This window comes from Gigantopelta aegis, chromosome 2 (genome assembly GCF_016097555.1).
Source record: "Gigantopelta aegis isolate Gae_Host chromosome 2, Gae_host_genome, whole genome shotgun sequence".
NCBI classification, from domain to species: Eukaryota; Metazoa; Mollusca; class Gastropoda; order Neomphalida; family Peltospiridae; genus Gigantopelta; species Gigantopelta aegis.
In genome coordinates, this window is record NC_054700.1 from 7,794,855 (window position 1) to 7,866,943 (window position 72,089).

General features: G+C 38.7%; 1 protein-coding gene across 1 annotated transcript; it reads left to right on the forward strand.

Moving 5' to 3' along the window:
* The first annotated feature begins 18,901 nt into the window (after positions 1-18,901).
* Positions 18,902-39,841, forward strand: LOC121380736 (bifunctional peptidase and arginyl-hydroxylase JMJD5-like). The gene is made up of 7 exons (XM_041509698.1): positions 18,902-19,225; positions 21,267-21,418; positions 23,776-23,945; positions 29,529-29,689; positions 35,286-35,450; positions 36,102-36,204; positions 39,111-39,841. The coding sequence occupies exons 1-7, from the start codon at positions 18,966-18,968 to the stop codon at positions 39,315-39,317; spliced, it is 1,218 nt and encodes a 405-aa protein (XP_041365632.1). The 5' UTR covers positions 18,902-18,965; the 3' UTR covers positions 39,318-39,841.
* Positions 39,842-72,089: the final 32,248 nt, after the last annotated feature.

The following is a 72,089-nucleotide window of genomic DNA, read 5'->3' on the forward strand; positions in this document are numbered from 1 at the left end:
ATAAAACAAACTTTAACCAGTAAGCAAATACAAGATCCGTGGCTACTTTTTCAAATAAGAAGATAGAGGCTACTCGTGATGATGACAATATATATATATATATATATATACATAGACAGAGACAGAGACAGAGACAGAGAGAGAGAGAGAGAGAGAGAGAGAGAGAGAGAGAGAGAGAGAGAGAGAGAGAGAGAGAGAGAGAGAGAGACACACACACACACACACAGAGAGACATTTAGTAATTTGGTAAATGCGCTTAAATAAAATAAAAAACTGGTGACTTTCTTATTCATTTTAACTTATTTTCGTGCTTATAACCAAGTAAGGTTCAAGTACGCAGTCCTGGGCACACACCTCTGCTATCTGGGCTGTCTGTCCAGGACAGTGGGTTAGTTGTTAGTTGGTTAGTGGTTTGTGAGAGAGAAGAGGGTGTAGTGGCCTTACACCTACCCATTGAGCGCTTAAGTACTCGCTCTGGGTTGGAGCCGGTACCGGGCTGCGAACCCTGTACCTACCAGCCTTGTAGTTCGATGGCTTAACCACTGCGCACCGAGACCGGTGTGACTTTCTTAAGTGAAATCACTCTGAAATTAATTGTTGCATCAGTTGTCGGTATAAGTAACAGGATATTTTCAATACAAAATACCGGCCTCGGTGGCGTCGTGGTTAAGCCATCGGACATAAGGCTGGTAGGTACACGGCCTCTACGCCCTCTTCTCTCTCTCACTAACCATTAACAATTAACAACTAACCGACTGTCCTGAACAGACAGTGCAGATAGCTGAGGTGTGTGCCCAGGACAGCGTGCTTGAACGTTAATTGGATATAAGCACGAAAATAAGTTGAAATAAAAAGAAATACAAAATGAAATGCCACACTGTCGAGTCAATGAATACAGGTTATATGTCACACTGCTAAACTTTTGAGTGTAAGTATAGTTCCATGGTTTCGCATTGGAGCTAAAACAGAGGATTAAAAAAAAAAAAAAAAAGTTTCATATCAAAAATTCACGAGGCGCCGTTTTTCTGTTCTTGATCATATTATCAAGAACGGGCAAAATGGTTTTCTTCCAAAGGCGGGATAAACAGAAATGTTGATTTAGGAAAATGGCGAAATTTGCTCTGTTAAGCATTCAAGTAGGAACTTGAAAGAAACGCCTCCGTATTTTGTCACAGCTGTGACATGGAAGAGAAGATTTTACATACCAGGCACGTATACGTTACTGCAGCTTCGTAAATGTGTTATTTTCGTTAACCATGTTTTTTGTGATAAAATTACGTGTAGCTAATTCAAAATTTTATTACCGTATAAATGGTAAACCGAATAACCCTTCAGTGTGCACCTTATTTTGACTATGGTTAAAGGTTTATTCACAAGAATGTTTTAAAAGGTAAAATAAGAATTTTTAAATTATATTTTTAAAAAGTAAATTCATAACAACAAACAAAACAACCAAACAAACACACAACAAACAAACAAACAAACAAACAAACTAAACAAAACAACCAAAAACCTTTCATATTCTTGTAAAATGGCTTTAATACCTCTCTCTCTCTCTCTCTCTCTCTCTCTCTCTCTCTCTCTCTCTCTCTCTCTCTCTCTCTCTCTCTCTCTCTCTCATACCCCTCTCTGTCTCTGTCTCCGTCTCCCTCTCTCTCTCTCTCTCTCTCTCTCTCTCTCTCTCTCTCTCTCTCTCTCTCTCTCTCTCTCTCTCTCTCTCTCTCTCTCTCTCTCTCTCTCTCTCTCTCTCTCTCTCTCTCTCTCTCTCTCACTCTCTCTCTTTCTCTCTCTCTCGCTCCTCCTTTCCCCTCTGTCTCTTCCTCTCTATAGACATTAAATGCACAGACGTTCTGTTAAGATGATGAGAACGATAACTGAGAAAGCTGAACGATAGTGAGTACTGAAAAATACCAGGAGCTGTTCCAGAATTGATCAAATAGGAGGTGAAGGGAGGGGAAGGGGAGACAACCTACCGGTAATTATTATTTTATATCTGGCGGGTATGCCGCATATCCACCCCCCCCCCCCCCCCAGCTCTCATGATATAAATTTAAAATAATATTAACAGGTAGTAGATATATTTAGACAGTTGCCCCACACCTATGTGATCAATTCAGGAACGACACTTACTTACTTCATCTGAAGTAACATTACAAAACATTAATAGCTGTTAAATATTTTTCTTAGAACTGCATTTTACCATGTCATTAAACTTTCTCTCTCTCTCTCTCTGTGTCTCTCTGTGTTTCTCTCTCTCTCTCTCTCTCTCTCTCTCTCTCTCTCTCTCTCTCTCTCTCTCTCTCTCTCTCTCTCTCTCTCTCTCTTTGCCTAATATTAAAAGGTTTAGCATTTTAATGTAAGAAACTTCATTTAATGCATAAATGGATCTTTTTTTACCTAATACATTTGTAAATATATTTTTACACTGAAAGAAACAATCAATAAATTCATCCTCTGTTAGGCATAAAACCGTATGAAGTGCTATCAAATTATGTTCATCAATAATTTTAGAACAAGTCAACTACAAAAGTTAAAGTTGTGTTTAAACGACACCACTAAAGCAAATTGATTTATTATTCATCAGCTATTGAATGTCAACCTTTCGATAGTTCTGATAACGTAGTCTTCAGAGGAAACCCGCTACATTTTCCCATTCGGTAACAAAGTAATGTTTTGTTTAACGACACCACTAGAGCACATTGATATATTAATAATGGTCTATAGGATGCTAAATATTAAACACAATGTATTTGATAAATGTGATATATAGTCTTCAAAGTAAACCTGTTATATTTTTCAACTAGCAGTGAAGAATCTTTTATATGGATTTTCCCCACAGACAGAACAGCACATACCAAGGCCTTTAATATACCAGTTATGGGGCACTGGTTTGGAATTTTAAAAAATCAGACCCAATTGCCTCCGACGAGTGTTCAACCAACCGAAAAGCCATCAAAAAGGAGCGACGTTATTATTTTAACCCCTATGTTTTTGTGCGGCGGGACGTAGTCAGTGGTAAAGCGCTCGCCTGATGCGACGTCGGTCTAGGATCGATCCCCGTCGGTGGGACCATTGGGCTATTTTGTTGGGTTTTATTATTATTATTATTATTAAACAAATATATAATGTTTTTTTTTTTTATTATTATTATTATTATTTGTGGGTTTTTTTGGGGTGGGGGTGGGGGTGGGGGGTGGGGGTGGCAGTGTGTTCTAAATTAATTCCAGAAAGATCAGTGGTTACTGATAAATTCTTCATTCTCAGAAATTAATTGTCAGCATTTGGAAATCCATTTCCAAAATCTAAAGATCGAACATAAAAATTAATAATGAAAAAAGATCTCATGATATTGTGTATACTGCTGTACAAAGAATACATTGTTTGTCTGTGAACTAGAATGAACTAAGGCTTCCTCTTGGCTCTGACCTGTACAGATATAGGTTCGATATATTAATGAAATGAAACGAAACAAAATAAAACTAAACTAAACTTAAAATAAATGAAGCTAAGTTAACTTAAATTAAAATTTAAACAAATGTTAAAAACCCATTACAAATAATACAATAAAAAATTCTATTACTTTTTGATAGCAATATTTTAATTATGTATCAGAGCATTCATCGCCTATTATCAGTGCATACCTGTTAAAATGTCTATTTCGCGTTCTTTATTTAACGATTTCTTGAACAGCAGTAATTCTCGGTCAGTGAAAATTGAATTTGTATGTTGTTACAGAATACGACCAGACGGGATATTATCAATATTTTATTGTGCCGTCATGCTATCATAACTTCTCGTTGGCGGACTCTCCGGAAAGCGCTCGCCGAAGTTGAGACGAGGCTTTCGGTGTAAAAGTTGGATGTCAAAGTGATATCTGCTGGCTGTTAAATACATGCAGATTCGGTTAGGCTGCTTCTTCGCCAGCATCTAACACGATTCCATTTCTGATGCTGCACACACAGAGTAGCACTTACGTGTGGAATGGTGCCATTTTTTCCCTTCAGCAAATTGGATTGACAATTTCCATTTTCTTTACCAACACTTACAGACACCATTACCAGGACAAGTTCCAGGTGAACAAACGGAGGGGTGCTTCTGAAATAGAGTACCTCCCTTTAAAACAAATCTATAAGATCATTTTTTTTTAGTGAAATTCATCGGAAACTTGAACTTGTATAATAATATCATGCGCCTTTAATGCATATGACAAATTCAAACTACGCAAAAACATGGTTTTTCTTAAACTATTGGTATTAAAACACAATAATTACATTTTTAATACGAACAACATGCAAGAAATTATTCCCAGTGGTACCTTTAAAAGACTGATATTTGGTTCCTACGATAACCGAAATATCAAGTTGAAATACTGACAAATGAAACACATCTATTGCGACTGAATTATATATATATAAAAAACCTTTGTATGACTCGTTACTAATGACTCCATATTCACATCTTTGAACATCACTCTCTGATGAAAAATTCGTTGCATAAATTTCATGTAGCCTGTTCAAATCCGTTGATAAGTATTCGCGTACCAAATGTTGGATTCTCTGGTCAGGGTTTGAGCCCATAACCATTAATAACAAATACAAATAAAAATCGTGAGAAAAAAAAAAAAAAAAAAAAATTAAGGTCGGCTTTTTTCTATGTAGGGTACACAATTTTTATTTTACGCCTAAATATAAACCATGATCGAAAACTATCAGTACGAAATGAACTGAAACGAAATAAATATTTACCCTATAGCAATGGCACACTTCTTGTTACCAATATTCTGATGCTATTGTGAATTTAAGGAATTATTTGACTGGGTCACGAGTACTATTGTTCATTGCAAAGGAATAATTAATCGGATCGACATATTGTTAATTGTAAATAAAAATAAGCAATTATTTGATTGGACCCGACCATTAGGTATATTATTGTGGAGAACGTTTTGAAATAATTTTAATAACTACAATTCCTGAGTTCTTCTTCTTCTCCTCATTATCATCATTATCATCATTATTATCATCATCATCAACATCATCACCTTCTTCTTCATCATCTTCACTACTTCTATTTCTTGTTCTTCTGCGCTAAATCGTTTTACGACTGTCATATCAATAATTAGGATGTGGCAATGAAGTTTGCCGTCCTCCGGAGTTCCGTGACAGGTCCCCGGAGTCTGGCGTTGAGCGGTGTGTTTCCCGTCCAGACTTTCTGTGGTATTTCTTTTAAGTGTGGGCGGGTTGTAGAATGTGCTCCGCGGTCTGCTCTTCACCAGTGCATCACCACATTCACGTTAGACCATTTCTGCAATCTGAACGACAAAACCGTTATCCATAATCAAGACCTGCACAATGCAGAGTCGAGATAGTGATTGATTCCATGAATCTCTATTTGGTGCCTTGTCTATAGGATGACAGCCACTCCCAAAGGAGATTCTTAACTAGACAATACAGCACCGCCACAAGAGGACTGCCACTCTCAAACTTGTTTTGAATCTCTATCTGGTGCCTTGTCTATAAGATGACAACCACTCCCAAAGGAGATCCTTAACAGTACCGCCAAAAGAGGACTGCCACACTCGAACTTGTTTTGAATCTCTATTTGGTGCCTTGTCTATAGGATGACAGCCACTCCCAAGGAGATCCTTAACTAGACAATACAGCACCGCCAAAAGAGGACTGCCACTCTCAAACTTGTTTTGAATCTCTATCTGGTGCCTTGTCTATAGGATGACAGCCACTCCCAAGGAGATCCTTAACTAGACAATACAGCACCGCCAAAAGAGGACTGCCACTCTCAAACTTGTTTTGAATCTCTATCTGGTGCATTGTCTATAGGATGACAGCCACTCCCAAGGAGATCCTTAACTAGACAATACAGCACCGCCAAAAGAGGACTGCCACTCTCAAACTTGTTTTGAATCTCTATCTGGTGCCTTGTCTATAGGATGACAGCCACTCCCAAGGAGATCCTTAACTAGACAATACAGCACCGCCAAAAGAGGACTGCCACTCTCGAACTTGTTTACTGAATCTCTATCTGGTACTTGTCTATAGGAGACAGCCAAAGGAGATCCTAACACAGGGCAAAAGAGGACTGTACTATCGAACTTTGTGTACTGAATCAAAACTAGCACAGGGCAAAGCTGTAATAAATAGACATGCATTTACGAACCATTATCAAAACAGTGACGACATCAAGTGTTTGCGAAAGGTGAGCACCTGTCACGAGTACTGCCACCACAGATGTCAAGTCCACGATTTCATCTAAAACGATGAACACAAATGTGCAAGTGTTTAAAAAAAGAGATGAAAAAGCATGGACAAGTTCAAAATACGGAATAGCATCAGACATCATTTTGGTCAGTGATGCATCGTATTTAGTAGATATAGCCTACAAATGTCTACCATAAAACGTTCTGAATGCTCCCCGGAGTCCCTAGACATCATAACCTACTGGACAACTTCTGGACCAGTCTTATTCATTCCAGGTGCTGCTTTAGACCACACTGTGCAGTGGGAAGACGGAATGAATGAATGAATGAATGAATGAATGAATGAATGAATGAATGTTTAACGACACCCCAGCACAAAAATACATATCTGTTATTGGGTGTCAGTGGGAAAGTGGGAAGACGGAAGACTGAAGTTTATTCTTTACTGTTTAGTTGCTTATTTCCTGAATTCATATATTATCCTTTGTAGTTTTGTATGGTCTTCCTGTAGTCGCTTACAAACAAATGCGGATCCAGTATTGTGAAGGAGGAGGGAGTCACAAAATTCTAAAAAGGGCAAGTTTGAGTTTGTTGAAAGTAAATGAGCCGAGTGAGATCTGTAAAAGAGGTTCGAGGGTGGGGGTAGGGGTCATATTCCTACGAAAATATTTGAAATAAAACTGTTCAGAGACGTATTATCAGGGCAATTTGATGTTGTATGTTATGGACGATGAATTTAAAAAAAGATGTTATTATAAAGGGTATTTCAAGCAAGCGAGGGGTGGGGGTGTCTCGGAAACCATGTGAACCCCCGTTTGTGGATCCACCAGTGAAAAGCTCTGACCCTATGGCCATGGCAGGCGTGCTTTGTAAGTAGGCCTATTACCTCAGTGCACGGACGTTAAAACAATTTGTAATGTCACCTTCCATCAGTGTAGCACATCAAATTTGATCTTGGTCTGGCCCTTTAATGTGTTTATTAGTTAAGTCGCACTCAACACGTAACGAAATGACAACCAGCGAAACGGAAGATAATTATGCATATATTTATTACAGACAAGACGATTCTGGATTCAGAAGATTATAGGTATTTGAACTCCAGTTAAACCAAATAATCAACTTAGTCGAGGCGGAGTATTGGACAACAATCGTTCGTTCGTTTCTGCACGGAATCCCGATGCACAAGACTATTCAGAAGAAATGTATTTTGAGGAAAATCCACAAAAAAATTATAATCAGATTGTTCTAAAGCGAACGTGCGACCAGTGAAGTTTATAAATTGTGTTGTCCAATTCTGATGATATAATTATATATTTTTTAATTTAAAATGTTTAGTTTTGTGTGTGTGTTTTTTTGCGTTTTGGGGATTTATTTTTGTAAATTCAACTACATATCATGATTCATGCAAATGCTCTCTCAGACATTTGATTACAGTGTTGATTAATTTTAAACGTAGAACGCAAACTAACATGATCGCCTTTTACTTTTCGTTTTTTAAAACTATTATTAGTGAAATGCTATATGCATGGCCCTAAAAAGGATTATGGATTTACGTATTTGGAGCCATGTTAACTGAAAATAAATAAACATTTGACAAAAGCGATACGGTAACGAACAGCAATTGAATATATTTCTAAAGAAACACAATTACTTTATTATATTTAAGTGGCATGTGCCATTTCTAATAAACAAGCAACATGAAATTTTATTTCAGTGACATACAACATCCAAGTCCGAAGCTAATTGACTTCTCAAGGTCTGTGACACTTTACTACTGGTCGAAAATAACAATAGCTTATCTTCCAGTAGCAATTGGTTTCTTATATTATCATCATCATCATTTTAAAGACAACTTGTTAGATGTTTTTGAGTTATTAAAATTAAAAAGTACAATTATATATATATATATATATATTATTATTATTAAAACAAAGTGGGGGAACCTAAAATATTAATGTTAATATCAACTATTAGACCGAACATACGTTTTGACCACAGACATCCTAGTAAAGAATGTTCAGGTCTGTTTATCAACACACCGAAACACATTCCATAGTTTGCACGTACATCTCGCAGTTACCCCGTACACGTGCGTGGGGTGTCATTCTCGATTTGGACAATTTCCAGGAAGGCTGATTAATCACTGTGGAACATTATTTCTGTCAATCTTTTTCATTCTGTTGATAATACAGTTGTTACTGTTTTGTTTTTAGTCATTTTTATAGTTTGAATTTGCGATTTACTGATAAAAAAACGTCAGCTTTCGAAGTTCACTTCTGACCCCAATCGTCCTTCAATATCTTTGGTGGTCATAAAACCTACTGTAATACTGAACTACCGGTTGTAATCTTTGCCCAATTAATTCACTATTATCATATAGCCATTCCCCGCAGCTAATATATCTTACAATTTGGCAATTGTAAATTATTATAAGAGTTGCCTTCTGTTTTTTGAAAAGTGTATATAAAATATATGTTTTAATTATTTACAGAACACCTGACTACACTTGTATCCATCACAACCACAGGAAAAAAGTGACGGATATATATATATGAATATCTATGTATTACAATTGATTCATTACTATTACATTTATTACACAGTTTAATTATCATATACTGTTAAATCAAAATCACTGAAATGGATACTTTACACACACAGAGAGAGAGAGAGAGAGAGAGAGAGAGAGAGAGAGAGAGAGAGAGAGAGAGAGAGAGAGAGAGAGAGAGAGAGAGAGAGAGAGAGAGAGAGAGAGAGAGAGAGAGACAGACAGACAGACAGACAGAGACAGACAGACAGGTCGTGAAATCAAGTTGGTCGTGAAATCTAAACTGTAACTAAGTGTGGGTAAAGGTTAAGGTAACTTAAAATTATAATTGTTTGTAATAGTTAAAACTTAAAAGAAGTTCTGCGAATATTTATTTATTAAAATATTCCTTCCATTACACACACACACACACACACACACGCATAGACATCAAGATGAAAAAAGATATATAATTACATGTTGATGTACACCGACATGCACATACATGTTCTGACTCATACATCCATCCACACATACCCACATACATACATTGGTATATACATTATACACATACAACATTTCATTATAAAACAACATATACCATTATAACTGGGTTGTATATCTAGCATGTATATGACAACCGAAATACAAACACACACAAAAACAAAATATTACTATAAAATTCTGTCGAAATATTGCCTGGCTACATATTACATAAATTATGATACATAGCCCACTTTGTTTGAAATTTATGGTGTAAACTTTTACTATAATGGATGCTTCGTTCAATTATATATCTTAATTTTAGAACATATTTTAAATAATAGATATAATTACTTGAAACGAATTTGTGAACTATTTTATTTTCCGAACGAGAGCTAGTTGGATAATAAGTTTCTATTAATATATTTATTATTAGAACGCAAACGGGAATGAAAACCCTCCAACAAACAATGTGGATCTGAATTATTTTAAAATGCTTATATACTATACACTAAGGTTTCACGCATGTGGATTCAATGACTACGAAACGTTTCAAAAACTTCAAATAATTACATTAACATTCGATGTGTTGAAATGACACGTGCGAATATATATTTATTGCACCATTTATGTTAAACCATATAGATAAATGTTATATTTGTGGGTACAGCACTTACAACATAAAAAACAACCAATAATGAGTTGGCGATGTTATTTGTCTGTAATTGCCTCACTTCAGTACTCCATACCGGATGTCCCTTATGACCTATTATGCCGCTCAGATCATTGGGCCAAACGACGCCGCAAACAAGCAAACACTATAACCAATCATACGTGTAATTTAAAGCCAATTCGTTCCTAAAACAATTTGTTTCTTTGGAATTTAGACAGGCCAATTTATATGAACGACTGGCCGGCCCGGACATAAATAAGGATAACTCGTGTTTGGAATAAGAAACGAGAGTGCAAGATGTCTTCAAAATCGCTTTTCTGGCTCCTTTTCCTATTGACGCGACGTAATTTATATCAAGAAAAAAAAAAGAAGAAGAGAAAAATAGCGTAGCTTTAATGCATTGCTTGCAATAGACGAAATACCACACGAGTTAACGGCGCAAAAAGACCTTTGATAGCAATTGGATTAATAAGCTGACAGTGGAATAAAGTGTGTCAATGGGTCAGTTTGTCAGGTGGTATGACTTAATGGCAAAATCAGCTTTGATTTCCTAGAAAAGGTAAAGTAAGTTACATGTATATGATTTCTTAGATAAGGTAAAGGTAATATAATGATTTTCTAGAAAAGTTACCATAAGATTCACAATTTTTAGATAAGTTAAAGGGACATACCCTAGTTTCAACCCGTGAAAATTAACACTAAGTTTAGTTAGTCAACAAACCTGTAACACATTTGGATAAAGTTACAACTGAGTGAAACATGAGTCTGTGACTTTGAAATGGTGAAATACCCTCTAAAAAGTGACCAAAACTTGACTCCATAACTGTTACTTCTCAGACGCACATGCGTTTTTAAAAATATGAGAGATGCATTTTGTGATATTAAAAACACCAGGATGACCAAAAACTCTTCGAATGTACGGAAATGGATAATCTAAACAATAAAATCTAAGTAAAGTATGATGTCAGTTCTCAGAAAAAGGGCTCTAATAGTAAAAAGTATACCTTAGTGTTTAAAAACTAGGGTATGTCCCTTTAAATCTGAACGACAAAACCGCAATACGTGACCAGGGCCGTATCTTTGAACAATGCTGAGTCGAACTGGCATTTGGCGGAAGAGTGATTCGTCTATAGAACAGCCACTCCCAAGACGATCCTTTACTGGATATTTCACCCTTCTTGCACTGTCACAAGATGACTGCCATTAAAATTAGCACAGGACAGAGTTCATTGGAATAAGTGCAGTTGTGACGACATGCATTCACGAATCAGTCATAACAGGTGTTCGCAAACATTAGGCATATCCTACCCCATCTGCCATTGTAAGATTTAAGATTTCCTAGATACGGTAAGGTAAGATTTACAATTTCCTAGAGAAGGTTATCTAAGATATCTTATTTCCTAGGCAAAAAGTAGATCAAAGTTTATATCCAATTAAATTTCAAGCATGTAATGCCATCTAAACTTCATATGGGGAAAGTTTTTAGGTAAATAAAATAAATAAAAAATTAGTCATATCCCAAATCTGCTTGTTGGCTATTATATTTAAAATCCGGGCTTATTATAGTACTGGGCGGGACATAGCGAGGTGGTACAGCGCTCGCTCGCTGTTAGATCGGTCTGGTATCGATCCCCGTCGGTGGGCCCATTGGGCTATTTCTCGTTCCAGCCAGTGCACCACGACTGGTATATCAAAGGCCGTGGTATGTACTACTCTGTCTGTGGGATGGTGCATATAAAAGATCCCTTGCTGCTAATCGAAAAGAGTAGCTCATGAAGTGGCGACAGCGGGTTTCCTCTCTTATCTGTGTGGTCCTTAACCATATGTTTGACGCCATATAACCGTAAATAAAATGTGTTGAGTGCGTCGTTAAATAAAACATTTCTTTTTTCTTTATTATAATACTAAAAGGTGTGCAATGCATTGTTATGATACTGTTTCATAACAAAGGCCATGCATTTGAAATCAAACTTCCTCATGATATATACCCTTTAAGGTGTACACCACATTGATACCATACTGTTCATAACAGTAAAGTTTGTTTGTTTTATTTAACGACGCCTCTAGAGCACATTGATTTTTATCTTATCATCGACTATTGAACGTCAAACATATGGTCATTCTGATATACCTTTTTAGAGGACACCCGCTATCGTCACATAGGCTACTCTTTCCGATAAACAGCAAGGGGTCTTTTATATGCACTTTCCCACAGACAGGACATTACATACCACGGCCTTTAATGAACCAGTTGTGGAACAGAGGCCACGCATTTGAATCAAACTTTGTCGCACTATATATACCCTTTAAGTTTGTTTATTTACTGCGATTTTAAAGTTCTTACTGTCGAAGCTTCTTCTTATTTTCATTCCCTGGCCGTACCTGATCAAAACCTAGGTGAGGGGAGGGGCACTACTTTTTTTTATAAACAAATGAAACACTATACAAATTAAACCCTGTATGCTATTTTCTGGAGTAAAAAAAAAGAAGTAATATTCTCAGGGGGGGGGGGGGCAACTGTCCAACCTCCCCCCTGCCCCCCGGAGGGTACGGCCCTATTGACTACACCTTGAGTCCAATAGTAACAAAGAACGATAACGTTATCTACAGCTCATCTCTGGTTCTATACAGTTTCTTCACGAGTGTTGTTGTCATCCATGTTATGCTAATATCAGACTAAGAACTGTAACGACGGAGGTGGCCAGCTCGCCGATCTCACGACTTCTACGACTGTCCAGTATCTAGTCTGAGAACTCTTATAACTTTTACGACCGATTAGTTGTTAATCTGTGAGGGCCCATCGGGAAAATTACAACGCAACCATCCAGTTGACCAAACTTCGTCGTGACAGTTGATAGTCGAATACTAGCATATTATCTAGCATCTTCTGTAGGTTTCGATAGTCTTGGATGACATATAGTCGTAATAGGTGTTGAAAATATGATATTGTGGTCTGTTAGGTAAAACAACATATATTGGTGGCTTCTGGTCAGCGCACACCGGTCGATTTTGACCCTGCGCGTCAATATTTTATTTTTCAAATTTCCCGCGGTAGCTACAACAGCGCCATCTGTACTAGAAATAATGCCGCGCTTCCTCCAATAATAATATTGTGACGTGCCATCTATCTAAAAACAGGTTCTCTTATTCTGAACGAGTAGCAGGGATTGTTTTAAAAAATTTGGGAAGAAGTCGAAATCATAAAAGTTACTCGTTTCTACGGAAAATGTAAAGGAAGGTATTTAGGGTGTCCAAGGCAAATGAGGAGACACCATGGACAATGAGGAGATGAAAGGGACATAAAAAATACCCCTCAAAATATACCTAATTTTCTATGCAATCCATGTTTAAAACGCCAAATCCCCGCCCAGATAAAACACAAAACCCCCAAACAAACCCAACACTACTGGACTCGAGGTGTAGTCAACCAGCGAATAACAATAGGAATAAAAATATTCGACAGTGAGAACTTCAAAATCGCATCCTCCGTCCACGTAAACAGTAAAACAACAACAACACACACACACACACACACACACACACACACACACACACACAAAACCCCCACAAAAAACCGTATCCCGCATCAGTTCTGGAAGTTTGGTCTGACCAGAGACCAGTTATATATCTTTTTGGTCTAAAGGTTCATACCTATATAGTCAATATAGACTGGATGCGGCGCATGCGTGCGATCCGACTGTTACATCTTATGCGTCTGCGGCTTGCGCTTTTGGCAATACAAACCATATACTATTATTTAATTGCCGCTGGCCGCATGCGTTTTGCAGGCGCACGCATCGCACGCATCCAGTCTACACGCTCTCGTTGAAACTAATGTATTTCGATTTTTGTTTAGCCTGACCGCACGCACGCACCGCATCCATTCTATATGAGCCATTAGAGCGCGCCTCAAGGTCCACTACCAATACTATTGAAGCTGTGTCTTTAACATGTAGACAACCAACGAAGATACTCGGTAACAAATGAACCATACAATTAACTGTGGACATAAACTACAGTTTCACAATATATGCTGATTTGCGAATACACCATACACATACATGCAGATTAACACTTTGCCCCTTCCATCAGTTTTTACAATCTTGTTTTAGCCTTTTGTACGGCATGCCAATAACTGGATATTAATTACACACTGCCCACATCTACGAGCATTTTGGCCGAATATTTTAGACCACTTACGGTACGCCCTGCTTGTTAGTGACTCTTATCCATCACCAATGGAGGTCGGTCATAGCAAATATTAGCACGAAAGCTGGTTCTTTAAATTGCTCAGACGACTTACTTCATGTAATGATTTTTCATGTTTCCATTGCGATGATCCTGCTGAAGATTGCAATGATTGTGAGTTTTGCGTCCGGACCAAATATTTACATGCAAATACAGCAAAACATCCATGTTCCTAGCGATAGTGAGGTCTTGACGTAAATTTCGTGTGTGCTAATGGGCACGGAAAGTGGACACGCGTAACATGTTTTTCGTAGTGGTTCTTAAAGTGGCTCGTAGCTGTACGGTCGTTTACATTTCATTTCAACTTATTTTCGGGCGTATATCCAAATTAAGGGTTAAGCACGCTGTCCTGGGCACACACGTCAGCTATCTGGACTGGCTGTCCAGGACAGTGGCTTAGTGGTCAGTTGTTAATGGTTAGTGAGAGAGAAGCGGTGTAGTGGTCTCACACCTACCCGATAAGTCGTTATAACTCCGATGGCTTTATTACGACACCACGGACCGGCCTCAGTGGCGTCGTGGTTAGGCAATCGGTTTACAGGCTGGTAGGTACTGGGTTCGGATCCCAGTCGAGGCATGGCATTTTTAATCCAGATACCGACTCCAAACCATGAGTGAGTGCTCCGCAAGGCTCAATGGGTAGGTGTAAACCACTTGCACCGACCAGTGATCCATAACTGGTTCAACAAAGGCCATGGTTTGTGCTATCCTGTATGTGGGAAGCGCAAAAGATCCCTTGCTGCCTGTAGTAAAAGATTAGCCTATGTGGCGACAGCGGGTTTCCTCTAAAAAAAACAGTGTCAGAATGACCATATGTTTGACATCCAATAGCCGATGATAAGATAAAAAAATCAATGTGCTCTAGTGGCGTCGTTAAATAAATCATACTTTACGACACCACGGAGGCCGGTGCATGGTATACGTGAACTTGTGGCAACAGCCGCTGTCGTATATAGACGTCGGGAGGTGCCAGGAACTGGTGGGGAGGTCGTGTTATATATTAGTTATTATATAATAGCCTTTCAACAAGGGGCTCCAGCCAGTGCACCACGACTGGTACATCAAAGGCCGTGGTATGTGCTATCCTGTCTATGGGATGGTGCATATAAAATATCCCTTGCTGCTTATCAAAAAGAGTAACCCATGAAGTGGTGACAGCGGGTTTCCTCCCTCGATATCTGTGTGGTCCTTAACCATATGTCTGACGCCATATAACCGTAAATAAAATGTGTTGAGTGCGTCGTTAAATAAAACATTTCCTTCCTTTCCTTTCTTTCAACAAGGGGAAGCATACCGGCCTAATGCACGTGATTAAATTAATTAAAGTTAAAGTTTGTTTTGTTTACCGACACTACTAGAACACATTGATGTATTAATCGACACGGCTACTGGATGTCAAACATTTGGTAATTCTGACGTATAGCCTTAGAGAGGGAACCCGCTTCATTTTGCAATTAGTGGCAAGTGATCTTTTATATGCACCATCCCACAAACAAGATAGCATATACCACGGCCTTTGATATACCAGTCGTAATGCACTGGCGGGAAAGAGACATACCCCAATGAGCCCACCGATAGGGATCGATCCTGGAATGACTGCACATCAGGCGATCGCTGCACTACTGGGCTACGTCTCGTCACTAAATGAATTAATACGCGCATAATTTTGTTTTGAACTTTAGTAGTTTGACTGGCATGATAGCTTTGTGCTTGGACATTTGACGATATCCGTATAGATACCGAAAAAACACGCTGTCATTAAAATATAGTTCTATTTGGGAGTTTTCATCAGAAAAAATAACATGCTGTTGTAGGTTGGTGATAAGTGATTGCAGCTTTAACTGTATTGATTTATACTTAAACTGACTGACTGAAATGAAATATTGGCAGTTTGGACCAAAACCTGTGAACATATTATATAACCTGTGAATATATTATATATTAAAGTACGTCCGGGTGAAGGTGTCTCGGATTGGTATGTCTAATTTGATTTTCGTTTGATGTTGGAGTGTTTACAACGTCCGGTTGAATGAATGAATGAATGAAGGAAGGAACAAAGGAAGGAAGGAAGGAACGATGGGAGGAAGGAAGGAACGAAGGAAAGGAAAGGAAAGGGAAAGAAAATAAATATTTGTTTAGCGACACCTCAGCACAATTACAAAATACTGTTATTTGGTGTCTAACCAACAAATGGTTATTTCGACACATTGTTAACGATTAAAGCTATATCCTAACCGGACGCGAGCGACGCGTGCGATGCGAGCGATTATTTTAGAAATCGTCGATTTCAATTGCCACATGCTAACCGCACGCGTACGGCGCGACAGATAATTATGTCGTGTTGCACGTGTGCGGTAAGGATGCGGCAATTGAAAGCAATGATTTCTAAAGTAATCGCTCGCGGCCGGTTAAGAATGAATGAAAGAATGTTTAACGACACCCCAGCACGAAACATACATCGGCTATTGGGTGTCAAACTATGGTAATGCAAACAAATAAGGTGATGATCAACATCAATATAAACATTCAAGATTTAAATAAAAACAGTGTAAAGAACTGTGCAAAAATACAAATATCACAGACAGATACTGACTTTTACTCTATTGGCCATTCTCAAAGAGAATGTTACACCCCTGCACCACGGTGCGGTTACAGCACACGCAGGGGCGGCCGGTTAGGATGCGGCAGTTGAAAGCAGTGATGTCTAAAATAATTGCTCGCGGCCGGTTAGGATACAGCTTTAAAGACGAAACCCTCTTTCGCTAGCCATGATTAGCAGCACAGTTTAAATTTACGTACTTTTCCACAAAGAAAGAAAGAAGTGTTTTATTTAACGACGCACTCAACACATTTTATTTATGGTTATATGGCGTCAGACATATGGTTAAGGACCACACAGATTTTGAGAGGGCTACTCTTCCGATTGGCAGCAAGGGATCTTTTATTTGCGCTTCCCACAGGCAGGATAGCACAAACCATGACCTTTGTTGAACAGTTATGGATCACTGGTCGGTGCAAGTGGTTTACACCTACCCACTGAGCCTTGCGGAGCACTCACTCAGGGTTTGGAGTCGGTATCTGGATTAAAAATCCCATGCCTCGACTGGGATCCGAACCCAGTACCTACCAGCCTGTAGACCGATGGCCTGCCACGACGCCACCGAGGCCGGTTTTTCCACAAACAGGACAGCACAGCCACAGCCTTTGATATACCAATCGCGCTGCCAACACTGGAAAAACAACAATTCATTTCAAGTCAGTTGATTTTATTTCAATATGCCTTGTGTTACATAAGAATAAAACAATTTATACTATGTATTATATACATAGACTATATATTTTTGCAGTCTAGAGCTATTCCTCTAGTTGCTTTATTTTTAAGTGCACACTTTAGCATTTATTGAACACCAGTTATTTGTAATCAGTCACGGTCATGTTGACCGCCTGTTGGAAAGAAAGAAAGAAAGAAGTGTTTTATTTAACGACGCACTCAACACATTTTATTTACGGTTATATAGCATCAGAGACCGCCTGTTGGGGTCAAGTCTTACTGTAACAGGGATTGTGTGGAAAAACAACAACAATAACAACAACAACAACAACAATAATAATAATAACAACAATAACAATAACAACAACGACACCTATATATATTTGCAACACCACACTAAATAGCACTAAATAATTAGTTAATTATAGTGATAAAACAAACAACACTAACACGTTTCTATAAATCTACTTATGGGGGCGTTAGCAGCCACTGTGTCCGTGGGCGGTATTCTGCTCTGGTGTCTCTGTGTCCTTGAAACACAGTTTTATGGTGTTTTATACTAGTAGTCATTCATTTCATGCTTACATCCAATTAAGGTTCAAGCACGCTGTCAACTATCTGGGCGGTCTGTCCAGGACAGTGGGTTAGTTGTTAGTTGTTTAGTGATTAATGAGAGAGAAGAGGGTGTAGTGGTCTTACATCCATCCACTGAGTCGTTAAAACTCGCTCTAGGTGGGAGCCGGTAGCGGGCTGCGAACCATGTACCTACCAGCCTATATTATTTTATACTAGTGTTCATGCATTTCAATTCGATCTCTATATATAGCTGTTTGGTAGTAATGCAAAATTTGAATAAATGTTGTTATCTAGATTTCGGCATTTTCAGGCAAACATAAACCCACCATCCTCCACCTTGCCCCCTCCTTACCAAAACGGGAGCGCGTACGCTGTCTCCAGGTGGGAGCTCTATGACCGAGGTTTCGGCTTGGGATCGATCCCCGTCGGTGGGCCCACTGGGCTATTTCTCGCTCCTGGTATATCAAAGGCCGTTGTATGTGCTATCCTGTCTATGGGATCCCTTGGTTACTAATGGGAAAATGCGGCGGGTTTCCTTTCTAAGATTATATGTTAAAATTACCAAATGTTTAACATCCAATAGCCGATGATTAATAAATCAATGTGCTGTAGTGGTGTCGTTAAACAAAATGACTGAGGTATATCACGTACGCCCTGTGGTAGGTGAGAAATATAGTATTTCATTCAAAAATGACTTCCCACCTATATGTGATACATTTGGGGGTTTTTCACTGGGATAGCCCGCCATCGTATCCGTGTTCTGTGGCTCTCGGCACGGTACACATTCTTAATGGAATCCGACGTGAATCCCGCTGTCGCATCAATATGACGCCCCATCCTCGCCAGCTGTGACACAACCTGACACAGACCACGGACTCGTAAATGTTATCAGTGGAAAACAGTTACTATAAAATTAAACCTACACAAACACAAAGCGCATACACAGAAGCGTATACACATACAAAACGCGGAGAAGATGGCAATACGTTTTAGTCTCATCTGCTTTCTTTTCGTTTTCTATCCTATAACTGTGGAGGGGGACGATCCGCCAGGACACGGTAAGCCTTTCGGCAAGCACATCCCTCCCGTGGGAGAAGTGCCAGTGTTGGAGGATTTCCCCCACCCTATAGAGTTTTACAAACGATATGTTAAGCCAATGAAGCCGGTCCTGTTTCGTGGGGTTTTAGACCGAATTAAGTTTCCGGCGTACACCAAATGGACAGACGAATATCTCAGGTAGGTTTAGTTTAAAACTAAAGAAAAGTTTAAACGTTTGTTTTCTTTAACGACACCACTAGAGCATATTGATTTATTAATCGCTGGCTATTGCATGACAACCATATGCTATTTTTGACACGTAGTTTTAGTCTTAGTCTATTAGCAGCAAGGGATCTTTTATCTGCACTGTCCCACACACAAGTTAAAGTGTGTTTTGTTTAACGCTATTGAATATCAAACATTTGGTAACTTTATATATATATATATATATATATATATATATATATATAGTGAAACCTGTCCTAGCGGCCACCTGTAATCAGCGGTCACCTGCCTTAAGCGGCCACATTTTCCCGTCCCAAACAATTTATAATATAAATGCACCTGTAATTAGCGTTCGTCTGTCTAACATGGCCAGCGGCCACAAAATCGGATCCCAAATCTCAAAAATACCTGTATTAAGCGGCCACAGTAAAAATGTACTATTATATGAAAGGGATATTTTAATAACAGCGATAAGGTGCAGCAAATAACCGATCATCACACCTTCAGGAAAACTAGTCCCCTTCCAGTCTCGACATCTCGACTGTGTATCAATTAAGAAAGTTTGACGCTGGAATGCATCTAATTGCCTCTGGGCAGGCTACGCTTGACATTTGTAGATTCACGTACTATGACATTAAATAAATTAAATAATTAAATGGAAAAAGAAAACAAACTTGTTGAGAACAGTTAAATTAATACATTCCAGGTGCAGGTTTTTTGATGGAGACGACATGTCAAAAGTTGATTTATAGTCAACTGTGAAGCACGTATCCGTTAATTAGCAGTACAAACGGTAAAACAAGAAACAACAAACGTTTTAAAGACACTATATGTCGCAACCTGTAATCAGCGGTCACCTGTCTTAAGCGGTCACTTTTATCTACTCCCTTGTGTGACCGCTTAAGACAGGTTTGGCTGTATGTATGTATGTATGTATATATATATATATATATATATATATAGTCCAAGAGAAGAAACCTGCTACATTTTTCCAATAGTAGCATGGGATCGTTTATATACACCATCCCACACACAGATCAGCATAAACCAGTCGAGGGGCACTGGTTGAGTCGGGAAAGATCCCAGTTAGAAAATGGGTCCACTGAGGCGGTTCGATCCTATGACCTATGCACGTCCAGCAAGCGCTCTATTATTTAATCATTTATAACAGACCATCGACATTAAAGCTACGGTCTAGTGTACATTAAACATTATTAGCCACTTAGAATGGACCATTCACATTTAACTTAGAATAGACCATTCAACATTAAAGCTGCAATTTTTTGTTTACTTTTTATTAGTTAACTAAAAATGTTGGTTTATTTTGTATTACCATGTAGAATAGACAATCCACATTAAAGCTACAGTCGCGTGTATATATATATTTTATTTAGCCATGTAGAATAAACAATCCACATTAAAGCTACAGTCGCGTGTATATATATTTTTTATTTAGCCATGTAGAATAAACAATCCACATTAAAGCTACAGTCGCATGTATAATTTTGCTTGGAGTGTCTACATATTTTTATTATTTAACCATTTAGAATAGACATTAAAGCTGGATTCTCGAATATATTTGTATTACTTAGCCATTTAGAACAGGTCATCTGCATTAAAGCTATGGTCTCGGATATATGTTTCACATTTAACAATCAACAATGTTACATTTTAAAGAAGCAGTATCGGGTATATTTTTATTACTTTACCACTTGGAATAAACCATGAACATTAAAGCTGCTAGCAGTCTTGGGTCTATTAATAGCATTATATATTTAACCAGTTAGAATAGGGCATCAAAATATTAAAAGTGCGTTCTTCTTCTTATTATTTATTTATTTATTTATTGTATTACTATTATTATATAGCCAATTAGACTATACACATTAATTTTCGTACCGTTTCACGTCGTACTTTGTTATTATTTGGTCGTATAATGCGTATAAAAATCCTATTCTAAAGTTGTCGGTACTAAAAGAAATTTCTCTTTAACACATTTTGTATTGTTCTACAGTAAAACGTTTGGTAACATCATGATTGAAGTAGAAGAAGGGAAGAAGGAAAATCGCGACTTTGGGATGGAGAGGATGAGTCTAAAGAAGTTCCTAAACATCTACAAGACTAAAGACATCTACCTCGTAAACGACTTGCCAATGTCCATGAAAGGTTCGTCTGCGGTCAGGGTGAATACCAGATCGAATACTTTATCACAGTACTTAAAATTATTAACCATTTAAACTTTACCTTCGACTCTCCTAGGTTTACAACCAATGTAATATATTTTAGATTAATAAATATTTTTTAACATTTGAAGTTACATCTTGAATACTGTTTATTATCGTCCTAATACTCGAATTTCATTTTACATCCTAATATATATATATTTGTTAAATTCGTACGTATGAAATTATTTGAAGGTAAAATATAGTTTTGGCAAATAATACAGAATTAGGATAACAAGAAACACATTAAATAACACACACACACACACACACACACACACACACACACACACACACACATATATATATATATATGTGTGTGTGTGTGTGTGTGTGTGTATGTAAATGTACTTGACATGTAATTGTATTTATTAAAAATGCTCTGTCACAAATGTGTTACAATGGTTGAAAGCTGAGGATAGTCCCTTTAAAGGCGCAGAGCCTAGTTTCAGCCCGTGAAAATGGACACTAAGTTTAGTTAATTTACAAACCTGCAACGCACATTTAGATACGGTTATAACAGAGAGAAGCTAAAGTCTGTGATGTTTAAACAAAGAAATATCGTCTAAGAATAACCGGAGCTTGTCTCAATAACCATTACTTTACAGACGAACGTGTGTTTTTAAAAACTAGGGTCTGTCACTTTTATGTGCAATTTGGTTGATAATAAAACCTGCCATCTAGCATAGATCTATCATGGGTGCGCTGCCTCTGTGACCTGTCATCTAACATAGATCTATCCTGGGTGCGCTGCCTCTGTGACCTGTCATCTATCATAGATCTATCCTGGGTGCGCTGCCTCTGTGACCTGTCATCTAACATAGATCTATCCTGGGTGCGCTGCCTCTGTGACCTGTCATCTAACATAGATCTATCCTGGGTGCGCTGCCTCTGTGACCTGTCATCTAGCATAGATCTATCCTGGGTGCGCTGCCTCTGTGACCTGTCATCTAACATAGATCTATCCTGGGTGCGCTGCCTCTGTGACCTGTCATCTAACATAGATCTATCCTGGGTGCGCTACCTCTGTGACCTGTCATCTAACATAGATCTATCCTGGGTGCGCTGCCTCTGTGACCTGTCATCTAGCATAGATCTATCCTGGGTGCGCTACCTCTGTGACCTGTCATCTAGCATAGATCTATCCTGGGTGCGCTACCTCTGTGACCTGTCATCTAGCATAGATCTATCCTGGGTGCGCTACCTCTGTGACCTGTCATCTAACATAGATCTACCCTGGGTGCGCTGCCTCTGTGACCTGTCATCTAACATAGATCTATCCTGGGTGCGCTGCCTCTGTGACCTGTCATCTAACATAGATCTATCCTGGGTGCGCTGCCTCTGTGACCTGTCATCTATCATAGATCTATCCTGGGTGCGCTGCCTCTGTGACCTGTCATCTATCATAGATCTATCCTGGGTGCGCTGCCTCTGTGACCTATCATCTAACATAGATCTATCCTGGGTGCGCTGCCTCTGTGACCTGTCATCTAGCATAGATCTATCCTGGGTGCGCTGCCTCTGTGACCTGTCATCTAGCATAGATCTATCCTGGGTGCGCTGCCTCTGTGACCTGTCATCTAGCATAGATCTATCCTGGGTGCGCTGCCTCTGTGACCTGTCATCTAGCATAGATCTATCCTGGGTGCGCTGCCTCTGTGACCTGTCATCTAGCATAGATCTATCCTGGGTGCGCTACCTCTGTGACCTGTCATCTAGCATAGATCTATCCTGGGTGCGCTACCTCTGTGACCTATCATCTAACATAGATCTATCCTGGGTGCGCTGCCTCTGTGACCTGTCATCTAGCATAGATCTATCCTGGGTGCGCTGCCTCTGTGACGTGTTTCCGTCGAACAGATCCTTTTTAACAACTAACGAAGTATTCACGAGTATGGGTTTTCTAAAAACAAAAACTCCAAAAGTATTATTATTATTATAAATACATTGTGAATGTTTGAGTTAAAAAACAACAACAAATAAACAAACAAATAACAACAAACCCCAGCAAACTCCCCTTTAAACCCCCCCCCCAACAAACAAAAAAAAAGAAAGAAAGAAAGGAAAGAAAAGAGAGAGAGAGAGAGAAAAAAAACAGAAGAAAAAATTGATAAAAAGAGAGAGCTAGGAACCCATACACTGGCATACAGCATCCGTGTAGGGTCTCCACGAGTATTCGAGTACTCGGGCACGGGCCGAGTCTTAGCAAGACTCGAGTCTGTTTGACCCTCGAGTACTCGAGTCCAATATTTTGGACTTATGGAGGACCGTCAACCTTGTTCGTTATTTGTTTCTATTTAGCGGACATCAACCTGCCAAAATGTCTGCTGTGTGGTGGATTCGGGGATACGTTGACGAAGGTAATCGCGTGGTTTAGCAGTGGCGGCACCAAGTCAGTGCTGCACAACGATGAGTTTGACAACATCAACTGTCTGCTGGACGGAACGAAGGAATTAATCTTCATAAACTCGGTCAGTAACCTTCATACATAATAAACATTTTATGTAAATTCAGAAATATTATACATGTATTTCAAAATGATTATCACTTGTAATAAAATATATGTTAAAAAAGAAGAAAAAAAACAAGAAGAAAAATGTTAGCCCATTTTGCCGCTGGTAAATAAAAGAAAAAACGGTACAGCATATAGAAAATCCTATCTACGTATAATATTATTAAAGATGCTGTGTCGAAGTTGCAATAATGGCGGTTCCCGCCAAAAACATTTTAAATGTTTTGCTTTGAAACATAAAGTTTATGCCTTGAGCTATATACCTATAAAAAAAATTACAAACCAAATAATTCCATTAACTAGTAAAAACTAAATTATTTAGGTGGGAATCTTGAGAATATAACACACACATTATCTAACGACGTCACTGTTTCATGCGTATACATTGAATACACTACTCGTAAGTTATCCAAGATTTATATTTGCGGTCAACTGACAAAAGAAACAAAGATGGAGGACATGCTATATTTAGCTACAAATTATTCGTGAAAATCCCTCTTTTCGTCCAGTGCAAGACTTTATAAAATTATTATTCTAGAGTTAATTATGGAAAGATTATGCATGGAATCGATTAATTTGTAATTATTTATTACAAATAAATGTGAAAATAACGCAGTATTATAGTTTCAGCTTTGATATAGGACCTTTAACCCTACGGTACACAAACCAAAACTTTTTTTCCGACCAGCACATGCGTTTCTACTTATTTTTAGTTCGGTTCATGGCTCATGTTAGCTCAAGTGACCTCTAGCCCCCTAGCTAAATTCATGTAAGTTAAATATTGAGATATTTATTTATTTTTAATTGGGGCCAGGACGTAGCCCAGTGGTAAAGCGTTCGCTTGATGCGCAGTCGGTTTGGGTTCAATGCCCGACGGTGGGCCCATTGGACTATTACTCGTTTCAGCCAGTGCACCACGACTGGTATACCAAAGGCCGTGATATGTGCTATCCTGTCTCTGTGATGGTGCATATAAAAGATCACTTGCTACTAATGAGAAAATGTAGCGGATTTCCTCTCTAAGACTATATGTCAGAATTACCAAATGTCTGACATCCAATAGCCGCTGATTACTAAATCAATGTGCTCTAGTTAAACAAAACAAACTTTTACTTTTGTGTTCCATACGACATGCTAGACTGGTTTCCGATTTTGCGTTTTTGAGGATACTTATTTCGTGTGTCGTCACCTGGCGTTGCCTTTACCTCGAACTCTCATTGTTCTTGGTGAGACTTAGCGGAGTGGCACAGCGTTCGCTCGATGCGCGGCCAGTGTGGGATCGATCCCCGTCGGTGGGTCCATTGGGCTATTTGTCGTTCTAGCCAGTACACCACGACTGGTATATCAAATCCGTGGTATGTACTACCCTGCCTGTGGGATGATGCATATAAAAGATCCCTTGCTGCTAATCGGAAAGAGTAACCCATGAAATGGCGACAGCTGGTTTCCTCTCTCAATATATGTGTAGTCCTTAACCATATGTCTGACGCCATATAACCGTAAATTAATGTGTTGACTGTGTCGTTAAATAAAACATGTGTTTCTTCTCATTGTTCTGAATTGTCACAGATCGAAACTATACAAATGCAAAACTACTACTCACCGTCTAATACCCCAAACGCATGCACAAAATTTACCCATATGAGTAAATTTGCTCTTGAGAAAATTTACTGATGTAAGTAAAAGCAAAATTGCTAAGCGTTCGCATGAAATTAAGAAAGGTGAGTATTTCAGTCATATAAAAGACGGATAGATTTAAATTTTCTTTAGTTTCTACTAAAACCAGGATGGAAAGGTTGTTATCGTACCACAAGAGAGTCAGAAGATATTTCCCATACAAAGTGTGTGTTGCTCTTGCTGTAGGATTAACACAAGAAAAACGTATCTGGGCAAAAGAAAGGAAGTCCACGTGGTGGGAGAATCTAAACAGTGGAGAGGAACAACAAGAGTGGTATGGCAATTTCCGAATGGACAGGAACGTTTTTGATTCAATTTGTGACAAACTGTCAGATGTTTTGAAATCAAAGGAAAACTGGGTTCGTATGCCACTTGACTTACGAAAACGAGTGGGTATAGCCATCTACTGGATGGCATCGACTGCGGAGTATCGAACTATAGCGCATCTGTTTGGAGTGGGAAAATCCACAGTATCAGAATCTATCCATGATGTGAGTGAAGCCATAATAAATGTCCTAATGGATGAGTATTTGTATTTTCCTAAGGATGACGACCTGAAGGAGGTAATAAATGGATTTCAAAAGAAATGGAATTTTCCTAACTGTGCTGGGGCGATTGATGGATGCCACATTCCCATCATCGGACCACAAGACTCCCATGGTGATTATCTTAATAGAAAAGGGTGGTACTCGCTCATCCTGCAGGGTGTGTGTGACCACAAATACATATTCAGGGATATAAACATTGGTTGGCCTGGGCGCGTACATGACGCCAGAGTGTTAGCAAATTCTGAGCTCTTCTTCAAGGGTGAGAATTCCATCCTATTCCCACATTGGCTGAAAACAGTGTCTCTTCCAGAAAAAGATGTCACAATACCAATTGTCCTTATCGGTGACCCGGCCTACCCTCTGAGGCACTGGCTTCTAAAACCGTACAGTAACCGGTCTTCTCTTTCTGACGAACAGAAGACCTTTAACTACAGGCTGAGTAGTGCCCGAATGACCATAGAAAATTCGTTTGGACGTCTCAAGGGTCGATGGCGGTGTCTCCAGAAGCGCCTGGATGTAGATGTTCAGTTTGCTTGCAGTGTCATTGCGGCCTGTGTTGTGCTACACAACATATGCGAGACCCACAATCAGCTCTATGATGAGAACTGGAACGAAAAGGATCCACAGGATGTTACTGGTGACATAGAAACTGACAGAAACTTGGATGCTGGGGGAAAATCAGGAGTTCTGATTCGAAAACATATTACTCAAGCCTATGCTAATGGTTTTTGAATGCGAATGTTCATTTGTTCATTCAGATAAACGCTGATGACAGATATTTGTTTTATTCAAATAAACAATGCTTTTGATTTTTTGTTTTATTGCAATAAACAAATGTGTGTTTCTTTTGAATCATTATTATTGTTTTAAATGTTGAACTAACTGTCGAAATACTCTTATATAGTATTGTCTTTGATCACCAGTTGTTTTATTTAATGATGCACTCAACATATTTTACTTACGGTTATATGAAGTCCGACATATGGTTACGGAACGTTCAGATAACAAGAGCGGACACCTGCTGCCACTCTTAACTAGCAGTAAGGAGTATTTTATATCCTCCATTCCACAGACAGGATAGTAAATAACACAGCTTTTGTTATACCTGTTGTGAATCACAGGTTGGAACGGGAAGTAACTTAATGGGTTCACCAAGGGGAATCGATCCGACTTCCCACCGCAACTTATGCAGACTGAGATAAGTGTGGAAAGTATTATCCCTCTCTGTTTAATGATAATCCAGCACATTCATTAATCGACTATTAGGTTTTAAATATAGAATTTGTGTGATATGGTCTACAGAAGAAACCAGTTGCCATCAAATAGGCTACTTTTTTCAATTAAGAGCAAAGAATATTTTATGTGCTCTTTCTCACAGACAGGGCAACACATCCTATATTGAACCAGTTGGCAGCAGTTTATGACTACATTGATGAACTATTGTTGACAGTTATGTTAAGCTCACATCTACCCACCCAACATCACTATCATGCATTAATAACAGACAAATCACGAAAACGTGTTGAATTTATTACTACTAGTACATTTGTCAATGTTAATTTTAATTTCCTCCTTGTTTAAACCAAATAGCCAATACTAATCAATAGAACTGATTTTTTAAAAAGTAAAAACTAACTGCTTGCTAATACATGTATTCATAATCTATAATTACCCTTATAGATCATTAATTAAATTAAAAACTGAACTGACTATCTGCCTAAAAAACACACAAAAAAACCAAAACATTTCAAATTAAAAACAGTGGGAAAAATAAAATGCTGTAACTTTGTTTACATTTTCTGTAAAACATTCACATGTCATAAAATGAAGAACCAGAAGAGTCGAAGAAAATAGTGTTTGCTGTGTCCAAGGCATTAGGCATTTGCCAATTTGAGGATGCTGGTCCCATATTATGTGCGTTTCTATTAGGACCTGGTGTGGCCCTCTGGTTAACACATCCAAGGATCATCTGCATCATATCATATTGGTGTTTACGCTCTTCCCTCCTCTGTCGCTCTTCCATTTCCATCTTGCATTTCTCCATTTCTATGCGTTTAATTTCAACTTCGATCTTCTGTTTCTCTAGCTCAACGTACTTATTTTCAATTATTTGATTAGCAGATGAAAACTCTGACATGACAATCCCAAGAACAAGTTCCAGGCGATTTTTGCGAGCTTTTTTATTGGTGGAGGTAGTGGAAGCAGCGTTGGTCTTGCCACTCACTGATTTAGAAGTGTTTTGTGTAGAGGATGATGGTGTGGTTTCAAAAAGAGATTTCCTTGCTTTTTTGTTTGGGATTGTATCCGATGGTTCCAAAACTTCATCAATGACGCTCGGTTCAATAGGATCCTATTCAATATCACTATCCAGTGTTAGACCTTGGTCATTGTGAACACTATTTTCTTCACCGATATCACTTCCTTCATCAGATGCATTACCTCTGGCTCTGGTTAATGATTCAATGACCTTAATGGGAGATATAGCTGGTCTGTTTCCCAGGATTTCATCAAGTTTATCCAAATGCTTGCACAATCACCGACTGGCACCACTCTTATTTAGTTTATTTTTGCAGTTTCGGTATGTGCGTTTTAAAGTATGCATTTTTATCTTGCACTGTTCTGGTGATTTTTCGAAACCAAAATCCTCCAGGGCAGACGATAAAGTTTTATAAAGGTTTGACTTGTTGACTTTTAGATCATCCAATCTTTCTTCAATATTCAATTCCTTCCATAAATTTAGAACAGTTAAAGTTTCATCATCGGTCCATACTTGTCCTCGTCTTGAGATAGATTTTGATTTTGCAGCCATTTTCACATTTAATCCCCGTAAAGCACACGAAATGAAAGCAGCTGTGTTAAGTTTTCAACAAATTTTATGCAGTGAAGGCCGTTTTGGCCAAATGTCTAGACAGCCTTTTACTAAAAATAGTGCTTATAAAATCTACATGTCTGGTCTGATGATGATTGTTTTTTAAACCTTCTCAATCTCAAGTTTATTAAACTGGTAATACTTATGTGAGTATTTTTACTAAGCGTTCGCATGACAGAATTGCATATGGAAAAAATTTGCTAATGAGTAAATATACTTTTGCATGTGCTCCGGACCACATGCAAATTTACTCCTGGAGTAATTTTACTCACGTGAGCAAATGCGTTCGCATGACATGTATACTCACATGAGTATATTTACTTACATAAGTAAATTTGCTTACGTGAGTATACATGTGCATGCGTTTGGGGTATAAAAGGAGCACTATTGAGACGCACTGAATCCTTCCTTTGGAGTTAACCTTGGTTACGATTGTTTTTATTTTCAGGATCAGGAGGAGGCGGTTATGAAAGACGGCTGGATAGAAGAAAGAGGTTACAGTTCCATGGATGTCGACAGTGTGGATATGTATAAATACCCAGCCTTTAGGAACATCCCATGGTACTCGGCACGCATGGAAAAGGGAGACTGTCTTTTTATTCCAAACAGGTATGATGTGCCAAAACCGAGGTGGGTATGATAGTAAGGGTGGAGGACGAGGTGGGTATGAGAGTAAGGGTGGAGGACGAGGTGGGTATGAGAGTAAGGGTGGAGGACGAGGTGGGTATGAGAGTAAGGGTGGAGGACGAGGTGGGTATGATAGTAAGGGTGGAGGACGAGGTGGGTATGATAGTAAGGGTGGAGGACGAGGTGGGTATAAGAGTAAGGGCGGAGGACGAGGTGGGTATGAGAGTAGGGGTGGCAGACGAGGTGGGTATGATAGTAAGGGTGGAGGACGAGGTGGGTATAAGAGTAAGGGTGGAGGACGAGGTGGGTATGAAAGTAGGGGTGGCGGACGAGGTGGGTATGATAGTAAGGGTGGAGGACGAGGTGGGTATGAGAGTAAGGGTGGAGGACGAGGTGGGTATGATAGTAAGGGTGGAGGACGAGGTGGGTATGATAGTATGGGTGGAGGACGAGGTGGGTATGATAGTAAGGGTGGAGGACGAGGTGGGTATGATAGTAAGGGTGGAGGACGAGGTGGGTATGAGAGTAAGGGTGGAGGACGAGGTGGGTATGAGAGTAAGGGTGAAGGACGAGGTGGGTATGAGAGTAAGGGTGGAGGACGAGGTGGGTATGAGAGTAAGGGTGAAGGACGAGGTGCGGATGAGAGTAAGGGTGAAGGACGAGGTGGGTATGATAGTAAGGGTGGAGGACGAGGTGGGTATGAGAGTAAGGGTGGAGGACGAGGTGGGTATGAGAGTATGGGTGGAGGACGAGGTGGGTATGATGGTATGGGTGGAGGACGAGGTGTATGAGGGTAGGGGTGGAGGATGAGGTGGGCATGAGAGTAAGGGTGGATGACGAGGTGGGTATGAGAGTATGGGTGAAGGACGAGGTGGGTATGAGAGTATGGGTGGAGGACGAGGTGCGTATGATAGTAAGGGTGGAGGACGAGGTGGGTATGATAGTAAGGGTGGAGGACGAGGTGGGTATGATAGTAAGGGTGGAGGACGAGGTGGGTATGAGAGTAAGGGTGTCGGACGAGGTGGGTATGAGAGTAAGGGTGTCGGACGAGGTGGGTATGATAGTAAGGGTAGAGGACGAGGTGGGTATGATAGTAAGGGTGGAGGACGAGGTGGGTATGATAGTAAGGGTGGAGGACGAGGTGGGGATGAGGGTAAGGGTGTCGGACGAGGTGGGTATGAGAGTAGGGGTGTCAGGACGAGGTGCGGATGAGAGTAAGGGTGAAGGACGAGGTGGGTATGAGAGTAAGGGTGGAGGACGAGGTGGGTATGATAGTATGAGTGGAGGACGAGGTGGGTATGAGAGTAAGGGTGAAGGACGAGGTGGGTATGAGAGTAAGGGTGGAGGACGAGGTGGGTATGATAGTAAGGGTGGAGGACGAGGTGGGTATGATAGTAAGGGTGGAGGACGAGGTGGGTATAAGAGTAAGGGCGGAGGACGAGGTGGGTATGAGAGTATGGGTGGAGGACGAGGTGGGTATGATAGTATGGGTGGAGGACGAGGTGTATGAGGGTAGGGGTGGAGGATGAGGTGGGCATGAGAGTAAGGGTGGAGGACGAGGTGGGGATGAGAGTATGGGTGGCGGACGAGGTGTGTATGAGAGTAGGAGTGGCGGACGAGGTGTGTATGAGAATAAGGGTGGAGGATGAGGTGGATATGAGAGTAGGGGTGGCGGACGAGGTGGGTATGAGAGTAGGGGTGAAGGACGAGGTGGGTATGAGAATAAGGGTGGCAGACGAAGTGGGTATGAAAGTATGGGTGGCGGATGATGTGGGTATGAGAGTAAGGGTGGCGGACGAGGTGGGTATGAGAGTATGGGTGGTGGATGAGGTGGATATGAGGGTAAGGGTGGAGGACGAGGTGGGTATGACAGTAGGGGTGGCGGACGAGGTGTGTATGAGAATAAGGGTGGAGGACGAGGTGGGTATGAGAGTAGGGGTGGCGGACGAGGTGGGTATGAGAGTAGGGGTGAAGGACGAGGCGGGTATGAGAATAAGGGTGGCGGACGAAGTGGGTATGAGAGCATGGGTGGCGGACGAGGTGGGTATGACAGTAAGCGTGGCGGACGAGGTGGGTATGACAGTAGGGGTGGAGGATGAGGTGGTTATGACAGTAAGGGTGGCGGACGAGGTGGGTAGGACTGTAGGTAGTTCCGAACAGCATATTATAGAAGATGAGTTAAGACACCTAATAACTACGGGTTAAAAAAATTTGATGAACAATTCTCTCTTTTTTCCTCGTTAATGATATAATCGTTAAAAGCGTATTTATATATCCTGCTTCCTAAGACTGCAAAGTCTAATTATCTTCCAAATGATCCTTTGTGGGTAATTCACTATGTATTTTGGTGGGTTTTTTTAAACTGTTATATTTTAGAGGGTTTTTTTTGTCACAGAGATCGCGTTACATCGAATTAACTGATTCCCAGGGAAAACATTTAGAATACTTGTTGACAGCTATAGTGATGTTAGAAATAAACTAACATCACTAACTAGATTATTAGATCCAATTTTTACAAGTAATACATTTATCACGGGCTATATATGATTTTATATATAAACTACATGCACCATTGTTATGCACGTGTGTATTTTGTATAACTATGTTGTATTATTTATGTTATGTATTCAGCTGATGAGTTGTAAAACTCAAAGCAAATAAAGAACTTGAAAACTTGATCGTTAAGGTACGTACACATTACTCACGACTAGTCTTTAGTAGCTCCGGTTGTCCTGTATGCGAAATCGAGAAAAGGTACGTGTACCAGAGGCTGATCCAGGATTTTGTACGGGGTGTGTGTGTGTGTGTGTGGTGACACAAATTCTACATTGACATCGTTGTGTATCAGTCGGACATTTACCTTTGTTTGACCCTCTATAACCGATATATTTTATTGTGCTGGAGTATTGTTAAACATTTATCAGGCGCGGATTCAGGCGGGCATGCCCCCCGCCCCCCCCCCTATTTTGGGTAAAACAATATATATTACATAATACATAATCCCGTCCACCTGTCAAGGACCTTTAAATTTTATTTTCAAAAACGACGAATTTTGGACCCCCCCCCCCCTATTAAAAAAGCCTGGATCCGCCCCTGTTTATTCATTTAGTCAGGCGGATTCATTCGCTGCAACAATACTTCATAGTGCAACGGTGACATATGGTATGAAAATCAATTAAATACACACTGGAAAACATCTGCTTCAAACATTTACAGGTAATACATATACTAATCGCCAAAAGAAACGCAGGGTATATTTATGCTAGAGTCTTACTGTCAACTGTCACGACGAAGTTGGCCGACTCAACGATTGCGTTGTAAGTTCCCCCAACTCCCGACTTACGGCGGATGCGCTAAGATCAACAACTAATGGGCTGGTTATACCACGAGAATCGAGTTGTAAGAGCGCTCAGACTAGCAACTGGACAGTCGTAGAAGTCGTGACAGTTGGTAGTCTGAGCCTAGCATTAGTTTGTAATTAGACAAGGCTTACTTGATTACAAACGCTCAGTTCCGTGGAATGATAAACACTATATCAACCTGTAAATCACCTGAATTTCAGTATGTGTTAGTAATTCCGTATTAAAAAATTAAAATTAATGTGAAAGCTGGTAATTCGCATTTCTTTTCGTGTCTAGTGTATAATCACTTAATATAACAAGCATTCGGAGAGTACGTCTGAAGCAATACATGTCCCCTACCGAGCCTAACCAATTTTCTTATCTCTTCAGTTAAAGGCCATAACTCTGTAAAAAGGGGTAATTTGTCATGATAGTTCAACTTAATATGCAACACTACATTATAAAGCAATATACAAAATTCTATCTAAATATCTTCGAATATTGGGGGAAAAAAGTCCAAAAACTAATTTTCATATTTCAAAAGTTGTGGTATATATCACCGTTTATCAGACAAATAATATACAGACATACAGATGGACAAACAGACAAACTGGACAATAAATTTTACGAAAATTCCAGTGGCGTAAAATAGCTCGTGGAATATATTGAAAGGGAGTACACTTCTAACGGCTAACATGTTCGTAAGATTGCAAGAGTTATCTTTCTTGAATTATGTTGCATGCAGTTTTACACAAAACCGGCCTCGGTGGCGTCCTGGTTAGGCCATCGGTATACAGGCTGGTAGGTACTGGGTTCGGATCCCAGTCGAGGCATGGGATTTTTAATCCAGATACCGACTCCAAACCCTGAGTGAGTGCTCCGCAAGGCTCAATGGGTAGGTGTAAACCACTTGCACCGACCAGTGATCCATAACTGGTTCAGCAAAGGCCATGGTTTATGCTATCCTGCCTGTGGGAAGCGCAAATAAAAGATACCTTGCTGCCTGTCGTAAAAGAGTAGTCTATGTGGCGACAGCGGGTTTCAGAATGACCATATGTTTGACGTCCAATAGCCGATGATAAGATAAAAAATAAATGTGCTCTAGTGGCGTCGTTAAATAAAACAAACTTTACTTTTTACATAAAAACCATACCCACCCACCCCCCCCCCCACCCCAAATCATCCAGTATGTTATATCTGTATATCAATTTCAAACATGTATGAAATGAATCTACGCAGACAAACACAATAATTATCTTACTTAAAATATATTTTAACATTTTGTTGAATTTTGTATAGATATTTGGGATGTTTCCAAATATTGATTAAAGCTGCAATTTCGTCTCACTTTATACAAATTCAAAACTATAAACACAACTACAGTTAACAAACCTTTGTGTGATTGTTAACGCGTCAACTGCCATTATATATACCACACACAAGTCTTCTGACCATGTTGTAAAGGGACTGTCCTGACTTTGAAACCATTGTAAGATGTATTACAGAACCTTTTTGGCGTCTAAAATTACATATTAAATACATTTTCTTGTTTAGAATATCAGTCTTTGTATATCCAACGTATCTGTGGTCGTCTGCTAATGTTTGTAGTAATCAGTTTTCATTTTAATTCGAAATAGATATATGTTTTTCGTACGTACGAAATTATTGGGAGGTGACGTCATATTCGGGCTACTACAAGCATTAGAACGAGAACAAAGACCTTGGGCCTAATTCACTAAACTCTCGCAACTTTGCGATCTCGCAGTGCAATGCTAAAAGACTTGCTAAGAGGATGCTTTGTTGTCTAGCAGAGCCTAAGAGACCTTTGTGAATTAGGCCCCTGGTTTTTAAAATATATTTAATATGTCAAAGGCTCTATCCGTCGGCAACATCTTACAATGGAAACGGACTCAGGACAGTCCCTTTAATAAATGAAGAATAATACTCGTGCATTCTGTGTGACCTCGATTAATAAGCATACCTAAAGATATCGAATATATGAATTCTCAATTCTAAATGATTTATCAAAATTTAAAATATACATTTGAGATTAATGCTTTAAGAATGTGAACGAAAATCGTACACTTGGTACAAAATTATGCTATTGTTCTTTTCTTTTTTTTCTTTCTTTTTTCTTCCAACTGGACTGTTAGACATCAAATAGCCATATATCTTAAAATGTGCTGAGGTGACATTAAACCGACATTTAAAACAAGTTTCTTTCTCTTTTTTTCCAGGTGGTTTCACCAGGTAAATTCTTTCGGTGATCGGAACCTGGCGGTCAATATTTGGTTCTACCCACTCTCCTGGTTCAACAGAACAGACTGTGCTAAGGGAAGCGGCGTGAATGAAGAAGTTTCAATCAACAAATATGTTTTGAAAAATATCAGCGAATATGCCAGGTACATTCTGACACCATTCTCTGTTGGGAATGTACTTGTGGGTTGAGGCAGTGAGGGACGAGGTGTAACTCAGTTAAAAACAATTGTTCTGTTTAACGACACCACTAGAGGACATTGATTTATTCATCCCCCGGTTATTGGATGCCCGTTGGGCTATTTTTGGTTCCAGCCAGTACAGCACGACTGGTATATCAAAGTCCGTGGTATGTGTTATCCTGTCTGTGGGATGATGCATATAAAAGATCCCTTGCTACTACTAAAACATGTTTATCGGGTTTCTTCTCGGTACTCTATTCGTTGCGCAGTATTCCGTCGGTGGGCCCCATTAGGTTATTTTTCATTCCAGCCAGTGCACCACGACTGGTATGTCAAAAGACGTGATATGTGCTTTCTTGTATGTGGAATGATGCATATAAAAGACCCCTTGCTACTAATAGAAAACTTGTAGCGAGTTTCCTCTCTAAAACCATAACTCGAAATTACCAAATGTTTGACACCCAACAGCCGATGATTAATAATAATAAATCAATGTGCTCTAGTGATGTCGTTAAACAAAACAAACTTTAACTTTTCAGCCTCTTTTGCCCAACTCCACATCCCAGTCCTTGTCCCTCGATATATTAATACTAGTTTACTCATTTGTTCTCTCAGAACTCTGCTGCTCACCACGTTGCCAGACGCAGACGTCATCAGTAAAGAAGAATTCGACGAAGGTTGGGATGAGATCATACCGAACTACAATGTCAAAATGGAGGTAAGTTTAGGTCAGACTGTGTAAACAAGATACAAGCTTCATTATCTCGATGCTGAAGGGATCGACGTAGTATATCAGTGGTATTGGAGATAAACGTAGTAGTTGTTAGTGAAAATTATAGCATAGAAAGAAAGAAAGGTTTTATTTTTAATATCGTACTCAACATATTTTAACTATGGTTATATAGCGTTGGATATATTATTATGGTTAAAGACCACATAGATAATTAAAGACGAAACCCGCTGCCTCAACTACATGGTCTACTAATTTCAACGAATTAGCAATAAGAGATTTTTTTTTTTAATATGCGTTGTTTCACAGACAGAATAGTACCTACCAGGACCTTTGTTACACTAGTCGTGGAGAACTGGCTGAAACGAGAAATAGCCCAATGGGCCATGGAGTATTTTTTTTTAAACCTCGATATATCTTAGGTTGTCGAGATTACAGAAGGCAAGATAACGATATTGTATATTATTCTTTATTACATAATGAAAATATATCTGTATTCTTACTGGTTAAAAACCAGTCACATGACCTTCCGTAAATAGTGATATTGCCCTGAGACGTTCCCACCGGTCCATCAAAAGTGATATTGCCCTAACCAATGAAAATAAAGATGAGACAAAATTCTATCCAATTAATGAGTAGGTAACGTAATGCTAGGTTCAGATCAATTTTTTCGGTCCATAAAACATGATATTGCCCTCAATGACGGTCAATAATTGACAAATACAAACTAATGCCAAAGTAAGACTACCAACTGCCAGCACAAAGTTGGCCAACTTTTGCTGTCGCGATTTCTACAGCTGTCCAGTTGCTAGTCTGAGCGCTCGTGATATAACCCATTAGTTGTAAATCTGAGCTTACCCGTAAGTCGGGAGTTGAGGAAATTACAACGCAACCGTCGAGTTGGCCAACGTCGTCGTTACAGCTGATAATCTGCGTCCTAGCATTAGTGAAATACACTCAATATTTATTCATCGTGGTTAATGAGAGAAAAAGGGTATAGTGGTCTTACACCTACATGTACCCATTGAGTTTGTTCAAACTCGCTCTGGGTGGAGACGGTACCGGGCTGCGAACTCAGTACCTACGAACCTTATGTCCGATGGCTTAACTACGACACCACCGAGGTCGGTTACACTCAATATTTACTGAACCAAATCACCTGGGAAATCAGTTCTCTACTCATGTGACTGACTCGTGTTACGCCGTTAATAGACCGATATTGATCAGGTATGTTTGACAAAGTCATTTCCTCCTTTCACTTTCAACACCTTCAAACAGTTATTATTATTTTATGTAGGTTTTCGCCAGTAAACCTTTCAAGGTACTTTGCCCTCAAAATGAAGGATTTTTCACAAGGAAACAGACAATAATCTTGGTAAATTTACCCATCAGTAACACAGCAAAACAATATAAACTTTAAAAGTGTGGAATAGATGCAGTTCAAGCCGTAGCATACATATACGGGAGACCACTCTCATTAATTTCATGTCGCATTTTAGTCTGCCCAGCATTAATTTAGGGACGCGTTAATTTCAGGATTGACAGTATTCATTACTGGATCTCTGTACAAGAGTGATTCCAAAAGAAGCTACCATGAAGTCGTGGGAGTATGCAGATATGAATCACTGTCAGGTTCTTTGTTTACAGAGGACATCTGATCTCAGGGCCGTAGATAGGATTTTTGTTGGGTGGGGGTGGGGTGCGGTGGGGTGGGGAGATGAATTGTTGAAACGAATGAGCATGGGAGACGCTAGACACTAGGGGGTTTGGGGGTATGTTCCCCAGACATTTTGAAATCTAGAGGTTCTTAAATACCATTTTGTAGCCATTTCAGGGAGGTCACATAATTAAAACGTCAATATCAATAACCAGTAAAACATTTGGGGGAGGACAACTGTCCGCTAGCTGCGGCCATGGATCTTGACCACAATATTATAAACACCAGGGTGAACAGACACTTCTTGGCCCGTGCTTATAAAACTTAAAGTCTAGACTTTAATAAAGTCCAGACTTTAACGTAATGCTATTTGAATGACATTGCCATGACGTTAAAGTCTGGACTTTATTAAAATCTAGACTTTAAGGTTTATAAGCACGGGGCCTGATGTACGGAGATTCAAAATCTAAACAATAAAATCTAAATTATGTCTGATTTCAGTTATCAAAAATGGCTTTAATAGTAAAACTACGCCGTAATGTTTAAGAACTAGAGCCCAGGGATTCGGAAAGGAAAGAAAGAAAGAAAGAAAGAAATGTTTTATTTAACGACGCACTCAACACATTTTATTTACGGTTATATGGCGTCAGACATATGGTTAAGGACCACACAGATTTTGAGAGGAAACCCGCTGTCGCCACTTCATGGGCTACTCTTACCGATTAGCAGCAAGGGATCTTTTATTTGCGCTTCTCACAGGCAGGATAGCACAAACAATGGCCTTTGTTGAACCAGTTATGGATCACTGGTCGGTGCAAGTGGTTTACACCTACCCATTGAGCCTTGCGGAGCACTCACTCGGGGTTTGGAGTCGGTATCTGGATCCGAACCCAGTACCTACCAGCCTGTTGACCGATGGCCTAACCACGATGCCACCGGGGCCGGTCCCAGGGATTCGGAGCTAGAGCGGCAGGACAGGCAGTTGCCGCCCCAATATTTGCGGCAAGCAACGATTTTTACTAAAAGTCTTAATTTTCCTTAAAATAAAATTGATCATTGAATCGGGCGTACACACAAGTATATTTGAAAATTCTCCGCGGGAGACACTCGCGCACCCCCTGCAGCAAGAGGGCTACCCCTGTCCCTCACTCACCCACCCCTCCGCCTCCTCAATATCAAATTCCTTCCGACGCACCTGCGGTCTGTTTTTTTTAAATGGTTGTTTTTATTATTGTAGGTTTTCAATAACTTTGACACGGACCAAGATGGCCTTCTTTCATGGAAAGAATTATATGCATTCGACTTACACGACTTTGTAAAAACTTACAAGAAGAATATTGGAAACGACTATATGGCCAACTACAGAAGAATTACAGATGAAATGGCTGAATTATGGGCCGGAAGTGAGAACGATGAAATAACCAACACAAAAGAGGAACTTTAGAGGGAAAACAGATTGGAATTTGTATTTGAAAAATATTGCAACGTATAATTAATAATATTATTCCTGGGTTTTTAACTTTTTATTTCTATCCATCTAACAAGAACATTATTTCACTGAGACTGCCATGAAACAAGCAGAGAAAAGTTCTGTCAGGATATCAAATTGCATATTCTTTGCACAAGGGAACTGGCTTCAATATTGTTTATATAAAGTGATCAGCAGTAATGAACTTGTCATAACACTCTTGGACATCTTAAACGGTTTCGTGACTAGTGTCTTTAAAGTTACCAAAGTTAAAGTTAAAGTTTGTTTTGTTTAACTACACTATTAGAGCACATTGCTTTATTAATCATCGGCTATTGGATGTCAAACATTTGGTAATTTTGACATACGGTATCTAAAAGTTAACAGTTAAAAACAAGATTTTGTAACATATTAATAATTGCACACGTAGCAAGAAACACTGGTTATGAATCGAACTTATATTGGCATGGTAAAATAAAAACATGTTTGGTTAAACAAAATATATTTGCATTTATATCTTAAATCATTTAATTCCCGGATGGCTGTCATATTTGGAATGTGCGTTCACCAGGATAGTATTTTTCACTTGTATACATTCCAGTCACATGAATGTAATCCCAAATCAAGGTCATTTGGAACTTGGTTGGTATTCGGATCAAATTTATCTCATTGCCCACGAATGTAACTCGGGTTGAACTTAATTGGAACTTGAAATTTTGCATATTCCCCATGAATGTGCTGGTTACGCAAATTTAAATTCACAAGAACCGCCAATCGGTTACGTGGTGAACTATTGCTTGTTCTGAAAGAAATAATTGTTCATAAAAATAATATTTTCGGTATTTTTCATTATATACATGTATATTATTTTCCTTACACTTTCAGTTGAAAAGTCAACAGAATGTAAACGATTAGTGTAGTTCTCGTAATTGAACAATCGGTTACCTGGGTAAAAAGCAGGTGAACTAATTACCGGTTACCCGTGATTCTTAATCATTGTCCCCTGAATGTGACCCAAGGGCAAGGTGTAGGCTATTTAGAACTTAGATAACATTAGTTTCTCCAACTCAGTCTTTAACTCTTGAGTATTTTAACAGGTGATTTTCTTACAACGATCACACACTCAGCAAAGTCACTAGACCAAGGCTAGGGTCAGACTACCAACTGCTAGCACAACGTTGGCCAACTGTCTGCTCTCACAACTTCTATAACTGTCTAGTGCTCGTCGTATAACCCGCTAGTTATTAATCTGAGCGCACCCATCGTCAGTCGGGAGTTGGGGGAAATTACAACGCAACATCAAATTGGCCAACTTCGTCGTGACAGTTGACAGTCTGAGACTAGCATAAGCTTACACGAAAGCTATTGCATAAAGGCTTGTTTGCAATACAAGTGATGGAAACCTGAAGAAGAGAGGCTACGATTGGAACATGGACCAGAGGCGGATCTGGGGTGGGGTGAGTGGGGCAGGGGCCCGCCCCCCCCCCCCCCTAAATTTTGAGACAGTTATAATTTTATTATATATTAATTTTCAGTGTTCTTACAATCCCCTTCCAAACCTCCCCCAAAGTTCCTTTAGCATCCTGCCTCAAGTCATTGCCCCCCCCCCCCCCCCCCAAAGGATTTTCTGGATCCGCCACTGTGGACTTCGACAGCAAAAATGTATTCTCAGCTTGTACGATAACGTGAACCCCATAACCATAGTCGAGACAATCAACTCTGACAACTTCACAATTAAATGGTCTGGGACAATAATACAAATAATAATATTTGAGAGAGTGCGGCACAATATATTATGGAGGCACAATCGAATTGTGGTGATTTTTTAGGGATGAATGGGTAGCTTCAAAAACAATTTTCTAACATCCGAGGAACACCAAGCATTGTTCTGAATAACATCCTGCTAGTTTGCAGCTTTTAAAATATAGATAGACCCCCTTACCCTAAAAAGAATACATTTTGTGGTCGTCAAGGGGAAGGGGTAGTATGTTAAAGTTTGTTTTGTTTAACTAGATCACATTGATCTATTCTTAATCGGCTACTGGATGTCAAACATTTGGTAATTCTGACATACAGTCATCAGAGGAAACCTGCTACATTATATTTCATTAGCAGCAAGGGCTATTTTATATGCATTTTATCAATGACAAAACAGCACATTACCACGGCATTTTGTATACCAGCCACGGAGCACTGGTTGAGATGAAAAATAAACACCCAGTCAGAGAATGGTTCCACTCAGGGGATTCGATCGTACGACCCAAACACCCCAGACGAGCGCTCTATCGTCTTAGCTATAGTCCTTCCCACAGGGAACGCATTTTTTAAACTATGGAATTTACTACAAGTTATTTATTTCTGAACCGATTTATTTCTAAATTGCACACACAAATGTTTGTTGTTGTTATTGTTATTTTCAAAACACTTTTACTTTTCTTCTTACGTCAAACCAAACTAAAATTATTTACAAAAAAAAAAAAATGTCTGTAGGATGGGAGAACTATAGATAAAACCCCTGGTATCCTATGAGCTTGACAGGCACTTATCTTTGTTGATTCTTTTTAGTTTTTGTTCAGTAAAAAGTATTGCCTGTTTAACAACATGCCAGCAGATTTTATACTATTTGGTGTCTAACATAATAGGGGCTGGACGTAGCCCAGTGGTAAAGCGCCCGCTCGATGCGCGGTCGGTCTGGGATCGATCCCCGTCGGTGGGCCCATTCGGACACAACTGAAACACATTGATTAATTAATCATCGGCTATTGGATGTCAAACATTTGGTAATTCTGACTCGTAGTCTTTAGAGGAAACCCCCTACATTTTTCCTAATGCAGCAAGGGATCTTTTATATGCACTTTCCCACAGACAGGAAAGCACATACCACGGCCTTTGTCCAGTTGTCGTGCACTGGCTGGAACAAGAAGAAACCCAATCAGCTGAATGGATCAACCGAGGTGGTTCAAGCACCTCAAGCGAGCACTCAAATGACTGAGCTAATTTATTTGGAATATTAATTTTCGTACACCTGAAGTGGTTCTTGTGATCCAAGTATTTGAAGTACCCCAAGATGCATTATTTGTTTTTCATAATTCTAAAAACGCACGTTCGTCTGTGAAGTAATGGTTATAAAGACAAGCCAATCTAATTAAAATTAGCTCCACTATTACATGTGGATCTAACAGCAGCCTGTTGGAGCTCATGTCCAGTTGACCTTTCATTCGTCCAATCAAAACCTTACTTGCAAAATCATGCCAGTGATTTGAAAATAATTTGAAAACATTCGCGATTATGCCGAGGATATACGAAATGATTCGGGTGAATTACGACGTATGCCGGAAACTAATTGCAATATAAAATTTTATATAAAATTCATTTCAAGACGAAAAAAAAAAGCCGTGATGGTATAGCCATAAAATCTGTTTATACTAGTATACAATCCAGAGTATTACTGCACTTTCCCCCCTGTTTTTTCAATGTTGAAATAGACCAACAAGTATAAATAGTCTCGCCCGATATTTTTAGAATGTGTATGCTCCCGAATAACGCTACAAAAGGCGAAGTGTAATTGGTCTATATTTAAATTGTTATTTATAGATGAAATGTCACCTGGACATGGGAGTCCACGTAATGCTGTTAGATCTACTGGTAGACCCCAGCAGAGCTAATTTTAATCAGATTGAAAGACAAGCTCTAGTTATTTTAGACGATATTTCACTGTTTAAACATCACAGACTTTAGCTTCTCTTTGTTATAACCATATCCAAATGTGCGTTGCAGGTTTGTAGATTAAATAAACTTAGTGTTCATTTTCACGGGCTGAAACTAGGGTCTGTGAATGATTACATCTGTAATATCATCTTTGTTTTGACTTTACTATCGGTTGCATTGTACCAAATCGGAAAGTTTCGTGTGCAAGTTTAAGGTGCACCTTTCTTGATATTTACGGAGTAAAAGCAGCTGCGGCTTGTGATTGGTAGTAATATATATTATTTAACACTGCTTGTTTGTGGAAAAACAAACTACTAGTATTGAATGGAAACGTCCGTAACATAACTACAATTTTAATAATTATTTAACTACTATTCATATATAGTACGTTTGCGGCAAAATGGAACGATGAATTGGCATGTAATTGTATATAATGGTAAAACTCATATCAAACTTTTAAACCCATGCCAAGTCTTATGAAAAAAAATGGCAAGAAAACTTTATGGAAATAAAAACAGTTTCATCAAATGGTAATAGATTAAAGCTCTTTTTGATACAGGGGTGAAAACATATCCTGGAACAGGCAAGATTTAAGATATGCAGTATCGCTTCAGTATCTCAAGGTTTTGGTTCTGTCATGTATTGTAGCGATCGCTTGATGCGCGGTTAGTTTACGATCGATCCCCGTCGGTGGGAGCATTGGGCTAAATTCCGCCCCTAGCCTAGTGGTAAAGCGGTCGGTCTATTACTCGTTCTAGCAAGTGCACCACGACTGGCATATCAAAGACCGTGGTATGTGCTATCCGGTCTGCGGGATGGTGCATATAAAAGATCCTTTGGTACTAATAGAAAAATGTAGCGGGTTTCCTCTCAAAGACTATTTGTCACAATTACAAAGTGTTTGACATCCAACAGTCGATGATTAATAAATCAATGTGCTCTAGTGGTGTCGTTAAAGAAAATAATCTTCTTCATACATTGTTTATTTCGGGAAAAATACAGCTCATTCGAACCAGATTTATACATATTGATATGCAGAGCCGCCAGTCAATGCTAAACATGTTAATATTGGGAATCGTTTAGAATTCAGCTATCGATCATCGGTTATAATCGATTGGTTACCAACCGATTAAAGGAAGGAAATGATGTTATTTAACGACGCACTCAACACATTTTTATTTACGGTTGTATGGCGTCGGACATATGGTTAAGGACCACACATATATTGAGCGAGGAAACCCGCTGTCGCCACTTCATGGGCTACTCTTTTTCGATTAGCAGCAAGGGATCTTTTGTATGCACTATCCCATAGACAGGATGGCACATACAACGACCTTTGATATACCAGTCGTGGTGCATTGGCTAGGGCGAGAAATAGCCCAGTAGGTCCACCGACGAGGATCGATCCCAGACCGACCGCGCATCAAGCGAACGCTTTACCACTGGGCTACGTCCCGCCCTCGAACCGATCAACAGTCGAGTACACAATCGGTTAGAACTATATGAATAAAAGAAGGATTTAGATTATTAGGACCATACACCTATTGTCATGTTCACAAGGATCGAGTCTTTACAAATGGCCAATTTTACCGTTATTAATTTTACCTTTATTAATATTACCGTTATTACTATTACCGTTATTAATATTACCGTTATTAATTTTACCTTTATTAATTTTACCTTTATTAACTATTTAATATTTGTTTTCTTTATGTATTCATAAAACCCAACCCCAACCCCGACATATTTGCATCACATAAATAGATTCCCCCCCCCCCCCCCCCCCACACACACACAATCGATTATAGATTATCGCATCGGTAGATCCAAACGGATCCATTTTCAATTTTAATCGAGCATTGGAACGTCACTAATATACGGAAGCCAATTGGTGCCAGGGGCGAATATACATTTTTGCACAAACCCTTAATTATTTTGCGGCCGCCACAAGGTCCTTCACAACTGTATAACTTTATGTGTTTTCTTCAGTCAACTTTTGTTTAAAGATACCTCTAGAACACGTTGATTTACAGTATTAATCATCGGCCACTGGATGTCAAACATTCGGTAATTCTTCCATTAGCAGCGAATTATCTTTTACATGCACGTTCCCATAAACAGGACAGCACAGACCACAGGGTTTGATATAACAAGTATTAGGACACTGGTTGGAATGGGGTGGGGGTGGGGGGGGGGGACTAACCAGAGAATGGGTCCACCGTGTGGGTTCAATCTTACGATTAAAGAACCTCAGGCATTTGAGCTAGGTTCAACCTCTTTCTGAATCTGAATAACAAAACAAATCGTATCTCTGTACAAAGCAAAAGCTATTTCTCGTTCCAGCCAGTGCACCACGACTAGTATATCAACGGCCGTGGTATGTGCTATCCTGTTTGTGGGATGGTGCATATAAAAGATCCCTTGCTACTAATGGAAAAATGTAGCGGGTTTCCTCTCTAAGACTATTTGTCAAAATTACGAAACGTTTGACATCCAATAACCGATGATTAATAAATCAATGTGCTCTTGTGGTGTCGTTAAACAAAACAAACTTTTACCTACCGAGCTAGATCCCACCCCTTTACTTCCTTAGCCACTAACTCTGTTTGTAACCTGTATTTTTATTGTATAGTTTTGTTTTTGGTATTTCTATAATAATTTACGCAATAAACCTTCTTCCACGTTGAGTTAAAACGTCATCGCCGCCCACGTTACATTTTCTCGCGGTTCCGGTGATGAAATTAAACTTTTCGCAACACGACATTTATTAGAACGAAGCTGTTATCGTGGTGAAATTAGCAGCGATAAAAATCAGCACGGCGTCGGAACTCTAGTTGGTGTCTATCTAGAACGATTAAGAGTCGCGCACTTTCAACCTATCTTACATGTGGCAGAAAATATACTAGTGTTGAGCTCTTTTTTTTTTGTTTCACAGGTTACGCATCGCTGTCGTGACCTTAACTATACCGAACAGACGGAGCTAGCACTTCTCATCCCACTGTTTCCCATCTGTTCCCCCCTAAAAACAAGAGTCGTAGTTTTTATCTGAGAACAAAACGGTTGCGTTAAAAACCATGGTCCTGGTGACGACACGCCTAGTTCTGTGGATAATTGCTCACAAAGAAGACTTTGGGATAAACGACCACCTCGTGTCGTTACATCTGCCCGCGTAAAAAAAAAGTTGGCGTTTCTTGTTTTTGGCACAAGACAATGTGTCGTCTGCTACACGCGCGAGTTGTTGCAAGCAGACGATTCCTGGCTGCATGCTACGTAACGGTAAGTGTTTTTTTTTTTTTTTTTTTTTTTTTTCTTTTTTAATTTTCTTAATATTTAGTTCGATAATGTTTAATATACACATACATACACATAAAACCGCCACTAAAAACACATACATAAAACACATCAAATACAAAGATAAAAAAACAAACACAACAAACAAACAAAAAACAAAAAACAGCCACCTATAGTATTTCCCATCCTCCTACAAAATGTTCTCTTCTTTTTTTTTGTAAATAATTTCAGTTTGGTTTAACGTAAGAAGAAAAGTAATTTTCTTTTCTTTTAACACTTTTAAGTGTTATGGAAATAACAAAATTGTTGTTTTTACTACTTTTGTGTTCCAATTTAGAAAACAATCGGCTCAGAAATAAATAACTTGTGGTAAAATCTATAGCATGAAAAAAGGAGTTCCTCGTGGGACGGACTATTGAATACAACTACACTATTCAGTGAAATGTGAAACAGAAAAACATGCATGTTCCAGTTTCGTTTACAAGTTTTGACAGCCGTGAATTATCAATATCAAGTTCAATAATAAATATATATCGCACATTGTAGTAAATTCACTCAACATCAAAAACAACGAAAATTAACAAAATGTCTCTTAAACTTGATAGAAAATTCAACACATTTTCTGTCATGTCATGTCATAGGGTTTTACGTGCACATTCAGAACAAGCTGTTGTAGCGCACGCCTGTCGTGGTAGAGGTGCAGGCTGGTTTTCCCCCGAATTAAACGAATATGCCCGAATCTGGATAACAACATTTATTCATATTAGCATTACTACCATACAGCTATATAGCGTTGCAAACGAATCACTGCGCATTTTTACATGGATTACATCTAAATTTGTAAAATGTTGTACAATAGAATGATGGAAATAAATGATAAAAATGTCTCGTTTTGCCCAAATGTCTCTATTGTTTTGCCCGAATTTGAGGATTTTTTTCCATGACTCCAGACAGCCCCCCCCCCCCCCCGCCACCACCCACGCCTCTGCAAAAAAAAAGAATACTTGGTAAACATCTTTTTAATGTTTTTAAATCAGGACTTGAAATTGAAAGGAAGCAGGAAGCAAATGACGCTCCAAACTACACATGCTTTCACAAGCAGATTTTGATTTCCATCCTATTTTAGCAGTATTCCAGATATGTCCAGAATTCCTTATTTAAATCATAATGTTTTATCTGAGTTTGTCTCAAATAGTCCAGTTGCTGTTAAGTCTAAATCTGAGATCATCCGGTTTAAGGATCCGTGGGGCCTGTAGCAAAAATAACAGCATAACCCCCTTCCCAGGATATATAATTTGCAATCCCCTCAGGTAGAGGGAAACAATTACCTGGGGAAAATAAATATACACATCACCGCGGGGACCCCTGAAGCGCGGGGACCGTAGCACGTGCTACATGTGCTACTAGGTTAAAACGGCTCCCCCTGAGACCGATTTCTAGCAGTTTCTCGCTTTCTAGGATTTACTTCCAGAATACAAATTTGAGAAACAATATTGATTCAAGCCTTGAAATTTTATCTCTGTGCTTACATATTTAAAAAAATTAGTTTATAAGAATTAACCACAAAAGATTTATAATATTAAATATATATTAGTACGTGTACATGTATCAAACATGTATACTCTTGCTAAATTAGATAGGGAAAGGAATCCCACTGCTACTACATGCTACTGCAACCGAAAAAGCGATGGGAGAGAGAGAGAGAGAGAGAGAGAGAGAGAGAGAGAGAGAGAGAGAGAGAGAGAGAGAGAGAGAGAGAGAGAGAGAGAGAGAGAGAGAGAGAGAGAGAGAGAGAGAGACAGAGAGACAGAGACAGAGACAGAGACAGAGACAGAGACAAAGAGACAGACAGACTCCTACCGAAAATGCAGTAAAGGATTTTTGATATACAATTTCACACAGATGGAACAACACATAACACGGCTTTTGATCTACCAATCACTCTTAGAATACTTTGGCCCACCAAAGGCGAATAAAATAATGAAATAAAACATTACAATTATACTGCAACAGTCTGTTAATAACCAGCTGAAGTTCAGCCGTGTTGTAACTTGTTCTTTATAGAGATTATTCTGTCAGCAATACGGAGTTTATTACGCCACAAGTTGATATTAATATTACTGGCTTTTTCTTCGAGAGATACCTCACCTCAAAATGCGCTCACTTTTCAAGATAACTCGGGTTCTGTGGTACAGTGCAGCGTCTTTGTTCTATCATTGCTCGTGGAATGGAAACTGATGTCCTAATTACTAAACGGAGATGAGACAAGTAAATGGAATTGAAGAAGATAAAAACAAACTACCCCTCCCCCACCCCCGTCCAGAACAATGTATAATATGTTTGTAAACCACCTCAATGCATCACCGTTTGGTGATCTGAGTTGAATAAAGTTCTGTTCATTACAAATGATATATCACAGACATGAAGTAACATTTAAGCTTTGAATGTGATCGTTTTGGACCAGCATTTATTACAAAAGAGATTAAATGATATTACATTGTAAGTATAATGGACAGTAAACACAAAGTTAAAGTTTGTTTTGTTTAACGACACCACTAGACAGTGTTTCTGCCAGAAAGAAATGTTTTGGTATGGCGCTATGGAATAGACTTCTTTCACATTCCCATTGCGCATGCGAGCGAAGAGTAACGTCTCTTGCCGAATTAGACGGTATCGAGGCTATATATACAAATTGGAGGGCATGATCGACAGTTGTCATGAGCGTCGTGAGTAGCTTCGTAGGAGCTGCGAATCTCTAGCGACTAACGTACATATTTCGTATAAGATGGTAAAATGGCTGCGAAAAACGGTCTACTAGAGGTTACATCGGAATGGTTTAAAACCAAAAGCAGTGAAACATTAACTTAGACGAAGTCTTTGGAGCCGCCTGTCAAGGGTTTTTTAACAATGCAAAATTAAAAGATTCATACAATAAAATTAACTTTAGTGGAATGTGTTTGCTACTTTTAACAATTAGAATTATAGTTAAATATTCACGTGGATTTTCAGTGCTATTTAATTCTCCACATGTATCAGTATTTAAAATTTAACAAAATATGCCTTCCCCTTCCCCCTAAAAACAACAACAAAACCCCTAACTCACATAGACCTTTATCACAGCTTTATTTTCCCCTTATCGTTTCATTAAAAAACGACAGTCGTACAACTACTAATCAATGTTACATGTCTATCCATAAATTATTTATTTATTTATTTATTTATTTATTTATTTATTTATTTACTTATTTATTTATTTATTTATTTATCTTATTTTATTTATTTATTTATTTATTTATTTTATTTTCACTATCATTTATATCAGATACATACAACTTCACTTGAAATAATATCTGATATTTACGAAGTTTAAAACATATATTTATTTATCTTATTATTATTATTATTATTACTATTATATATATATATATATATATATATATATATATATATATATATATATATATATATATATATCTTTGTGTGTGTGTGTGTGCGTGTGTGTGTAGCGCCATGACCTTATTTATTATTTTCCTCTGCGTGTGCTGTAACCTCACCGTGGTGCAGGGGTGTAACATTTTCTTTGAGAATGGCCAATACAGCACAAAATTTAAATTTTGAGTAAAATTCAGTATCTATCTGTGATATTTGTGTTTTTGCACAGTTCTTTACACTGTTTTTGTTTAAATGTTGAATTTTTATATTGATGTTGATCATCACTTTATTTATTTGCATTACCATAGTTTGACACCCAACAGCCGATGTATTGTTCGTGCTGGGGTGTCGTTAAAAATTCATTCATTCATTCATTCATTATTTATTATTTTATTTATCTTATTTTATTTATTTTATTATATTTCTTTCTTTCTGTTTTTTTATTTACTTTTCACGATCACTTATATCAGTCACATACAACTACATTGAAATATCTGGTATTTACGAAGGTTAAAATTAGTTTTTTTTATTTACCTGTATTTATTTATTATTCAATTTATTTTCTTTGTTTGATTCTTTCTTTATTTTCACTTCACCATCATTTATATTAGTCATATTATACAACTTCATATGAAACATCTGGTATTTACGAAGTTTTAAAAATATTTATTTATTTATTAGGCCCTATTTCTTCTTTTTCATTCACCGTTGTAATTATTTGGACTTAAATTCAGACTTGGCCTGTTTACCTTTGTTGATTGTCCGTCGTCGAGGCATGGTACTTAATGTGTTTGCTTCCAACATTCAAACGAAGTATCTTATGACTGCACATAATAAACCCTCATGAGTTTATAATAAAGAGACCATCCTGAGTTTGTAGCCATAATTTCAAGCTGTCGGCTAGTCTAATCTGTTATAAATAAAACTTGCATGTTTCTTAGGCTAAATAATCTTGCTTCGAATTTAAATAGCTGTATATGCAATACAATTACATTTCTGACCATTCTCAGGTCGGTAACAACCGAGAAGTCGGACGGGGAGGGGAGGGAGGACTGTAGCCCCACTTTTATAAACCCGGTTTAAAATATGGCTTTTGCCCCCCACTAGTTAGACTGTGTCTCTCCACTACAGATTGTGTCCCCTCCCCCAACTCCAGATATCGTTCCTACGGGCCTGATTCTAATTTTTTATATTACCATAGCTCAAATTCCGTATATGTATCATTTAATTTTATTTCAAATACCGAACAAAATTTTAAATAACTTGGTGAAAAGAAATCCCGACAAGAATCCTGAATGTATTTATCTGTATAATGCTTTATAAATATTTAAATCATGTTAAATACAATAAATATCTGCATACATACACGCGCGCACACATTAATATTATTTCAGCCCATATCCGATATTTATTGCGTACGAAATCGAACCGATGGTTTCTCGGGCGTTAACAACCAAATATTTTTTTATTTCGTGATAAGCAATAATTCACAAATGTCTCCAATAAGTCTTGTTAGATGTCAACAGAATTTTCGGGTTCCCTACTGATAGAATAATTAATCATGGAGATATTCATATTCCTATTGCGTGGCCTCTCATTGTCTATGCCCCCCCTCCCAACTTGTACACAGGGTAACTTTTGCGAGATCTCGCGGTTTGCGTCCTCGAGTTACCCCGCAACGGGAACATGCGCAGTGGAATGAGAAAGAGGTCTATTGAATGTAACCACAGTCAACACGGGGTATGGGGGGCCTCCTCCCAGAAAGAAAATGGGTTAAGTTTAGGGTTAGGGTTAAGAAAATCATACAGTAATGATAAGAGTAATTAATTTTGTCAAAAAGTTAACTTAAACAAAAAATCAGCAAAAATATTTGGGTATGGCGCCATACCTGTTTTACCCTCTGGCAGAAACCCTGCGCTATTGGATGTCAAACATTTGGTAATTTTGACATATAGTCTTAGAGAGAAAACCTGCTACATTTTCTATTAGTAGGCCTCAGACCACAATTAATTTCGCTATATGTTTCTATATAGCCTTAGTGGCTATAACATTTTTATTAATATCAGCAGGCCCGTGAGGTTTTGTATGTACCTTTGCCTGCATGGGGGACACATACCCTGAAAAGGACAACCCCTGTTGTCCAGCTCTTTCTCCCAGCATATTGGTTTAAACAGACACACCCTCTAAACCAGACCGGAGTACACCCATTTTACACAAAAAGCACTACTTTTGCATGGGCCGGAATTACCACAAACAAGTCTTCAATGTCAGCAAGTTACACATGTTTACAAACTACATGCTATCCCCTGTCACTTCAGTCAAACAGTTGCCACTTCATAGCTGTCTGCCATGAAATAATCACAGTCAAACAGCAGACTACTTGCGCGGTGAAACTTCCGGATTTTGGACAACCAAATGGGAAGATAACTGTAATCTGAGGCCAGTAGCAAGGGATCTTCTATATGCACCATCCCATTGATAGGATAGCAGATACTACGGCCTTTAATATACCGTTCGTGATGCACTGGCTGGAATGAGAAATAGCGCAATGAGCCCATCGACCGACCGCGCATCAAACAGGTAAACACAAATGTCCAGTTCTAGTTTTTTTTTATTTATACAAAGTTCAGTTAGAATGCGCGGGATCATACTGTCCGTATTTTAGAATGGTCTGTTTTCTGAGGTCCCGTAAGATACACATTGTATCGACAGGTTTTACTTGTAGAAAGTGAAGAGTTGAAATTCAAATACATGCAATGGAGGAATCAGGGGCATGGGGGTGGGGGTGGGGTGAGGGCGGCAAAGTCCCCTCCAGTCACACCTCTTTTTTCCCCCACCAAGTTGCATATTTTCCTGTTACACATAACATGACTCATGGACAATATGCCCCCCCCCCCCCCCCACCCCTGCCAATATAAAACACGTTTATTTAATACATTTTCCGTCACAAGACATTAAATTTTGTCTGCCACCAAAGCATATTCGACTATTGGATGTCATGCAATGATAAAAATTGACACGTAGTCTTTAGAGGAAACCCGCTTTCATTTTCATTCATTCATTACTTATATCCAATTAAGGTTCAAGCACGCTGTCCTGGGCACACACACACACACACACACACACACACACACACACACACACACACACACACCTCAGCTATTTAGTGGTTAGTGAGAGAGAAGTCGGTGTAGTGGCCTAACACCTACCCATTGAGTCTGGATGGGAGCCGGCACCGGGATACGAACCCAGTACTTACCAGCCTCAAGTCTGATGGCTTAGCCACGACACCGCCGATTCATTTTCCTTTAGTAGCAAGATATCCTTTACGTCTTGTGCATGTTTAGATTTGTCTTACCAGTTTGTTTTATTTAACGACACCACTAGAGCACATTGATTTATTAATCATCGGCTATTGGATGTCACATTTGGTAATTCTGACCTGCTACATTTTCCCATTAGTAGCAAGAGATCGTTTATATGCACCATCCCAGAGACAGGATAGCACATACCACGGCCTTTGGTATACCAGTAATAGTACACTAGCTGGAACGAATACCAGAACAAATCGACGACTACTCCATGATTCAGTAGTAACAAAGGGCCTTTGTTGTAAACGACTGGGGCATGAACGCGCCGGAAATAATTTAGTGGCTGTTCGGGCCGCTTAGCGCACATTAAATCAAGGGCAGACAAGTATGTTTCTAACAGAGGCTATTGGAAGTAGCAGTCCTACAGGAAAAGTAAGAAGTTTGATGTATCGTCCTTCTATCTCTGTTTCATACTAAGATTCGATTTGATTTTTTTTTTTACAAATGGTCTTGTCGTTCATATTTACACAGATATTATTATTACATAGTGATATATTATTGTGTTAATAGCCTAACACGATATCACAGTCATCGCGAGTGCACTGCGTTACTAGCATTATGTAAAAGAAATCGACTGGTAATTGGTTGTTAACACAGATGGAATCACCCGATGCGCTCACGCGTAACTTGTAGACTAATTCCGCTCCACTCACCTGCTGCGCATGTCATGTTCGACTGGTTCCCCTCACGCTCTTTTCTCCCTGCTGTGATAACATTACAGTTGGCAGCGGTTCATTGAGCGGTGATCGGTGTAGTATGCCGATTATTGCCACGATTTTACAATGATCTGCAAACATTGTTCCCGTGGCGGAACAAGTAGCGTTATATCTGCGTTAGCATCACAACAGCTGCAGTTGTTGTCTCATCTGATATTCTAATACAGACAGAAAAATCCATAATCTTGTCTCAACACATAGCCAGAAATTTCCACATTTAAAAGTTACAACAAATGCAAAAATAGCTGGGGGGTTTTCTCACTTGACTTTATATTTTTAAAAATTTATTTAAAAAAAAGAGAAGTTGTTTTATTTGATTTGACTTTCTTATATTTTATTATTATTTTATTTTATTTTTATTTTTGTTTTATTTTTATTTTATTTTTTTATTTATTTATTTATTTATTTAATGCATTAATTAATTAATTAATTAATTAATTCAATTCATTCATTCATTCATTCATTCATTCATTCATTCATTCATTCATTCATTCATTCATTCATTCATTTTGATTGATTTATTAGTGTTTTATTTATTTATATTATTTATTTCTTAGTAAATAAACAGTTGTTTAAAGATAAGACAATCTGGCTTCTCTTGCCATTGCAGTGTATAAATATGGGGGCGGGAGGGGGCGGGATGTAGCTCAGTGGTAAAGCGCTCGCTCGATGCGCGGTCGGTCGACTGGTGTATTAAAGGCCATTGTACGGGCTATCCTGTATGCGACGGTGCATATAAAATATCCCTTGCTACTAATGGAAAAATGTAGCATGTTTCCTCTCTAAGGCAATATGTCAAAATTACCAAATATTTGACATCCAATAGCCGATGATTCATAAATCAATGTGCTCAAGTGGTGTCGTTAAACAAAACAAATTTTGCATACAAACGGTGAGTTAATGTGTAATGTTATATACAATAATATATAAAATCCCAATATAATCAAACTGTTACTCAAATTTAAGATAAAATTCAGCAAGATCTGAATAGTGTAGAAAAATGGTGTTCCTATAATAAAATGTTCATAGACACAAAAAAAGACCAAATATAGGAACAAGACAAAAAGTTACAATCCAAAATGATATTTCTTTCATAATAAATTCAGAACGTCTGCAACACACTGATTGTAAAAAACTTTTAGGAATTAAAGTTGATAATAATTTAAAATGGACAAATAAGGTTAAACATGTGTTCCTTGATCTCTAAACGACTGCATCTGTTATCGAAAATCATTAGGTATTTAAATTTAGATGCAAGAAAACTTTTCTACAATGGGTATATTTTACTACTCATCGATTACTGCTGTGTAATTTGGGGAAACTGTAACCAGGATGGATTAGAACGTTTACTAAAACTGCAAAAGAGAGCTGCAAGGATGATATTAGATGTAGATCCTATTACTCCATCTGCCCCACTATTTAAACAGTTAAAATGGATGACAATGGAAACACGAATGCACTATCACAAATGTTTACAAATTTATAAATGTCTAAACAATGAAGCCCCAAACTATCTTTCAAACTTATTAATATATGTTGGAGAAAACAATCCCTACAACCTTCGAAATGTAGAGGATAGAAATCTATTAATTCCAAAACCTAAAATGTCTTTATTAAAACATGCTTTCAGTTACTCTGGACCAGTACTTTGGAATCAATTACCTAAAGCTATCCGATCATCGCCAAATACTGCTGTTTATAAATATAGACTCAAGAAATATTTTCTAAAATAATATCATTTGTACATATGTTTATTGCCATATATGTATTTTCTATTTGTTCATAAATGTATGTATTGTAATTCTGTATTGTTTGTACCTGAGGGCCTCAGGGAAGATTAGCTTTTGCTAACTGTGTTACCCTCACTAAATAAAGAATTTATTATTATTAGTAGTATAATTTACATTCTCCAATGGCATCTCAAAGGCCGTGATATGTGCTGCCCTGTCTTTGGAAAAGTGCATATAAATGATCTCTTGCTGTTAATAGAAAAAATGTAACACTACGAATAAAAAATTACCAAATGTAAATAAATAAACCAAATAAACTTAAATCAATGTGCTGCATGTTCCAACGGCGTCATTAAACACCGCAAAACCAACAAACATTTTCATATATTTATAAATCTAGAAATAAAAACCCAGCACAGTTATCGTTATACTGATATAAAAATACTGATGTCTGTCTTGTATTTATACCAAATCTATAAGGGAAACCGGAAAGAACTGGCAGCAAGTTGAACCACACACACATCTGCGACACATAGATACAGGTTTAATCTAGTTATGATAAAAACAAATTATTCTATAAAGATAGAAGGAAGGAAATATCAAAAGACGAGTTAGCCATGAAGAAGATACACTGTAAAGCAATAAGTTGTAAACAGGTTCTATCAGTAAACAGCTCTGGAACGTTTTTTTTTATAATGTTCGTTTTCTAATGGCAAATAAACAACGTTTCGTACACAGCACGAGCCCACACCAATCAACTCCAAACTGTCATATGCAAATCATTCTTGTATATACAGCGCGTGATTTTATCATGTTCTTTTTCTTCTTCATTTATATATATTTAGTTGTTAGTTGGTTAGTGAGAGAGAAGAGGGTACAGTGGTCTTACACCTACCCATTGAACCCTTAAGAACTCGCTCTGGGTTGGAGCCGATACCGAGCTGTGAACCCTGTACCTACCAGCCTATAGTCCGATGGCTTAACCACTGCGCCACCGAGGCCAGTTATCAATAATATAATACGCAAGGCCTTTTTAACAGTTTCCGTTCATTATGACCGCTTCTCCTCTTCTCTTTTGATTAGTACTGCCGGCCACTTTCTTTGTATTTACCCGATACCACATTTATAAGTATCTTTTAGCATGTCGTCCACCGTACACACATCGTGCTCTATATTTGCGTACAAAGAAAAATTCCATAAATACGACCGTAATGGACGCCGCCATCTTTGTTATTTAATACATATATAGCCTCGGCTACTGAAAAACCTCTGGACAGTAGGTAAAGACAAATAATAGAAGATTTGTTTAACGACACATTTTAAATTCGGCTATTTGGTGTCTAATATATTATGGAGAGAGAGAGAGAGAGAGAGAGAGAGAGAGAGAGAGAGAGAGAGAGAGAGAGAGAGAGAGAGAGAGAGAGAGAGAGAGAGAGAGAGAGAGAGAGGAGAGAGACAGAGACAATTAGGGACAGAAAATATTTTTAAATCTGTCTTAAATCAAAAATGAACCACGAAGTGTTCCACCTTCATCAGTTAATACCTTTTTGAAAATAGTACTTTTATTTATGATTCATAGTTTTATTTGATTGATATATAATTTCATAGAGTGTATTTTAGTCACGTGTGCGATTCTATTTGGCATAGTGCAACCTGCAGGCGCAAACTGCAGACAATGTAGCACCTTCAGTATGTGTCTAAAACATGCTGCCCACATCACGATACCGTGTTAGCCCCCATGTTGTACAGTTCTACACTCAGTCACAGGCACTACTGTATTCTTATATACGCCACCATAATGCTTGGGCTGTTCGACCCAGGTGCCACTCCACTGCAGAAAAAAGAAAGAACAATTTGTCTATTATTGGAGTTGATGGTTTCCACGATCGTCTGATAGGCTACAATGGCAACCATATGCCGCACAGACGCAACAATGCAGACAGACCCTCAACGACCAGAGATCACGAGTAGACCAGACCTGGGGCAAGGGCAACTTCTGTCTTGACTTCCTGTTTATCCAGTCAGTCGTCTTTTTCTACGACCGGGGCGAGACGTAGCCCAGTGGTAAAGCGCTCGCTTGATGCGCGGTCGGTTTGGGATCGATCCCCGTCGGTGGGCCTATTGGGCTATTTCTCGCTCCAACCAGTGCACCACTACATCAAAGGCCGTGGTATGTGCTATCCTGTATGGGATGGTGCATATAAAAGATCCTTTGCTGCTAATCCAAAAGAGTAGCCCATGGAGTGGCGACAGCGGGTTTCCTCCTTCAATATCTGTGTGGTCCTTTACCATATTATGTCTGACGCCATATAACCGTAAATGAAATGTGTTGAGTGCGTCGTTAAATAAAATATTTCCTATTTTCTATGACCCTCTGCAGACGGCCTCAGATGACAGTTATATTCCTATTTGGTTGACCGGAACTTTGTCCGCGCAAGTAGTCTGCTGTTTGACTGTGCTTATTTCATGGCAGACAGCTTTGGAATGGCAACTATTAGACTGAAGTTGACAGAGGAGAGCATGTAGTTTGCAAACGTGTAACTTGTTGACATTGTAGACTTTTGGTGGTAATTCTGGCCCATGCAAACGTAGTGCTTTTTGTGTAAAATGAGTGTACTCCGGCCAGGTTTAGTGGATGTGTTTTTTTAAAACCAATATCTTGAAAGAAAGAGCTGGACAACAGGGGTTGTCCTTGTCAGGGTATGTTTTCCCCAGGCAGGCAAAGATACATAAAACAATCCATGGGCCTGCTGATATTAATACAAATGTTATGGCCACTAACGCTATTTAGAAACATTTAGCGTAATTAACTGTGGTATGTGACCAAACCCATTGGATCTTTTCCAAACCAGTGCTCATGGTATATCAACTGTTGTTTCAGACATTACATTTAATGAATGGTTTTACAAATTGACTATATTATATTATGAGACTATTATGAAAATGTGCTACGATGATGTCAGCTAAGTCACCGCGTATTCAGTCGCTAAATGTTTAACTTCGTCATGTTAAGTCGATGTTTTAAACAAAAACGTACATACAATAATGGCACTACAGATTAACTGTAACATATATTTAAAGGCCCAGACCCTAGTTTTAACCAGTAAAAAATGCACACTAAGTTTAGTTAATTTACAAACCTGTATCTTATTTGGATAAAGTTACAATAGAGTGAAAGAAGAGTCTGTGACGTGAAAACGAGAAATATCCTTAAAAAATAGACTAGAACTCGAATCAATAAACCGCTACTTGTCTGACGCACGTGCGTTTTTAAAAATATGAAAAATGCTCCTTTTTTGGTGTTAGAAACACCAGGATGACCAGAAACACTTCGGTTCTACGGAAATGGATAATCTGAAGAATAAAATAAAAATATAAGTAATGTTTGATTGCAGTGGTCATAAACGGCTCTAATAGTGCAAAATATGCTGTAGTGTTTAAAAAACTAGGATCTGTCCCTTTAAATAGTTTATGAGGCTATTATGAATGTGTGTTGGGATAGTGTCATGCAGTTCCTTTCAGCTGAATAAGAGGTCCATCAATTGTTTGTCTTCTTTTCGTCTTATACCGGCCTCGGTGGCGTCGTGGCAGGCCATCGGTCTACAGGCTGGTAGGTACTGGGTTCTGATCCCAGTCGAGGCATGGGATTTTTAATCCAGATACCGACTCCAAACCCTGAGTGAGTGCTCCGCAAGGCTCAATGGGTAGGTGTAAACCACTTGCACCGACCAGTGATCCATAACTGGTTCAACAAAGGCCATGGTTTGTGCTATCCTGCCTGTGGGAAGCGCAAATAAAAGATCCCTTGCTGCCTGTCGTAAAAGAGTAGCCTATGTGGCGACAGCGGGTTTCCTCTAAAAACAGTGTCAGAATGACCATATGTTTGACGTCCAATAGCCGATGATAAGATAAAAAATCAATGTGCTCTAGCGGCGTCGTTAAATAAAACAAACTTTACTTCTTTTCGTCTTCTTTTTTAAAAACTTTTATTACATGCATTCAATCACTCAAAATGTTTAACTTCTCCATGTTAATTCCGTGTTTTTAAAAAAAACGTACACTCGATAATAACGACCGGATATCGTTGATTGCTCACTCTGTGACGTGGCTTTGTTTAAACCTTTTTTTCGACATTTATAGATTCCGTTGCTTTGAGGGTTTTGGCCACCCTCGGAGTGTTTATCTTTCAAAGCAGTTTTCATTATCTGGTTTGGGTTTTAAACTTGAGATTTTAAACAGAATTCAAATGATTTTGTTAAAGGACCAGACATCTCGGCGTTGTATACACACATGCACGTATAATTACGTCAGTTAGTGTATATCTACATGTTGTAAAGAAACGCGCACCTTTCGTTTTTTGTGTAAACCAGCTCACCCTGGCGTAACGATTGAAAAAGACAGTCTGGTTCGCTCTGTTTACGTTAAAGGTACGAAATCGCATTTGCCGTCGGCCGATAGGCTCGTTTTCCCTTTGTTTGTGATAAATAATTCACCGGATGACATCAAAACTGTTAGATATTGCGGAGATCTGCGAAACGTCTGTTGCGTATAAGGTTTATTGTAAAAACATAAATGAGAAATTACAACATCTTTATGACCAGAAGAGTGATTCCATTTCTTTCTACTTGTTCTTAAAAAGGGAGGGGGAGGTGAGAAGAAAAGGATGGGGAGGGAGGAAGAAAAGAAAAGAAAAAGAATAAAGAAAAGTACATGTTCTAATTGTACAACTTTAGTTTCTCTGAATAGTTTACACTAAAGATTGGATACCATTACAGCTGTATACTTTGATAATAAGTCCCTTGCAGAGCTGTTACCTTATAACATGATATTAATATATTATACAATACAATCATCTTAAAAACGAGACTATTTGTTGGTGTGTGTTTTGTATACACAAAACCGTTTTAAATGTTTCCGATAATTCTGACAGCTTCTCCTGTTTTGATTTGTACCGCCGCCGACAGCCATTGTACTCATCCGATGCTGCACTTTGCAAAGATCGGGGTTTTGGGTTGGGTTTTTTTGCATTCAGATCCGGTCGACTACCGTACACACATCGTGCTAAATATTGCATACAAATATGAATTCCATAAATACGATGCCAGTGAAAGTCGCCACTTTTATTAATTAACATTGGAGTGGCTATATACACAGCGGCCGTGTATATAGCCTCGACTAATGAGGGATGGCTATAAACACGGCGGTCGTATTAATTTTTATTTTATTTTATGGCATTGGGGTGGGGTGGGGTGGTGGTGGGGGGGGGGGGGGTCTAGTGTAAGACATTCCATCTAAATGTTGCGGTGCTAAGCACGGGTTATATCCAGTAAGTAGTATATGTATATTCCTATATTTTCGCATGCTTTTGTTGTTGCTTTTATTTGTTTTGTTCTTTCTATATACATAGTTTTGAATCACTTTTGTAACATAGCGAATACTACATGTCTTTAAATTCTGAAAAGTTGAACTTTCTCAGAGGCTGGTAAGAACAGAATATAGCTTAGAAATTCGAAGTCTGTAACCTTCGAAATCCACGACGGCAATCGGCAAAAAGCTGTTACCAAATTCATCTTCGAAAGCATTTTTATAATTATCATGTAGTTACATTGTTATTATTTGTAAAGGGCGGGACGTAGCCAGTGGTAAAGCGCTCGATCCCCGTCGGTGGACCCATTGGGCTATTTTTCGTTCCAGCCAGTGCACCGCGACTGGTATATCAAAGGCCATGGTATGTGTTATCCTGTCTGTGGGATGGTGCATATAAAAGATCCCTTGCTACTAATGAAAAAAATGTACCGAATTTCCTCTCTGACTAAATGTCAAAATTACCTAATGTTTGACATCCAATAGCCAATGATTACTAAATCAATGTGCTCTAGTGGTGTCGTTAAACAAAAACAAACTTTATTATTTGAATTAAATTGCCATCGCAAGCTGATCTGAATTTCGACGGCTACGAAAGGTCGCAAAACCAATCCTCTATGAACTCACTGGGGTATTTCCTGCTCCAACCACAGTGTTTTTTATATTGATATATCAAAGGTCGTGCCGTCCTGCCTGTAGAAAGGTGCAAACCCATTATTGATATTCAATAGGAGTAGTTTATATATTGGTGATTAGTTTTCTCTCATTCTCTACGCCAAATGTCGGAATTAGGCCTACTAAATGTTCGGTTATAATCGGTTTGACCCATGTGACTAACTTCCATTACACAATCGGTTTTAATTATATATGAACACGAGGATGATTTGAATTATACGCATCATACAGTATGATGTAGTCGATGCATGGTATTGTGGTTTATTAGTGTGCGCCGTGCGGCCCAATATCTCTCACTTCAGCACTCGAGGTTTCTGTTAGGATTACCTCACCTTTAGTTCATATCAGTCTAGCCTCTACCCAACAGGCTGAATCAGCATATGCATAAGAGGTTCCGGCTGGTACCTTCTTCTATGTGCTCCTGTGGAGAAGCAGAACAGACGACCGAACATGTCATCCAAGACTACATAAAGCTACAGCAGCTGAGGGAGACTACCTGGACAACTACAACAACTCTCCAGAAGAAGCTGTATGGCACAAGAAGTGATCTACAGAGAACAGTATCGTTCACAGTCACTGCTAGCCTCGACGTGTAGCCAACAAGCGATCAAAAAGAAAATACAGTACGATACACTTGTCGTGTTCACTGGTTTAGACTCTACAAATCGCTAATTTTACCTTTAATAACTATTTATTCTCTTTTTTCTTGACGTACACATGAAAACAAACATCAGCCACAACGTCTGCATCAATTCCATCATTTGAACTGAAGGAACATTCAGTTAACATTTACCCACACAATCGATTATAGATTTTATATAGACAATAGGTAGAGCCAAATCAATACATTTCCTATTATAATATAGATCACTATCGACTGGGGTATAGCAATGGAACATATCTCATTAGCCACCCGGAGTAGTCCTGGCCAAAATGTACTTGTTTGTCAGGATTTCTACTTGTCCACCAGACGACATACAATATTATTATAATACAAACTTCTCTTCAAATGATCATCCATTGAAATCAGTTCGTGTTGAGACTCATTGTTCATGCCAGTCTGTAATAATTTTAAATGTGAAACATTAAGAGTATTAAAGCATAAAGAGAAATAATTAAAATGAAACTAGAGTATTAAGAGAAAGAATTAAACTGGAAATAGAGTATAAAGTGAAAGATTTAAACTGAAAATAGAGTATAAAGAGAAATAATTAAACTGAAACTAGAGTATTAAGAGAAAGAATTAAACTGGAAATAGAGTATAAAGTGAAAGATTTAAACTGAAAATAGAGTATAAAGAGAAATAATTAAAATGAAAATTAAAATGAAGCTAGTTGACAAAAAAAAGAGTCGACTCTTGGACTGACAGTCATATTTTTAACTCATCCGTCAGAAATCTTTACCCGTGTTTAACGAGCGAACTTCCTGCACTCGTTTGATACGAAATAACCGCCAATTAATATGCCGAGGTGTTATTAGGCAAACATTCCTTTCCTTTTGGCGATGTTGAATCATCATCTCGTGCCAAATTGCCACCCACGTCATTTTTAACATGACCCACCTATTTTCTGTTTTCTCTAGCTATTAATGGTGATCGCACGTTGAGTTCCGTCTGTGTATCGCAGTCCTTTGGGCTTGTTTCCACCGAAAGTAATGTAGACCATACAGTTGTCAACATGCATGGCTAATTCCTTGCATATGTTAACGTAGTTACAGGAGCGGAGCCAGAGAAGAGTCTTATGGAGATCCAGGCCTCCTCTGTTAAGTCAGTCCATGTAATTTCAGAGACTGAAGGAATCCAACATACCTGTACGTACTCAGGGGAGCAAAAATGGGAAAATATTTAACTAGCCCTCCGGACCAGAACCAATTAAACTACTAGCCCGCCAGAATTTCTACTAGTCCGCCAGTCTATAGAACAATATATTATTAACAATATTATAATATACAGTGTCTTCATTTCAAATTATATAAAGAAATATATATATTGACAAAACGTTATTAAGAACATTTGGTAAGCGATCAACATCATGTGGCAAACCAAGTCAAAAAGATAGATAGACCGTCGGACTGGTAGTTGTATTTTTAAGTCGTCCATCAGTATTTTCTGCAGCCCTGCATACTACAGTTTATTTTGTTTAATGACACCACTAGAGAACATTGATTTATTAATCATCAGTTACTGGTCTTAGAAGAAACCGCTACATTTTCCTCATTAATAGCAAGGCAGGGGATCGGTGCACTTTTTCACAGAAACGACAGTGCTTATATATACATTCGATAAACCATTAATAGCAAGGCAAGGGATCTGTGCAATTTTTCACAGAAACGACAGTGCTTATATATACATTTGATAAACCATTAATAGCAAGGCAAGGGATCTATGCACTTTTTCACAGAAACGACAGTGCTTATATATACATTTGATAAACCATTAATAGCAAGGCAAGGGATCTATGCAATTCTTCACAGAAACGACAGTGCTTATATATACATTTGATAAACCAATAATAGCAAGGCAAGGGATCTGTGCACTTTTTCACAGAAACGACAGTGCTTATATATACATTTGATAAACCAATAATAGCAAGGCAAGGGAGCTGTGCAATTTTTCACAGAAACGACAGTGCTTATATATACATTTGATAAACCAATAATAGCAAGGCAAGAGATCTATGCACTTTTTCACAGAAACGACAGTGCTTATATATACATTTGATAAACCAATAATAGCAAGGCAAGAGATCTATGCACTTTTTCACAGAAAGGACAGTGCTTATATATACTTTTGATAAACCAATAATAGCAAGGCAAGGGATCTATGCACATTTTCACAGAAAGGACAGTGCTTATATATGCATTTGATAAACCAATAATAGCAAGGCAAGAGATCTATGCACTTTTTCACAGAAAGGACAGTGCTTATATATACTTTTGATAAACCAATAATAGCAAGGCAAGGGATCTATGCACTTTTTCACAGAAAGGACAGTGCTTATATATGCATTTGATAAACCAATAATAGCAAGGCAAGGGATCTATGCACTTTTTCACAGAAACGACAGTGCTTATATATATACATTCTATGATAAAAACCATTAATAGCAAGGCAAGGGATCTGTGCACTTTTTCACAGAAACGACAGTGCTTATATATACATTTGATAAACCATTAATAGCAAGGCAAGGGATCTATGCACTTTTTCACAGAAACGACAGTGCTTATATATACATTTGATAAACCAATAATAGCAAGGCAAGGGATCTATGCACTTTTTCACAGAAACGACAGTGCTTATACTGTAAATCATGAAATTAATGCGAGCAAGTAATTAATGCGAAAAATGCGTCGAACACATCGACGCAATAATAACTTGACGCATTTAGTTTAGTCTCATTCCCAATACAATAAATGTGCAGGATTTTACTATAATACTTCTAAATAAAATAAAACTTTTACTATAATACTTCTAAATAAAATATAACTTTTATGTTGCCATTCTATTTTCACTTTCCTGGAATATCATAGCGGTTATATAATACAGTGATGTTCCAAATGTTTTGTTTTGTTTTTAAAAAGCTCATTTTACGATTTTCAAATTTTCTTACACTTCTGGATTACTGTATACATTTAAACTGTTTTGAACATTTGTAAAATTATAATCAACACATTTTATTACTAAATATATTCCTTTAAAAATGAACCAGTAGAAAATTATATAACCGCAACCAACAATCCGTGCGTATTTCTTCAAACCATTTGGCTCGACTCTATACATGACATTTTAAGTTAGACTGGTCGCAAGTTGTCACTGTTGCAATATATCACATTTGTTAACGTCTATTCCTGTGCTGCGCATCAAGTGTATAAAATCAGTCTAAAACATTTGTTAGAATAATACGTCTGCGTTCGCATGAAATATTGTGCCCTGGTCGACCCACCATGCGATTAGCTTCAGATTATGTAGTAGCTGTGAAAACAACTACTGACTTCTTTTAACATGAAAGATGAAGCCCAAACAATATAATAACAACACAGCTGTGGTTTTTATGTGATGTGGACTTTTGCCCGACGCATTAATAAAAATACGCATTTTTCTTCACTCATGTACGGACGCAATAATATCATGACGTATTAATTACATGATTTACAGTATATACATTTGATAAACCAATAATAGCAAGGCAAGGGATCTATGCACTTTTTCACAGAAACGACAGTGCTTATATATGCATTTGATAAACCAATAATAGCAAGGCAAGGGATCTATGCCCTTTTTCACAGAAAAGACAGTGCTTATATATACTTTTGATAAACCATTAATAGCAAGGCAAGGGATCTATGCCCTTTTTCACAGAAAGGACAGTGCTTATATATACATTTGATAAACCATTAATAGCAAGGCAAGGGATCTATGCCCTTTTTCACAAAAAGGACAGTGCTTATATATACTTTTGATAAACCATTAATAGCAAGGCAAGGGGTCTATGCCCCTTTTCACAGAAAGGACAATGCTCATATATACTTTTGATAAACCAATAATAGCAAGGCAAGGGATCTATGCAATTTTTCACAGAAACGACAGTGCTTATATATACATTTGATAAACCAATAATAGCAAAGCAAAGGATCTATGCCCTTTTTCACAGAAACGACAGTGCTTATATATACATTTGATAAACCATTAATAGCAAGGCAAGGGATCTATGCACTTTTTCACAGAAAGGACAGTGCTTATATATACATTTGATAAACCAATAATAGCAAGGCAAGGGATCTATGCACTTTTTCATAGAAAGAACAGTGCTTTTATATACTTTTGATAAACCAATAATGGAGCATGGGACTGGACGAGAAAACAACAACTGGAGAATAGGTCCACTGAGGTGATTCGATCCCATGAGGCAAGCACCTTAAGCGAGCGCTCTACCGACTGAGCTAAATTCCGCCCCTTCCCATCCACACACATGCGCAAACCACACACACATGCGCAAACACACACACACACACACACACACACACACACACACACACACACACACACACACACACGCACATCATTTATTTGGCTTACATGTAAAAAGTTAACGTTTATTTTGTTTAACGATACCACTAGAGCACATTGATTTATTGATCATCAACTATTGGATGTCAAACATTTGGTAATTTTGACATAATCTTAGAGAGAAAACCCGCTACAGTTTTCCTTTAGTAACAAATGATCTTTTATATGTACCATCCCATAGACAGGACAGCACATACCACGACCTTTGATATACTACTCGTGGTGCACTGGCAGGAACGAGAAATAGGTCAATGGGCCCACCGACGGGTATCGATTCTAGACCGACCGCGCATCAACCGAGTACATGTAAAAAGGCTTGAACTTAACGGCGGCACGAACGGCAAATTGCCATAGCTGCAATATTAAATTTTGGTTTTTAATTTTGACATGTGTCAAATAAATGTTTTATTTAATGATGCACTCAACACATTTTATTTACGGTTATATGGCGTCAGACATAATATGGTTAAGGACCACACAGATATATAGAGAGGAAACCCGCTGTCGCCACTTCATGGGCTACTCTTTTCGATTAGCAGCAAGGGATCTTTTATATGCACCATCCCACTAACAGGACAGTACATACCACGACCTTTGTAACACCAGTTGTGGAGCACTGGCTGGAACGAGAAATAGCCCAATGGGCCACCGACGGGGATCGATCCTAAACCGACCACGCATCAAGCGAGCGCTTTACCACTGGGCTACGTCCCGCCCCCATTATTCGTTACAAATGTTAGTTTTAAAATTGCCATCACTAGGCTGAAAACTGTCGTAGGTCGACATTTTGCTTTCGGCAAAAACTGTTTAAAATGCCCATTTTAACAGATTCTTAAGTTCAAGCTCTGGTTATGGTCATCGGGTTTTACGTGCACATTCAACTGTTGTAGCGCACGCCTGCCATGGGCGCAGGTATCGAATTTCGCCAGCTCCGTCCAGGACAGGAAAGGGTTTTGGGAGGTGAGGATGTGGAAAGGGATTTTGGTTTTGTAGCTATTGAATTTGCAGATGTCCGGTAGGATTAGATCCAAAAGGAAAAAGGTTGCATTAATTTGGCGCGTAATTAATTTGGAGCTGTTTGATTGATTTGACTTGGTCGAAATTTAGCTCTTTGTTGGAACCTTGCCTAAAGGGGGCCGTCGTGGTTTGTCTCCCATAGGTTACCCGTGTTTTAGCCCTTCGGAGGGCTTCATCGATTGGTTCAGGCCCTGTACAGTAGACTCTTTTATATCAGAATTCTGATTCTAAACAACCTTCTGTACACGTGTTTGTTATTCTCGATGAAACATGCATTTTACACCTCTGCAAAGTTAAGTGCAAAATTTATTATACCACAGATAAAATATTTTTATTACACAGCCGAGTTTGAACAAGGATAAAAATCTAGACAAAAATGCATATAGCCAGTTGACGTAAAGGTCACTACTAAAAAACGTAGATTCTTATCTTGGCGCAAGCGCGGACTATTTTGTGTACTCGGAGGTATTAATTTCAACAGAGCGGTAAACTCGAGGAGAGATGAGCGCATATTACCAGTCTTTTCAGCTCTTTATTGTTCCGGCGGCACTGAGGAATGTGTAATATTGTTGCAAACTTTGAACCATTCCGTTTGTCTCTTCTAGAATGCGCGATGCATGCCTGATATTTCCAGGTATTAGTGACTAGTGCCGCCAACAAGTTGCGCTATATATTATTCAGTTTCGAAATAAGATCTCACATGAAGAACACCAGCGGAGCTGCTGCCAATGCCAGGATGCCAGTGAACAGAAAAAGAAAGGAACATAAGCGTAGGAGACGGGGGGGGGGGGATGTCGGGAGATGAGGGTAACTGCTCCCCCCTCCCCCCTCTCGTACTGGAGAAAATGTTCGCAGTCAAGCAAACGCGTTTTTAATATCAGTTCACCTCAAGATTAACTTTGTCGTACTTAAAATGTAATTTCCTACCAAAATATTACATGACACAAATAAACATTGTGAACAAAGTGAAAGTGAATATATTCGTTGCATTGCTTTAAAAAAAAAAAAAAAAAAAAAAAAAAAAATGGCGCAACCAAGAAAAGTGGAACAGACCGTCGATTACTTGTCTATTTTCTGTAATCTGTGGTCATCAAACCTAGTAAAGAGCCACAACAAACTAAATGAATAAAAAAAATTGTAGCTGTAATCTTAGGAGTGATGGCGCAGTAAGATACCCGGATGAAACAGCGATGCCGGCAAGGAGAGGGGGGTGGGGGGGGGGGGGGGGCGCAAGCGATCGCGGTCTCTCGCTGGACTGGTTTTTGCGCCTACCATTAGATGAATGTGATATGACAGAAGACGATGGCACTATCTCAAGTAGCACCAAATGCATGTAACAGGCCCGTAGGAACGATATCTGAATTGAGGGAACATTCATTTAGAGTATCGTACCAGCCAGTGTACCACGACTGGTATATCAAAGTCTATGGGATGGTGCATATAAAAGATCCCTTGCTACTAATGGAAAATTTGTAGCGAGTTTCCTCTCTAAGACTATATGTCAAAATAACCAAATGTTTCACATCCAATAGTCGATGAATAATACATCAATGTGATCTAGTGGTGTCGTTAAACAAAACAAACTATAACTTTTATACAAAATAGAACAAAACAGAAACTTACATGTTCATCCTCAAGTCAGGTGGGTGGGTGGTTGGGGGGGGGGGGGGGCAGGGGTTGTCCTAATGCCCTGTGCAATACTATATAGTTGACCGGTCAGTAGGTTAACTGATCCATGTCAGTTAATTATTCTTGTTTTAATAAAACTACGTCCATAGGCCAGTAGGTATACCCATTATCTGTTATAAATATATTCCGTGGAGAACATTGGTTCTACGTCCATATGCCAGTAGGTGTCTGTTATAAATATATTCCGTGGAGAACATTGGTTCTACGTCCATAGGCCAGTAGGTATACTCATTGTCTGTTATAAATATATTCCGTGGAGAACATTGGTTCTACGTCCATAGGCCAGTAGGTATACCCATTGTCTGTTATAAATATATTCCGTGGAGAACATTGGTTCTACGTCCATAGGCCAGTAGGTATACCCATTGTCTGTTATAAATATATTCCGTGGAAAACATTGGTTCTACGTCCATAGGCCAGTAGGTATACCCATTGTCTGTTATAAATATATTCCGTGGAGAACATTGGTTCTACGTCCATAGGCCAGTAGGTATACTCATTGTCTGTTCTACGTATAAGTAGGTATATTCCGTGGAGAACATTGGTTCTACGTCCATAGGCCAGTAGGTATACCCATTGTCTGTTATAAATATATTCCGTGGAGAACATTGGTTCTACGTCCATAGGCCAGTAGGTATACTCATTGTCTGTTATAAATATATTCCGTGGAGAACATTGGTTCTACGTCTGTTATAAATATATTCCCACGTAGGCCAGTAGGTATACTCATTGTCTGTTATAAATATATTCCGTGGAGAACATTGGTTCTACGTCCATAGGCCAGTAGGTATACCCATTGTGTCTGTTATAAATATATTCCGTGGAAAACATTGGTTCTACGTCCATAGGCCAGTAGGTATACTCATTGTCTGTTATAAATATATTCCGTGGAGAACATTGATTCCACGTCCATAGGCCAGTAGGTATACTCATTGTCTGTTATAAATATATTCCGTGGAGAACATTGGTTCATAGGCCAGTAGGTATACCCATTGTCTGTTCTACGTCCATAGGCCAGTAGGTATACTCATTGTCTGTTATAAATATATTCCGTGGAGAACATTGGTTCTACGTCCATAGGCCAGTAGGTATACCCATTGGTATAAATATATTCCCATTGGTTCTACGTCCATAGGCCAGTATATAATTGTCTGTTATATATTCCGTGGAGAACATTGGTTCTACGTCCATAGGCCAGTAGGTATACCCATTGTCTGTTATAAATATATTCCGTGGAAAACATTGGTTCTACGTCCATAGGCCAGTAGGTATACCCATTGTCTGTTATAAATATATTCCGTGGAAAACATTGGTTCTACGTCCATAGGCCAGTAGGTATACCCATTGTCTGTTATAAATATATTCCGTGGAAAACATTGGTTCTACGTCCATAGGCCAGTAGGTATACCCATTGTCTGTTATAAATATATTCCGTGGAGAACATTGGTTCTACGTCCATAGGCCAGTAGGTATACTCATTGTCTGTTATAAATATATTCCGTGGAGAACATCTGTTATAAATATATTCCGTGGAGAACATTGGTTCTACGTGATTCCCGTGGTTCCACGTCCATAGGCCAGTAGGTATACCCATTGTCTGTTATAAATATATTCCGTGGAGAACATTGGTTCTCTTACCCCAACAGACTTAGTGAGCGGGACATAGCCCAGTGGTAAAGCGTTCGCTTGATGCGCGGTCGGTCTAGAATCGATCGCCGTCGGTGAACCCATTTGGCTATTTCTCGTTCCAGCCAGTGCTCCACAACTAGTGTAACAAAGGCCGTGGTATGTACTATCCTGTCTGTGGGATGGCGCATATAAAAGATCCTTGCTGCTAATCAAAAATAGTAGCCCATGAAGTGGCGACAGCGAGTTTCCTCTCTCAATATCTGCGTGGTCTTTAACCATATGTCTGACCCCATATAACCGTAAATAAAATGTGTTGAGTGCGTCGTTAAATAAAACATTTCCTTCCTTTCTTCCTTCCAACAGACTTAAAACTCGGATCTGAATGATGTATTCCATTTCGTTTATTGACATTTTTTTATCGGCGAACACCGTTTTTCTACATCGTAAGCGATTAAACCATATTATTTTTAGCCTCAAAGATCCTATTTTCGGATATTATCTAAACGGTGTTTTCAACAAAAAAAAAAAAAAAAAAAAAAAAATCACATCCAGTTTTTGTTGTCTTGTGTTAGCATGTATATCAATCCAAACGGACTTTGATATAGGACGACTGTTATCTGCGATGAGCTATTCCCTCTACTTATGTATCACTATTGGCGTATCAGTTGCTTGTAGCTGTGGGTGAGTATGTATGTAGACAGACATGCTACAAAACATGCTTAGCTGCAGATATGCACTTGTTAAATAATGACTGTATTGTCTTCTTAAGACGGAGTGCCGACGTTTTGTTTATCTGGGAGAGAAGCCCACCCCTGTGAACGTATTTTCCCTGTCTCGGATTACGCGCGTTATAAAACTGTTTAGATAAATTTTCTATATTTTCGGTCACTGACCACAAACATAGCTGTTTGAGACGGAGCAACTTTCAGAGTGGTTATGAGTGTTTTATTGTTCAAAGTTACTTATTATTTTATTTTTAGTTGATGGTTTTGGTTTTTAAAAACCTTTTTAAATACAGTTTTTATTTTAAAACTAAAAAATAAATTGTTGTTTGTTTGCTT

Coding starts and splice junctions, on each gene's coding strand:
- LOC121380736 (XM_041509698.1), top strand. CDS start 18,966: ATGGCAATACGTTTTAGTCTCATCTGCTTTCTTTTCGTTTTCTATCCT. Junction 19,226..21,266: donor TGGACAGACGAATATCTCAG/GTAGGTTTAGTT, acceptor ATTGTTCTACAG/TAAAACGTTTGGTAACATCA. Junction 23,946..29,528: donor AATTAATCTTCATAAACTCG/GTCAGTAACCTT, acceptor TTTTATTTTCAG/GATCAGGAGGAGGCGGTTAT.